The 68095-nt window shown below is 47.5% G+C and overlaps 5 protein-coding genes and 1 pseudogene across 12 annotated transcripts; 2 read left to right on the forward strand and 4 right to left on the reverse strand.

Moving 5' to 3' along the window:
- Positions 1-483: 483 nt before the first annotated feature.
- Sgf29 (SAGA complex associated factor 29) lies at positions 484-24877 on the forward strand. Of its 2 annotated transcripts, XM_017312365.2 has the most exons (11): positions 484-1575; positions 8155-8250; positions 13150-13246; positions 16027-16102; positions 17014-17086; positions 22728-22792; positions 23636-23765; positions 23832-23978; positions 24136-24171; positions 24254-24416; positions 24668-24877. In XM_017312365.2, the coding sequence occupies exons 3-11, from the start codon at positions 13172-13174 to the stop codon at positions 24782-24784; spliced, it is 882 nt and encodes a 293-aa protein (XP_017167854.1). In that variant the 5' UTR covers positions 484-1575; positions 8155-8250; positions 13150-13171; the 3' UTR covers positions 24785-24877. The 2 variants fall into 2 exon arrangements, with proteins under 2 accessions (XP_017167854.1, NP_083615.3); NM_029339.3 differs by lacking the exon at positions 8155-8250 and having other exon boundaries at positions 1407-1575.
- An 85-nt stretch (positions 24878-24962) lies between these two features.
- On the reverse strand, positions 24963-42541 carry Sult1a1 (sulfotransferase family 1A, phenol-preferring, member 1). Of its 3 annotated transcripts, XM_006507538.4 has the most exons (10): positions 39831-42541; positions 39578-39717; positions 28400-28622; positions 27542-27681; positions 27326-27451; positions 27147-27244; positions 26369-26495; positions 26185-26279; positions 25515-25695; positions 24963-25353 (listed from the first exon to the last, which is right to left on the reverse strand). In XM_006507538.4, the coding sequence occupies exons 3-10, from the start codon at positions 28414-28416 to the stop codon at positions 25241-25243; spliced, it is 897 nt and encodes a 298-aa protein (XP_006507601.1). In that variant the 5' UTR covers positions 28417-28622; positions 39578-39717; positions 39831-42541; the 3' UTR covers positions 24963-25240. The 3 variants fall into 3 exon arrangements, with proteins under 3 accessions (XP_006507601.1, NP_598431.2, XP_017177573.1); NM_133670.2 differs by lacking the exons at positions 39578-39717; positions 39831-42541 and having other exon boundaries at positions 28400-28516; XM_017322084.2 differs by lacking the exons at positions 27326-27451; positions 39578-39717; positions 39831-42541 and having other exon boundaries at positions 27505-27681; positions 28400-28583.
- On the reverse strand, positions 40473-40785 carry Gm6939 (predicted gene 6939; annotated as a pseudogene).
- Slx1b (SLX1 structure-specific endonuclease subunit homolog B (S. cerevisiae)) lies at positions 41025-47881 on the reverse strand. 2 transcript variants are annotated; one of them, NM_029420.4, is made up of 6 exons: positions 47523-47881; positions 44851-44902; positions 44419-44757; positions 44026-44153; positions 43837-43921; positions 41025-43753 (listed from the first exon to the last, which is right to left on the reverse strand). In NM_029420.4, exons 1-6 carry the CDS (start codon positions 47699-47701, stop codon positions 43724-43726), a joined length of 813 nt encoding a protein of 270 aa, NP_083696.2. In that variant the 5' UTR covers positions 47702-47881; the 3' UTR covers positions 41025-43723. The 2 variants fall into 2 exon arrangements, 1 of the variants encoding a protein (NP_083696.2); NR_033446.1 differs by lacking the exon at positions 44851-44902.
- Positions 47882-48097: 216 nt separating this feature from the next.
- Positions 48098-48791, forward strand: Bola2 (bolA-like 2 (E. coli)). The gene is made up of 3 exons (NM_175103.3): positions 48098-48197; positions 48281-48378; positions 48653-48791. Exons 1-3 carry the CDS (start codon positions 48135-48137, stop codon positions 48750-48752), a joined length of 261 nt encoding a protein of 86 aa, NP_780312.1. The 5' UTR covers positions 48098-48134; the 3' UTR covers positions 48753-48791.
- Positions 48792-51871: 3080 nt separating this feature from the next.
- Coro1a (coronin, actin binding protein 1A) lies at positions 51872-56914 on the reverse strand. 4 transcript variants are annotated; one of them, NM_009898.3, is made up of 11 exons: positions 56750-56914; positions 55074-55272; positions 54104-54226; positions 53888-54017; positions 53616-53800; positions 53388-53507; positions 53090-53194; positions 52838-52983; positions 52682-52739; positions 52355-52570; positions 51872-52083 (listed from the first exon to the last, which is right to left on the reverse strand). In NM_009898.3, exons 2-11 carry the CDS (start codon positions 55269-55271, stop codon positions 51979-51981), a joined length of 1386 nt encoding a protein of 461 aa, NP_034028.1. In that variant the 5' UTR covers position 55272; positions 56750-56914; the 3' UTR covers positions 51872-51978. The 4 variants fall into 4 exon arrangements, with proteins under 4 accessions (NP_034028.1, XP_006507347.1, XP_006507348.1 ...); XM_006507284.4 differs by having other exon boundaries at positions 55074-55293; positions 56750-56912; XM_006507285.4 differs by having other exon boundaries at positions 56526-56756.
- Positions 56915-68095: the final 11181 nt, after the last annotated feature.

Below are 68095 nucleotides of genomic sequence, written 5' to 3' on the forward strand. Positions count from 1 at the left end.
CTGTCTGGGAAATTCCTCAGTGAAGACTGCATTGTCCAGTGGCTCTAGGCCCTGTCAAGTTGTTAAAATTAACCAGGACAACTGACTAGACATACAGATTCAATGAAAGAAAATTATTTTTTCAAACTGTAAAAAGTATGTGTCTCCGTGTGGGTATGTGCACGTGAGTGCAGGTGCCAGAGGACAGCACATCAGTACCCTTGGGGCTGGAATTGCAGATCGTTATAAGCCACTACTGTAGGCACTGGGAACTGAACACGGGCTCTTTGCAAAAGCAGTACATGTTTTTGATTGCTCGGCATCTCCCCAGACTCATTCATATACATACACACACACACACACACACACACACACACATATATATATATATGTATACACACACACACACACACACACACACATATATATATATATATATATATATATATATATATATATATATATATATATATATACATTAATTTCTTTGCTAGTCTAGGGGCTAAAATAGTTTCAGTGTTAAAATGTAAGGTTTCCTAATAGAAAAATATCTGATAGCTTGTTGTATGCCAGGCACAGTGCTATGTACTGGGAATGTCTAATGATCTTGACCTTATAGCATTTGTAATTCTATCAGAGAATAACAATATGTAATTATAAACTTTAAAAGATTTTCAAAAATATTTTTATTCTATGTCCAGGCGTATGTATATGTGTATGTGCACCTGTGCAGTGCCCTCAGAGGCCAAAAGAGGGCATTAGATCCCTTGGAGCTGGAGTTACAGGCAGTCTGAGCCAGCTGACCCAAGTGCTGGCATTCTAATTCTGGTCTTCACGATTGAGCAGTACTTGCTCTTAACCACCAAACCATATTGATTTTTTTAGGTGTTATGTACGAAATATTAGGATAGTTAGGGTGGGAGCAGTCCCTAGGGACTGAGCCCGGGACCATGCTAAGCAAGTGTCCTACCACTGCACTAACTGGGCAGGCATCCACAGGGTAGGTATCCAAAGATGTAGCTAAATGTTTGCATGTCCAAATCTTTTATTTGCTGGGAAGATTCTGTAAAATACAAGTACTAAACCTAAAACTGCTTATTTGGAATTTAAAAATATTTTCAGATACATTTTAAATTCACGGCAAATTTCAGCTTAAAGTACAGAGTTCTCATCTGCGTCCTGGGGCCCTCCCTCCTCATCCCCAACAATCTGATGTGGTTTTGTTGTTGTTTTCTTCTGGTGCAGAGGATCCGCTCCCATCACCTTTCACATGCGAAGCGAGGCTTCACGCATGCTTTTCTGTTCCTTTGACTCTGATCTATTAAATCATGATTAAGTACATCAAAGCACAGGTGTCGAAGTAAGAACTACGTTTCCCAGAGTGCAATGCAGCACGTCACAGAGAAGTACCCGGCATGCGCAGAGGAGTCCTCCGCGCTCGACCGCGCTCATAAGAGAAACAGCGTGTGTGGTTCTTGACGCGCCGCGAACCTTCGAACGCAAGTGCGAGACTACCCTGTGAGGAAACGTTCCAGGGATTCGCCTGTTCCCGCCATCGCAGTTACCAGCGCGACGTGCTGTTTCTTCCTGTGCTCGGTAGGTGGGACGGGGCCATGGCAAGGTACCTCCAAGCAGCGCGGGAACGAAAGGCCAGCGTTCCTGCCCGGCGCCCGGCTCGCCGAGGCGGCGTCTGAGGAGACGCGCACGCGCCCTGGACGGGAAGGGGGCGGGGCTGTGGGAGCCGGCGCCCTGGGGCTTGCGCGTGCGCCCTACCTCTCTGAAGAGGTGGGAAGCGGCTGGAGCTGGCTAGTCTAGATGCCGGCAGCTGATGTGAGTCCCAGACATCAGCACATTTTACTACTTTCTCAAAAGCTTAGTTTTTGGTAGCCCAACCTGGCCGTGAGATCGCAGTCCTCCTCCCCCAATCCCGAGTGCTGAGATTACAGACTGCACATGCTCTAAAGGTGTCCATTTTCACAACAGTAACTTCATCCACTCTCCAGCTCACTCTTGTGTTGGCTGACACATGTATCCTAGGACGTCTGCGTCTACTCATCAGCACCTTCCCCTACCTGTCAATGTTCAGCTTTCTCTAGGGAGGCTTTGACTCATGCTGTTTCACAGAAACAGCTCTAACAAAGCCACCTTGACTTCTGGATTCCGAAGTTCAGTGATACAGGATTGGTAGCATCCTCTTTCATTGCCTCGGTTCTCCTCTAAAGAACTCCTGCTTCCATTGCTTCATCTTTAACGGTTGTACCATCAAAATACATAAACCCTTCTTCATCTTGCCTTTCTTTCTGTTCCCTCCTTGGACATTGTCTATTTCACACTTTAAATAAAAATAAAATTTATTTTGGTGCTCTCGTTTCTATCTTGTAAAAATATTTGGTGTGTGTGAAGGCAGGCATGTTCATTCCATGGCACTTTTGTGGAGGTCAATTGACAGCTTTCAGGAGTTCTCTCCTTCCATCATGTAGGCTTCTAGGATGGAACTCGGGGTATCAGGCTTGGCACAAGCACTTGAATCTGCTGAGCTATCTCACTGGCCCTCAAATTTACATCTTGTAGATCAGTATAATGTTGTGGTGTTAGAATCCACAGGGAAAGACCAAATCTTAGGCTCAATTCAAATTTAGATGAAATGGATTTCTTTTATTTATTACTGCTAGGCAGTAGGCAGTAATAGGCAGAAGGATGTCAGCCTTAAAGCCAAACAGCATGCCATGTGGTGTGGAGGGATCCAAAGGAAGGAAGGGGGCTGGAGAGATGGCTCAGCAGTTAAGAGCACTGACTGCTCTTCCAGAGGTCCTAAGTTCAATTCCCAGCAACCACATGGTGACTCACAACCATCTGTAATGGGATCTGATGCCCTCTTCTGGTGTGCATGAAGACAGTGACAGCGAAATAAATAAGTCTTTAAAAAAGTTAAAGGAAGGAAGGGTTATAAAGGTAGATAGCAACGGTGACTCTTACAATTAATTATCTATAGAATCCATAGCTGGGCCAGGTCATTGTTTTTCTCCCCATGTTGTTTCTCTTTCCCATTGTATAGTAATAAAACACTTCTTCATCCCAGTCCCACAGATAAGCAAGTTTACAAACGCAGAAAGCAGGAACACAATTATCTTATTCTTATCTTGCCTGCAGGGCAAAGATAAGAAGGCCCTGAAGGGTTGACTGCCTGGTACCATAAATCTCTCTGGCCATCACAGGGGAGTTATGTGTAAATTATTACACAGGTCTGAACGCTCTGGGAAAGTGTCACTAATTGACTGGGGTAGATAGAGCAGGTACACAGTACCATGAGGTTGGGGTTGGCTGTCACAGCCCCACAATTCTACCTTGAACTCAAGCTTGAGTTTTATGTTTATTTAGGTTTGTTTCTATGTTTTTATTATTTAAAAGTATTTTGCAAATATATGGAGAGTTGGGTCTCCTTAGCTCTAGCTGTCCTTAAACTCATTCTACGCTGGCCTGGAACTCACAGAGAGACCTGCTTGCCTCTGCCTCCCTAGTGCTAAGATTAATATCATGGGCCACTATGCCTGGCAACATTTTGTTTTCTAAAAATATATATTTTTTAATTTATATGAGTGTTTGGCTTGATGTAGTTTTTTGGTTTTTTGTTTGTTTGTTTTTTGTTTTTTTACGAGACAGGGTTCTCTGTGTAGCCGAACTTAGAGATCCACCTGCCTCTGCCTCCCAAGTGCTAGGATTAAAGGTGTGTGCCACCACCCCCAGCTTTGATGTAGTTTTTTAAAAAAAAGATTTATTTTATGTATATGAGTACATTGTCTTTGTCTTCAGACACACCAGAAGAGGGTATCAGATCCCATTACAGATGACTATGAGCCACCATGTGGGTGCTGGGAATTTAACTCAAACCCATAGAATAGCAGCCAGTGCTCTTAACCGCTGTGCCATCTCTCTAGCCCTGCTTGATGTATATTTATGCACCACATGCGGAGGCCAGAAGAGGTAGTTACTGGGCCCCCTGGAGCTGGAACAGAGGGTTGTTAGCCACCATGTAGGTATTAGGAATCAAATCTGGGTCCTCAAGAATAGCCAGTGCTCTCTTGACTACTGAGCCTTTACCCCAGCTCGCCACCGCCACCACCACCACCACCATCATCATTTTGAGATAGGATTTCACTGTAATCCAGACTGAATTTGAACTTATGGTGATCCTCCTGACTTGGTCTCATGAATTCTGCAGATTTTTAAATCCAGCTCTGGCATGGCATCTCCTGTTGAGTATCTGATAGACATTTCAAATGTGGCCCAAACTGAGCTCTTTAGTTTTAGCCTCACATTCTCATGCTTTCACGAGTGTTCCCGTTCCTGCAGATACTCAGGTTCAGAACTTGGAGCTATTTGTGGTGTTCCCCAACTCTTCTCTATCAGTGTGTAAGGACCTGTTTGTTCCTAAGGGTTTGGAGTATCATTTCTCAGTGCCTAATTGTGGGTGCTTGGTAGATCCCTTTTTGCTTGAGAATTTTAGTTCTGGTGTTCTTGTTTGTATTCGGTTTATCCATTTATATAATGTACTGGCTTCTTTCCTGCTGCTGTGATACAACACCTTCTGATAAAGTCAACTTGAAAGAGAAAGGGTTTGTTTGGCTTACCACCCTGGATTGTAGTCTGTCACTGGGGGGAGCCAAGGAAAGAACTTGGAGCATCTACTTACAGCTGCAGTCAAGAGCAGGGAGAGATGCATGCATGGTGTCTGTGAGAGGCCAAACCTACTCTATCTTGGGACTGGCCTCCATCTTAAAAAAAAAAAAGGAAAGGAAAAAAGGGCCTGTGAACTTGACCTACAGCAGAACCCAAGCTGCACCCACATACCAGGAAGGACCCCACTGCTTGCCTTTGGCCAGAGTTCTTCCCTAGCTACTTCCTAGCAACAGTTAATCAAAGATTAGTCCGATTGTTTCAGATGTTCTTTCAGACTGTTTGTGATTGTATACAGTCTTGCTTAAGAGCACCCATCTGTCCGCTTATGGTCATTCTATTAGGTGCTTGCCAGACTGGACACCCCTCACTTCCTATTTTCCTATAAAAACTTGTTCTGCTGAGAGTTCAAGCTGCTCTGCCTTCCCTCTGGTCCTGCTGTGTCAGGGTTGGGTTGGAGGGGAGGCCAAACCTGAGCTTGTAATAAAGAGACCCTAATGCTATTACATCTAAAAAGGCTCCTTGGTGGTCTTTTAGGGCTCACAAATGCTTCCTGGCATTCATATTTGTGTTCAACCCCCTCTTCATTACACAGTAGTTCAGGACCTAGCCCAGGGAACAGTGCCACTGAGAACGGGTGGTTTTCCCATCCCAGTTAACATAATGAAGATAATATCTCACAGACCAACCTGATCTAGACATTGAGAATCTTTTCCCAGGTGGGGTTGTTTTGTTTTGTTTTTTGTTTTTTTGTTTTTTGTATGTTTGTTTTGTTTTGTATTTTTTTTTTCTTAACAATCAGACACGAAAATCACATCACTATTCAGCTCTAACTTTTTTTGTTGTTGTTTTTTTCAAGACAGGGTTTCTCTGTGTAGCCCTGGCTGTCCTGGAACTCACTCTGTAGACCAGGCTGGCCTCGAACTCAGAAATCCGCCTGCCTCTGGCTCCCAAGTGCTGGGATTAAAGGCGTGCGCCACCACTGCCCAGCCAGCTCTAACTTTTTTTTTCTTGCTTACAAAGCTCTCATTAATATCAGCATCTCAATATAAACCACAGAGTTTCTCTGTGTAGCCCTGGCTGTCCTGGAACTCACTCTGTAGACCAGGCTGGCCTCGAACTCATAGATCCGCCTGCCTCTGCCTCTTCTCTGCCTCCCAGGTACAACCAGTGCCATCCTTCCCACGTGATCTAGATGTCTGGTTAAAATGCACCACATGCATTTATCTGCGTTAGTGCTTTTTCACCCTAAGAATAAATATATTGAACGTGTGTATCACATGCTGCTGAGAGTGCACTGTAAGCATTGCACTGTGAGGTGTTTTATTCTAAAACAGACAGGACACAGTGCTCTTACACAGCCTAGATTATCAGCCTGCTACACACCAAGTCCACATGAGGTAGCCTGCTACTCCATATGCTGCATGTTACTAGAGCAGATACTACATAGGTGGTTTTCACAAAATGAAAAGTGTTTGTGTATTTACACAGAAACAGTTCAATAAAATACTAGATGAGGGCAAAGGAAGTCGTCACTAAGCCTGACAGCCTGAGTTTGATCCCATGATAAGAAGAAAACCAGTAAACACTGTGGCACATGTGCTCCCATACTCAAGAAACAAATGTTTAGTAAGAAATAATGAGGTGATGAAAGCGTTTTCAATTTATAATCTCATATATCTTTTTGAGCATTTTAATCTCATGGGACCACTATCATGTTCAGTCTGGTTTTTGCTGATGTGGCATTCTTTGGCATGTGACTATACTTATTTAATATCTGTGTCCATTCTGCATTGTTTTTCTTTCACTACTGCATATCTTTTATGTCTTAGATAATTAGTAAATGCTACTGAATGGAATTATGAAGGGGTGTAATTTATTTTTTCTGCATGGGGCGGGGGAGTAAATAGTCTCTCACGGAAGATGTTAGTACCATGGAGACAGAGAAGACCCTGAGTAGCTCAGCTTCAAACCTGTTCCAGTGTTCTAAGATGAAAGACTGCTCTAAGGGGACTCAGCTCCATTCAGCAATCTCATCTGACAGTAGTATGTGCAAAGGCCTATGCAGAACAAAAAGATGACTAGAGTGGCAGCCTGTATGCTCCAGGCTTGTCATCTTGTGGGAGAGCAGTCAGTAAAACAGTTTGTCATATACATGAGTGACAAGTGCAAGAGCAGAAGTTTTCTGTGAAGGCTGAGGCTGGAGAAATAGGAGTTCAGTCCAGCCTGAACTACACAGTGGAACCCTGCCTCTAAAGCAATAAAATAAACTCAGCATGGTGGCAGGCACACACTTTTAATCCCAGCATGGGGAGGCAGAGGCAGATGGATCTCTGTGAGTTCTAGGTCTAAGGTTCCAGGGCAGTCAGAATTGCATAGTAAGACACATACGCATAAATCTTGGGAGAGAAAAATGTCTAGCTGTGTGACATGGTGGCTTGTGCCTTTAACTCCAGCACTCTGGAGAAGGAAGCAGGCAGGGCTCTGTATTTGAGGCCAGTCTGGTGTACAAACCCTGTCCCCTGTGTGTGGGATTATAGGCATGCCATCATGACTGTTTATACTTTTTTTTTTTTTTTTTTTTTTGGCAACAGGGTCCCTCTTGGCCACTTTGTAGCTTTAGACCAGGCTGACCTTGAACTCACTGAGATCTGCCTGGAGTGCTGGGATTCAAGGTGTGCACCCTACACTAGGCTCTTTTTTTTTTTTTTTTTTTTTTTTTGGCACATATTCTTTTTTATGTGAAAATGAATGATTTGGCGGTGTTAAAAATGTTATTTGGCCCAGGACAGCCAGGGCTATACAGAGAAACCCTGTCTCGAAAAACCAAAAAAAAAAAAAAAAAAAAAAGAAAAAAAGAAAAAAAAAAGTTATTTGGCAGCTCAAAACAACATTGAAAACATAACAAAACAAGAATAAAGTTTAAGTGCAGGGCTTAGGCACTTTCCAGAAGTTTTGGTTGGCCATAGCCTTGGGGTAAATGGAGGAGCCCGTGGCTGTTTGGCTATATTCTCCTGACTGACCTGGAACTTGCTTTGTAAACCAGACTGGCCTCAAATACAGAGCCCTGCCTGCTTCCTTCTCCAGAGTGCTGGAGTTAAAGGCACAGGCCACCATGTCTCACACAGCTAGACATTTTTCTCTCCCAAGATTTATGCGTATGTGTCTTACTTTATGTATGAATATTCATAACATGCATGTTTTGTGCCCTTGGAGGCCAGAAGAGGATATCTGATCTCTTGGAACTGAGTTATAGTTGTGAGCAGTCAAGTGGATACTGGAACTGAACCCATTTCCTCTGCAAGAGTGGCTGTGGTGGTTTGAATAGATGTGGCTTGCGTAGACTCATATATTTGAATGCTTGGCCATAGGAAGTGGCAGGCACTGTTAGGAAGTGTGGCCTTGTGGGAGGAAGTGTGTTACTGTGGAGACTGGCATTGAATCATATCTATGCTCAGGCAGTGTTCGGTGAGACACATAGTCCCTTTTTGCTTCCTGTAGATCAAGATGTAGAACTCTCAGCTCCTCTATCACCATGTCTACCTACACGCTGCCATGCTTCTCACCATGATGATAATGAACTGAACCTCTGAAACTGTAAGCCAGCCCCAGTTAAATGTTTTTTCTGTTATAAGAGTTGCTGTGGACATGGTATCTTTTTACAGCAATAAAACCCTATGGCGCATGCCTTTAATCCCAGCACTCGGGAGGCAGAGGCAGGTGGATTTCTGAGTCCGAGGCTGGCCTGGTCTACAGAGTGAGTTCCAGGACAGCCAGGGCTATACAGAGAAACCCTGTCTCAAAAAAACAAACAAACAAACAAAAAACAAAAAAACAACAAAACCCTACCTAAGACAGCAGCAAATGTTCTTAACTGCTGAACCATCTCTCTAGCCCCATAACTAGACGTTTCAGACTTTCTGAAATTTGAATTTGGAGATAGATTCAGACAAGGTCTTGCTATTTGATAGCCCCAGTTAGCCCTGAAGTCAAGCTACCACTGTTCCTGCCCCCTGTGTGTGGGATTATAGGCATGCCATCATGACTGTTTATACTTATTTTTTTTTTTTGGCAACAGGGTCCCACTTTGCCACTTTGTAGCTTTAGACCAGGCTGACCTTGAACTCACTGAGATCTGCCTGGAGTGCTGGGATTCAAGGTGTGCACCCTACACTAGGCTCTTTTTTTTTTTTTTTTTTTTTTTTTTGGCACATATTCTTTTTTATGTGAAAAGGTGGTGTTAAAAATGTTATAGGGGCTGGGGAGGTGGCTCAACAGGGTGTTCTGTTTCCAGCACTCATGTGGCAGCTAACAACTTCTTTAATTCCGGTTCTAGGGAATCTGTCTCCTCTTCTGCTCCCCGAAGGCTCTTTCATGCATGTGGTACACACACACCCAGGCACATATACAATTAAATATTAAAAATAGTGTTGAGCATTGTAGTTCACACTTTAATCCCAGTACTCAGGAGGCAGAGGCAGGTATATCTCTGAACTAGAGGCCAGCCTGGTCTACAGAGTGAGATCCAGGACAGCCAAATGCTCCACCACTGCACTACTTCTCTGGCCCCGGTTGCTTTGATTTGCAAGTCCTTAATAGCTAATGATAATGGAATCTACTCATGTCATTAGTGATCATTTATATTACCACCTTCTGGCAAACTGCCCTTTCTCCATTTCTGAGTTCAGTTATTTCTCTTTTTATTGCTGAACTGTGCTCTTGGAAGCACATGTCTTAAATATTTAGGAAGTACAATCTTTTTTTCCTCCAAACTGAGTCTTGAGGACATGACTTCAACAAGGTAAGCTGTTTTTCATAACACGATTTTTTGTTTGTGCAAAGCCTGTGTCATTATCTGAGTTCTTATACTGCACAAAAACAAAATAAACAAACAAGATACCATATCAGACTAAGATGACAATAGCAAAAAGACAGTGGTGTATGTTGGCATAGATGCAGACATTCTAGAATCTCATTGCTGTTAGTAAAATGGCACACCCACTGTGAAAATAACCAGGCTGTTCTTTTGAAGACTAGACACAAGTGATCCAATAATTCCACTCCTGAGAATAGACTTGGAAAATGAAAATATACATCAATGTAAAAGCTTGTGTCAGCTGCATCATGCGGTGCATGCCATAATACTGGCTTCTCTAGGGCTGAGCTAGGTGAATTACATCAGCCCAGAGGTCTAAGGGGCCCACAAAGATATAAAGATCTTATCTTACAAAACAGCCTGGGTACAGTTTCACACACTTGTAATCCCAGCACTTGGGAGGCTGAGGCAGAAATGTGAGTTTAAGTCCATTCTGCTTTCATAATGTGACAGGTGTTTGGGGGGGTGGGGTGGGGGGGCTCAGGTCTTGTCTTCTTGAAGGAATGACCTCAATGTGGCATCCTTACTTGAGCAAATCAACACATTTCCTGGCACACTGTATGCAGCTATTGATCTAGCAAATGCCTTTTTCTCAGTACGGCCATAATGACCACCAGAAGCAATTTGCCTTCAGTTGGCAAGCCAACAATATACCTTTACAGTTTTACCTCAGGTGTATTAGCTCTCCAGCCCAGTGTTGTTATGGTGGCGAAAATGAGCTAACACCAAGCTGTTGCAAGGTAAAATTCTATTTTTATGACCAGGCCAAACTTATAGTTCTCCTTGGTAGTAGAATGAGTACTCCCAGATCAGAAACAGAAAGGCCTTTTTAGGACAAATGAGCAAGTGATTAAAAATGGGAATTTTACAGTTATTTTTATGGTCTTGGGAAAGTTACCTGTAGGTTTATGGTCTGACAGTTAACATACCATGAAACATTATGATCAGTCAATTCTCAGAACAAAGGAAACAGTTTGCAGTGTGTAATTCACAAGAGTAGAACAACAACAACAAAAGTTGACCTGTAGCTAAGGATGTGAAAGTCTAACATTGTGTTTTGTTTTGTTTTGTTTTGTTTTTGGGTTTTTTAAAAAGATTTATTTATTTATTATAAGTAAGTACACTGTAGCTGTCTTCAGACACACCAGAAGAGGGCATCAGATCTCACTGCAGATGGTTGTGAGCCACCATGTGATTGCTGGGATTTGAACTCAGGACCTCTGGAAGGGCAGTCAGTGCTGAGCCATCTCTCCAGCCCTCTAATATTGTTTTTAACTAAAATAAAAATGGAGTCAGCTGTCTTTTAACAGTATCATAACTTAGAAGGGCTCTTGATTTTCTGTTTCTCCATAAAATATTACATTAGTTTACAAAATTGATGACATTATGCTGCTTGGACCAAGGTAGCAACTACTTTGAACTTGTTGGTAGCCCATATGTGCATCAGAGGATGGGAAGGAAGTGCAGCCAAAATTCAAGGGGCTCCACCTCAGTGAAACTCTGCGGAGCCTTGTGCTGTGCAGGGAGAAATCCCTTCCGAGGTGAAGGATGAGTTGTCGCTCCTGATTTCTGCCAGCAGGTGTAGCAGTCTTTGCTACCTTGTGAGTTCTTCTTTTTCTCATCTTTTATCCTCCTCACCCCCAGGAAAATTCCTGAATCTGATTTCTTTCCTTTTGTTTCTTCTTTGATCACTTTTGACCACAGCTACTAACAAACTGCAAATACCTCTATAAAGGGCCAACAACCACCTGACCTCCCCTGTTGGAGGCCTCAAATTTATGTACGCTCTGAAAAGTTCCCAGAATTCCAAATGTCATACAACTGCAGAAACTATCTGCAGCTGGCAAAACCGTGCTTCTGCCAAAGTACAAGGTAAATGCTAGCCAGCAGGGACAGTCAGTTTGAAGATGCTAGCCAGCAGGGACAGTCAGTTTGAAGCTACCAGCAGGGACAGTCAGTTTGAAGATGCTAGCCAGCAGGGACAGTCAGTTTGAAGATGCTAGCCAGCAGGGACAGTCAGTTTGAAGAAGCACCCATATCCCCACACCTGGGATTAAAATAAAAACACACTAGAAAAACCAAAACAACAACAACCAAACAAACCATTTTTATAGTATTTTTGTGTTTTTTAAAAGAAACCAAAATTTCAGGATTCTCACTACATTTCCCGCCTTCTGTTTTAAGCCACTAATTGTGCTGTGTATAGTGGGAAATTATAAACAGAGATGTTTTTCAATTAAGCACTTTTCAGGTCAGTGTGGACAAGGTTTTCAGGAGACTTCTACTGCTCTCTCATCTTTATCAGTTTTGATGAGATCTACAGCTTTTCATTTCCTGTGGATATATAAGTAAATTTGTGTTCCCAATACAAAAGTTTAACTGGCTTCCATTCTGATATTAACACATCTTTATAGAGTCCATTCTGTAGCCAGGTGTAGAGCCCCCCGTCTGCAGTAGTGTGCATTAAATCTCCAATGCTAAGTGACGGTTTTTCAGTCTGCATGTTACTCCTTAGCTGAAATGGCTGGTGATTTTTGCTTCAGGGCCCTGAGCCAGGCCCCCAAGGCCATTTTCCAACATTATGAAATTATCTTGAATATCTCTTTTGACTCTTTGTTCCTGAACCCAATGACAGCCTTTGCTATGTTGAATACACACCCCAGAAAGCCTTTCTCTTTGAGATTTAGGAACCTTTTGCCCCTAGAAATGGCTTGTTTGCTTTTCCGATGCAAAATGCTGTATTTCTCTCAGGTGATACACCAGGCATTTTGAGATCTGAGGCTTTTGGTTTGGTCACAGTCGCTTAAGTCTCTTTGTAAGTGACCGTATTTCCAGCAATTGAAACAATTTTGATATATTGGAGACCTCTACCTTTAGCTATAGCTTGACCTATTAGCATGATACACGTTAGAACCAGTTTTGGTTATATCCCTTATCCATAGGCACTGCTCAACACCTTTAAAGGTCTGATAAGCTTTTTACATTCAGTATTCAGATTTTCAGACACTTTTTACCCTCAGATTTCAGACTCTTATCAATTGTTTTGCTTCAGGGTCTGATATGACTCAAAAATCTGCCTGCCTCTGCCTCCCAAGTGCTGGGATTAAAGGTGTGTGCCACCACTGCCTAGCTTACTTTTTGTTAAATAAAAACATTTTATTTTCATCATAATACTACTAGAATACATTTACTTTGTTATGAGCAAGTGTGTGTGTGTGTGTGTGTGTGTAATTTATCTTTCCTCTCTAGTAAGAAAATAATGTTCCTGTGATTTGGAAACCATCTTCACATAAAGTCTTATTTAGAGTCTGGTGGTCCTTGGCTATCATTCTGGCTACTCTGACAGCTAAGGCAAAAACTCTCAAGTTCAAAGCCACATCACTCCAATCTCTGCCTCTGTGGTTATATGGCCGTCTTCCCTCTGCATGCGTTTGCTGCTTCTTATAAGGACACAGTCACTCCTAAAGGTTTTATTCTACTCATGGCTTTGATCTGCAAAGGCTCTATTTCCAACTAGGTCATTCACATGCATCACGGATCAGGACTTTACATAGCAGAAATGCAGTTCAACCCATAGCAGGCAATGATAGCTTTCCCTTCTTTCTTCCTTCTCTGAGCAGATGCCCTTCCCAGGCCCGTCCCATGGCCCTTGTGTCTGCTGATTCTCGAATTGCAGAGCTTCTCACAGAGCTCCATCAGCTGATCAAGCAAACCCAGGTAAGAGCAAAGTCTGGGCGGTGAGGCTAAGCTGTATGGAGATGGGGTTGTGTTCAGAGAGACCTCAAGTGCTTGAGCTAAGAGCTAAGAGCTGTGCAGGAGGCGGAAGGAGGGATTCTTGTGTTTGACTGCTCTTCCTGTTGGGTTTTCTGTCAAGTACAAGATTTCAGGGCTCTTTTTGTTTGTTTAAAAGCCAGACCTTTTGAAAGCATACAATTTAGTGACCTTTTGTACAACTGGAACCATGATTAGTTTTAGACCCACAACCATTAGCCATCACCCCTCTCTTTCCCCTATTCCCAAACTCCAAGTAAACACAATGCTCTTACTAGGCAAGACAGTCTGAAGATTTAGTTAACTTCTAGGGTCTAGTCAGTGTGTGCAGTTTAGACAACCTAGACCTGCTAGTTAACCCTGGGCTGCTTAAATTAAATACCTGGTCCAAGGCCACATTTCTGAGTTGCAGCTCAGTTGAAAATAAAGCCAGCCACCTTGCCTTAGTTCAAAACTTGTATCAGACAGATTACTATGGCATTATATACTACAGTCTACCACCTTCTGGGATGGGCAGAGTTTTAGAGTAATTCTTACAGGTATTGACTGTACTTCTGGACATAGCTTAGGCTGCTCTCTTACTGGGTCAGGAGCAGTCACATGCATCATTATATTAAGGTACCCCAGAGACATCCATGGACTAGAGGTCCATGGACTCCCAATGTGCCTATGGGGCGCAGCAGCAAGGATGGAAGGCCTTTGTCTTGTGCCAACTCTGGCCCCTGTCTGTTCAAAATACCTACCTGGCCTTATTGGGTCGAGGTTTAAGCTCTTTCTTTTCCCACAATGGATGGTTTTAGAGTTGCTTAGCATTTTTTGGTGGGTCTGCCTGACTCTAGAGGCTCTCACTATTTCTAGATTGACTTCCATTCTTTGCCTTTTCCTATAAGAGAACTCACTTTGATCATCTTATTCTAATTAATAATTGTTTCCTGTGAATGAAGCTCCTCATTCATTATGAATTTGTTAGTGATAATTTTGGAATTTTGTTTTCTTTAAAAAACAAATATAAGGGCTGGTGAGATGGCTCAGTGGGTAAGAGCCCCCGACTGCTCTTCCAAAGGTCCAGAGTTCAAATCCCAGCAACCACATGGTGGCTCACAACCATCCGTAATGAGATCTGATGCCCTCTTCTGGTGTGTCTGAAGACAGCTACAGTGTACTTACATATACTAAATAATAAATAAATCTAAAAAAAAAAAAACCAAATATAAGAATATGTTTTCATTTTAGTCTCAGGTGTGGGATATGTGGCAAGGACACAATATATATAAATATATAAATGCTAGGGCCCCAAGAGGCAGGGTGGGTTGTGGGTTGTTGGTTAATTATTGGATGTTGTTGGTTGTGGTTTGTTAAGTAGTTGAGCAAAAAGAAGAAATAATAAGATATCCTGACTTTGAAGATTCTACGTGCCTCAAGGAACCCAACACCCCTAATCAGCAGAAGGTAGTCTTAATGTTTCCCCTTCTGATCCCTGACTTTATTAAGGGCTCTCTTTCCTCTCCCCTCTATCTTTTTTCTCTCCTATCTGGTGTTAGGGGATTGGAAGGGTGGAAGACCCACAAAGTAACAAAAGACTGGCTACAATTTGTCTTGTTTCCACAGTGCACAGGACATCTTTTCCCAAAGCAGTTTTCTTCCCACTCATGTTGCATATGTATACCAATGGCCTAGGTATGGTAAGGGTATGTGTGTCATACCCCAGAATGTACTGCGCCTCTCTCCAGTACTAGAAGGTGATAATCACACACACCTGTAGTTTGTCCTGAGTGAGTGCCAGGGAATTGAATCTACCTAGTGCACTAATCTTTTTTTTTTTCAGACTTATTTTTATTTTATGATTATAGGTGAGTGCCTACATGTTCTTTACATGCATACCTGGTGCCTCTAGAGGCCAGAAGAGGTCATCAGTTACAGAACCTTTGTCCTCCGAAATAGCGGCCAGTGCACTTAGCTGCTGAGCCATCTCTCCATCTCCTGTATTTTAAAATAGCTTTTATTTTTCATTCACAATAGAGAGTGGTATATGTTTGTGCCTGTAGCATACTGTGACATGTTAGGCATGTCATTGCTCTGTTTTGTTCATTATTACCAGGAACTTGCCAAGCATTTGCTCATGGAAGTTGTGTGTGTGTTTGTGTGCGGTTTGTTTTGAGACAGTGTCTCTCTATGTAGGCCTGGCTAGACTGGAACTTGCTATGTAGACCAGGCTGGCCTAGAATTTGTAGACCTATCTGCCTCTCCTTCTCAAGTGCTAGACTGAAAGGCATGTGTCATCGTGCCTGACTTATTGACATTTAGTCACACACTGGTTGTTCTGCTGGCTCACGTTGTCCAAGGAGCCAGTGGGGAGTATTTCAGATAATCTTCTTTGTAGTAAGTGTACCCTAAAAAATAAGAGTCATAAAATACTGGCACATATTTGCCAAGTGAAAGATCCCGGTAGGTTACATATGTTTCATTCCAACTGTGTGGCAATTCCAGAAAAGAGGAAACTAGAGAAAGTACAGATACTGCGAGAGCATGGGACGGGTTGTGAGGCTAGCAGGAGCATGGAGGGTGTTTAAGAGGTAGGACTGTGTGTAATGCTGTGACCATAGAGATGCCTGAGGCATCTGTCAGATCCCACAGAGCAGTGTACCACAGAGGGGGCGTTATGTAAACAGTGGGCTTTCCTTAGTGTAGAAGGTCTGCCTCATGGCCTCTTGACCTCATTCTTACAGGAAGAGCGGTCGAGAAGTGAGCACAACTTGGTGAACATCCAGAAAACCCACGAGCGGATGCAGACAGAGAACAAGAGTGAGTAACTCAGGGCAGGAGAGAAAGGAGGTGGGGAGGAGCTGCAGCTAGGAACAGGACCTTACTGTGTCTCAAAAGCGATTTTTGCTGTATCTGCATATTCCAAAGTTGTTATTTAGCATTGTTATTCCTTTTGGCTGAGTGACCTAAAGTGGCAGGGACTGATGACAGACTGCCCTGCACCAAAGGACCCCAGAGACCCACAGCTCAGGACTAGAAAGACAGTCATGTGTGCAGGAGAACTTACCCTTACAGCAGAGCTCCCCTATGGCCTCTGCATATGCCCCAAGACAGGCCACGCCCTGTGCCTGCTGCTTTCTAAGTTAGACTACTTTGGACAATGCGTACTTCTCAGTAACTGTTCCCAGTAACTGTCATGGTGTGTTAGGTAACAGGTTCGGATGCTTTTCAGGAATGATGTTGCTGTATTTACCATATGGAAATGTGATCATGCTGAACAGGGAGACCATTTTAAATGTGTGTTGGGGGTGGTTGTGTATGAGCATATATGTTCATCAGGCACCATTCACTCTTTCCAGTTTTTGTTTGTTTGTTTGTTTGTAGACACAGTACACTATGTAGCCCTGGCTGTCCTAGACCTTATTGTGTATGCCAGACCAGCCTTAAACTCGTAGATATCCACTTGCCTCTGCAAGTACTGAGATTAAAACAAATATAACATCTGGCATGCCCAGCTTTTTTTTTTTTTCCTTGAGTGATAGAGCTTAGTTCCTGGTATTTGCATCCTAAGCCATCTTACTAACCTCCTGGAAGCATGTTTAAACTCTTATAAGCCTAGGATCCAGGCCCTGGCCTCCAAGCCTCTTCAAGCTTGAATTCGGGTATCCTGGAATCAAGGCCACATACTGCCACCTCCTCTTGCTCACACTTCCTTATCCTTGTGTTTATAGTTTCTCCTTATTACCGGACAAAGCTTCGAGGCCTCTACACAACCGCCAAGACTGATGCGGAGGCCGAGTGCAAGTGAGTACCACCTTCAGGGTGCTACTGCTCTCTGGCCCCTGTCCTCCGGGGCTGGACCACATATGCTCGGAGACCATGGCCCCTACTTGCCTTCTTTCTGTGAAGAGGGTCCTGCTCATCCTCTCCCATTGCTTAAACCTTCCCAAGCTCTTGCTTCATTACCCAGTCTTTCCCTTTAGCTTATTGCTTTATAGATGGCAGTAAAGCAAGCCATGTCCTCGCATACAATTTCCTAGTCATATGACCTGGCAGGCAGGCAGCTGAATTTCTGTTGCCTTGTCCTTAAAATCAGAGTAATAACTCTACTGGACTGTGAACATACAGTGGGATTATGTGGTGATAATATCAGATACTACAAACTGTTTGACCCTCCCCTGCTATGGATACAGACAAATGCAGCCTGTAATGGTAACAAGGACCACTGGGTAGCATGGCTGTGCTCCTGGTACCATTCCAAGTGCTTTCTTAACTTTTTTATTTGTTGATACTGAGTCACACCATGTAGCGTTGGCCTGGAACTAACCATATAGACCAGGCTGGCCTCCAACTCACAGAGCTTGGCCTCCTTCTGCCTCCCTAGTACTGAGATTGTAGATGTGCACCACCATGTCTGGCCCAAATACTTCATATATTTATTCACGTCACTTGATTCCCAAGGCACTCCTCGTTGTAGTTTATAGTGTTGTCCCAGTTTATTGTCAAGGAAGCTGAATCATGGAGGGAATACAAAATCTGCCAAAACCCATACAACTTGGAAATGGGAAGCCTGGTTTCTAAGGTGGAAGTCCACAGAATTCTGCTAGGTGCTGAGCAGGTCCTCTACGGCACACTTACTTTTTATTTTATTTTATTTTATTTTATTTTTTTGAGATTTATTTATTATGTATTTTATGCATATGAATACACCACCACTGCTCTCTTCAGACACACCAGAAGAGGGCATCAGACCCCATTACAGATGGTTGTGAGCCACCATGTGGTTGCTGGGAATTGAACTCAGGACCTCTGGAAGAGCAGTTGGTGCTCTTAACTGCTGAACCATCTCTCCAGATCCATACTTATTTTTAAATGAACGCATCTCATCGGATTCTGACAGAAGTTACAGCTAATGTGGCATTATGTGTAGCCAATTCTCTTTACTATTTTTTTTTAAGACAGGGACAGGGTTTCTCTGTGTAGCCCTGGTTGTCTTGGAACTTATTCTGTAGGTCAGGCTGGCCTCAAACTTAGAAACTCACCTCCCTTTGCCTCCTGAGTGCTGGGATTAAAGGCATATGCCACCTCTGCCAGGCTTTCTACTTTTTAAAGCAGGTTGTAGCCAGAAAATTAACTTTAAGCCTTCCTAAGAAGTGTTTGCCTGATGTTTTTTAGTGATGACTGCATTTTGAGGACCCTAAGGATGCCAGCTATGAGATAAGAACTAGAGTAGCCCTACATGGCTCAGTTCATAAGGGCTTCCTATATCTCAGGCCTCACTTCAGAGGCCTCAGGAAACCAATAAAGCCTAAAGCTGCAATAAAAAGAAGGGTTGGGGCGGGGTTCAAGGCCAGTTAAGACCAAACCCAAGGTGGTAATAAGTGAGTGGGACATGGTAGAAGAGTAGCAAGAAAAGGCTGGCTCAGGAGCAGCAGTCTTGGAGGTTCACTAGGGAGCTGGTTTACAGATGGGAAGATCAGGTTGCCGACGTTTCTGGTGTGTATGGAGGGATCTGACAGGCTCTCCATGTGAGGCTGGTGTGTATGGAGGGATCTGACAGGCTCTCCATGTGAGGCTGGGGCACAGAACAGGCAATAGATGGGTTCCACTCCTGCAGAAGACCACTCACCTGGGCTAGTGGAGCTTGCAGAAGGCAGAGTGCTGTGTGTGTTTGTTTTCCCTTTTGTAGTACATACTACACAAGCTCTGTATCATTGAGTCACATCCCCAGGTCTTCATCTGAGAGTAAAAAGCAAGCTGCCCCTTCCTCTCCTGACTGCTGGCAGAGTGAAGACTCACACAGGAGTTTGGTATGAAATGCCTGTCATGACTTACCCAACATTCAGCACTTAGAAGGTGGTTAGGTAAACATGGGCCTACCTTGAAGTCTTTTTGCTAATTCAGGCTTTTAGGCTCTTAAACAATATCTAAACACTCCCAACCTAGCAGCTGGAAGAGAGAAAGCAAAAGAGATGAGGCAGCCAGGTCCAACTACTCTCAAACTAGGTCAGACAAACTCATGCCACTGGGTGATATGTAGTCAACACCATACTGTTTCTTATGTATCATATAAATGTTTAATATTTATTATATATCATATCTATTGAGACATGATTATAAAACTGTAATCATCTCAAAATTAGGACATCAGTTATAAACTGTGACCCAGAAAATTTATGTTTCACCATGAGACAGGTCCTGTTCTAGTGCAGATCTCCATTGCTCAATGTCTTGTCTCCAGTCTTCTTTGATCTGGACCAGTCTCTTTGATCTTGGTTCAGTCTCTCTTATCCCTCTGTGACTTGACCTTCTGTGGGTTATAGGTTAGTTATTCTGTAGTAGTCCCTCCCATGGGTGTGCTCAGTGCTTCCTGACTTCTCTGGTCAGGTTTGAGCCTGAGCTTGCAGGTGTCTGTAGCAAGGTAACGACTTTCTGTTAGAAAGTTACTATTCGTCTCCTTGCTTGATGTGGGATCTCCCAGGTTTCTGTTCTCCATTGTGTAATCACCAAATGTCGTGTGGGGAAATGCTTTGTGACAGTTTTGAACATCCCCTTTCACAGTAACTATTAGTGAAGACCCTTTGTTTTTTTTTCCTGAAGCACTGGGCTGGACTCTTGATGGGTTTTATTGTTTCTTTTGATGTCATGTAGACTGCAGTTTTGGACTTAGGACCGTGTTTTCCAAGCAGGCCCACAGCGACATCAGCCTTTCACAGTATCTTTGGCCTCCTGACTATCATTCTTTGCTTTCTGGGGTGCCAGCACTCACGAGCTAAAGCTTTGCCAAGGGTTTGTGGAAACAGAATAAAAGTGACCCACAGCTGGTCAGTGGTGGCGTACACCTTTAATCCCAGCACTTGGGAGGCAGAGGCAGGCGGATTTCTGAGTTCGAGGCCAGCCTGGTCTACAGAGTGAGTTCTAGGACAGCCAGGACTACACAGAGAAACCCAGTCTAAAAAAAAGAAAAAAGAAAAAAAAAAAAAAGTGACCCACAGTGGAGTTAGTTGTTCCTGCTGATTAACACTGAAGCCTTCTCCGTGAGATTTCACAAGACCTGGGATAAGGCAGTTTCTGGAGAAGCTGTATGCTATCTTCTGCCAGCTTGGAGGCCAGGCAGCCGGATCACACACAGGAGTGGGAATGGCTTCAGTCTTAGAGGAATGAGTCCCTGCAGCCTGGGGCCCACACTGAGCTGGGCTCGTCTCTCTAGGCCCCTCTTTTCCCTCTGCTACTTGGAAGCTCCCGGAGTTTCCCTATGTATTTACTCCTTACTATATTGGAATTCCCAGAAGAAGCAGCTTAATGGGAAGAAGGATTTATTTTGGCTTCATGCTTTGAGAGGGCTGTCTTTATGGAAGGGAAAGCATGGCAACAGGAACAGGAGGCTGCTGGTTACGTTGTACTCAGGAAGCAGAACTCAGGAAGAACCGCATCTTACCAGCCCGCTTCCTTTAGCAAGGCCCCACTTCCTGAAGGATCCTGAACCACTGCCAAAAGTTCCAGCTAAGGACCACCTGCTCAAACACACGAGCCTGTTAGGGAGTGGTATACTCAAATCAGACATCCCTCCTTGTCATTCAGGCCAGAACTGTGGCCAGCTTCCTGCAGAGTTGGGTAGAGTGGTGTCAGTGACCTCTCAGTCCCCGCTTTCTTAGGGTTGTCTCTACTTTCTGCTACATCGCCATTTGTGCTTTTTGGTGGTGGTGTTTGTTTCTGTTTGTTGGTTGGTTTTTTGAGACAAGATTTCTCTGTGTAGCTCTGGTTGTCCTGGAACTTGCTTTGTAGACCAGGTTGGCCTGGAACTCAGACATACACCTGCTTCTACCTACCGAGTGCTGAGACTAAAGATGAGCCACATGCCTGACTGCCATTTATGCGTTTACAGTTGAAAAACAGGGCTGGGGACAGTGCTCAGTGGAAGAGCAATTGCCTAGCTTGCAAGTGGCCCTTGTTTTGATCCCTAGTACTGAAAAAAAAAATGTAGTCATTGGTTAGTTAACATTCTGAGACTTGTCATTGATGAATCCCATGGTGTGACTATCACTGGGCATTGACATAAACTTTGATTTATTGACACTCACTGTGGCCTCTTACACAATAAAAACATTCTGAGAATGTGAGATGTGTGAATATGAGATGTGTGTCACAGTTATTTCTATAATCCAGTGTGATTGTATATGACTGTACATGCCCTGCTTGAATATGACTGTTTGTGTAGAGCATGTAACATGTTACACCATGACATTAAACTGTCTGTTGTAGAAATTTTTAATTCCAGTCTGAGGTTTCTACCCTGCCCTTGACCATTTAGTTCCTGGATAAAACACACACATCCTTTATGTTTACAATAAGCCTTAAACAGCACAAGAGCTGTGCAGCTATCTCTCTACCCTCTATGCTATTAGAATCTACTTTCCTATTGATAACCCTGAGTTATTACTATGTTTCATCTGGGCTGCTCTTAACTCCAATTGGCCAGCCCTTGGGGCCACATTTTCATAACTCACCTAACCCAAGGCAGCTTTTCTCTTCTGCCTTCTTCCCTACTTGTTCTCTTCTAACCCTAAACCCCGCCTATATCTCTTCTACCCAGCTATTGGCTGTCAGCATCTTTATTCACCAATCAGAAATAATTTGAATCACATAGCTCACTTAGGTCTACATGGGGGCAGCACTTAGCATTACAATACACAGTAAAAGACCAAACCTCAATTGCTGTCAGGGGTGTCATGAGCAGTAAAATTTGTTTGCCTATATTATAATCCTGTGGGGCTGCTGTCACAGAATTGTAACACATACAGACCTTCTCTTTAGGGTCTGTATGTTTTTTCTTTTTATTAATATTTTGTATGTGTGGTATATATATGTTTATGTGGTGTGTACATGTATTTTTGTAGGTTCCCAGGCATGTGAGATGAGTGTGCATGTAGAGACCAGAGGCCAGCATTGGGTATCTTCCTTGATTATTATCCACCTTAGTTTTTGAGACAGGGTTTCTAATTGAATGTGGGACTCATTGATTTGGCTAGGCTGTTCGGCTAATGGGCTTCAAGGATCTGATTGTCTCTATGGTAACTCAATGCTGGAATTACAGGAACACACCCTGATGTCTGGCTTTCACATAGGTGTTGGGAATCTAACTCAGATCCTCAGGCTTGCACAACAGGTACTTAACTCATTGCGCCATCTCTGTAGTCTCTCCTTTTGTGTTGGACGCAAGGTCTCACTCTAGCCCAGGCAAACCTGGAACTCATTGCAGCTAAAATAGCATCACATTCACAACATAATTGCTGTAAACTCCTGAGTGTTGAGATTAGGTGTCATCCAGCACACCCACAGGATTTGAAGCTTTCATCATAGACTTGGTCTGAGGAGGCCACACTGCCACGACGCCTGTGCTGAGTGCCTCTCTCACCCAGCATTCTTTTCTCCCTTCCCTGCCTAGCATCCTCCGCAAAGCGCTGGATAAGATAGCTGAGATCAAGTCTCTGTTGGAAGAGAGGCGGATTGGTGAGTGGGAGAAAACACAGGGCATTTCTTTACCAGGCAAGGTGGGGGCTCAGGGGACAATAGTCACGGCTCCTAGCAGGGGGAACATAGGACCTAAATCGATAGGGTCACCCCACAGAGCTGTCTGGCACAGACTCAGAGGCAGAGAGTTTGCCTAGTTCTCTACCCACCCCTCCTACTGCCCTTAGTCACTTGGCCAGAGCTGCTCATCTCTTTCCTTCCTGTACTGTTCTCTATGGTATGCTTTGGTGACAGTCTGTCACCCTCTATATTCCCAGGCCAGCTACACATTGGAAACTTGCTTAGCCCCCAGCCTTCCAGGTTTCCTCAGGTTCTGTTGCCTTGGCTTCATGACCTCCGCCTTACCACAGAGGCAACTCTTTACCCTTACTGTGACCGTGGTAGCAATTTTTGTTTGTTTTCAGTTGAAGAGGGTGATGAGCTGAATGTGAGGAGACCTAGGATCCACACTAGATAATCTGTGCAGCTTTTGCTAAAATTACATGCACTGGTAGAAAGGAGATAAAGATGGGTATACATTTCAGGAATTGTCATTGGCCCAGCACCTCAGTCAGGGGACAGAATGTAACCTGCATCCTGGAAGGCCCGCTGTGCACTGTTTTAGTTCCTCTCCATGAAGGTGCCCACTTTCCTGACATCTCACCCATTTGGTAGTTAGACCTGTCAGTCAGTTCCTTAGACTCAGCCTTAGATCTGTTAAGAAGGGATGTGGATGAGTTTGGGGGAGTCCTGGTACAAAGTGCTCCAGCTCAGAGCAGTTGCTGGGTGTGACTGGGTCAGGTACCGTGCACAGGACCTCAGGGGTACACTTGCTTCCCACAGCGGCCAAGATCGCAGGTCTCTACAATGACTCAGAGCCCCCACGGAAGACCATGCGCAGAGGGGTGCTGATGACACTGCTGCAGCAGTCCGCCATGACCCTGCCCCTCTGGATCGGGAAACCTGGTGACAAGTGAGGGCAGGAACTAGCCAGAGAGGGATGGTGTTGGGGGGCCAGACTAACAGGCTTTCTCTACAGGCCCCCACCCCTCTGTGGAGCCATTCCAGCCTCAGGGGACTATGTGGCCAAACCTGGAGACAAGGTGGCTGCTAGGGTGAAGGCTGTGGAAGGGGATGAACAGTGGATCCTAGCTGAAGTAGTCAGTTACAGCCATGCTACCAACAAGTGAGTGTGTGCCTGACTGCATTCATACCACACCAGAGGGTGCTGGGCGGGGCTCCCTCAAGCTTCTTCAGCCCCTTTCCATCCCATCTCACACCCCACTCCCAGATATAAACTGTGCCTTCTGTTCCAGCACTGTTTCCCTTCTGTTTGCCCACAGGTATGAGGTAGACGACATTGATGAAGAAGGCAAAGAGTGAGTGTCCAGGTGGGGAGCAGGGGAGTCACCAAGTTTCTGAGAGAAGCGTCCCTGGTCACGGTCTATATTGTTCCCCCAGGAGACACACCCTGAGCCGTCGGCGCATCATCCCACTGCCCCAGTGGAAAGCTAACCCTGAGACAGACCCTGAGGCCTTGTTCCAGAAGGAGCAGCTGGTGCTGGCCCTATATCCCCAGACCACCTGCTTCTACCGTGCCCTGATCCACACCCCACCACAGAGGGTAAGGAGCCACCATGGAAGGTCTTTGATGATATCAGGCCCTTGAGGGGTAGTCATCTTCATTCTTTAGGATGCTGCCGTCTTCTCGTTGTCCTTTATCTCCTGCACATAGGCTTCCCTGGTAGTACCAGACCCTTTGACTCCAGAGTAGAGAGGAAAGCTGGAGAGGTGGGGAGACACGGCTAGGGCTCAGGGCAAGGAGAGGCTGCCCTGGTCTAGAAGCCCCTTGACCCTTCCTGTGTGTATTCTCAGCCTCAGGATGACTACTCAGTCCTGTTTGAAGACACCTCTTATGCAGATGGCTACTCCCCTCCCCTCAATGTGGCCCAGAGGTACGTGGTGGCTTGTAAGGAGCCCAAGAAAAAGTGAATCGGGCTGGTAGGCTTGAATCTGCCACTGCCAACCTCATGGGAGAAGGCTACAAAGGAGTTCCTATGATCAAATAAATACTCTTCCCTCTCACCATGTCTCCTGGGCCTCACTACGTCAGACCCTCTTGCCATCCTCCATCAGGCACGTGGGATTGATGGTCGCAAGAGGGAGAAGGTCCAGTCAGCTCCCAGTGGCATTTATTTGTTCAGGTAAAATACAGTTTATCTTACTATTTTTGCATGTTTGTACTTTAGGTTCTTTTTCAGTGTTAGGACTGATGGCTTTCCTGACATGTTGATAAGACCCTCTGCCTCAGCTACATCCCCAGTCCTATTCTCTTAGCTCAGATTTCCTTTAGGCATACAACAAATAAATTGAACACATCACATTTTTCTCTTGAGATCATGATGGGCTGTGTCAGCTTGCCTTGGTTCCCAGTATAGCCATATCCACTCATATTTGACAGCGGAACGTGAAGTCACAACCTGTCATTATCTTGGCATAGTGGGCATCAAAGTGCTCACTCTGGGCTACAGTGAAGGTATTTTTCCAGTCCCCAATGGTACCTGGAGAGAGAGAGAAAGAGAGACAGACAGACAGACAGACAGACACTAAGACTATAGATTCACAGCTAAGGAGAGGACCCTTGTGACTATGAAGATTTTGTTGGCTACATCCAACCACCCTTCCCCAAGTACTTCAAATGCCCATCCAGGCTCCTACCCACCTTTCCTCATGAAGGGAGAAATAGTGTGGTCCATAACTTCAGTTGGGATGGTTGTGTAGTTAGCCATGGGGTTCTCCTTCATTTTCTTGAAGGATGTGTGGTGAACAATTAAATCCACAGTCTCCTCAGGTAGAGAGCGCCCCAGAAACTCTAGAATCTTCTTGATCTCCCTTTTGGGATTCTGGAGCAGGAAGAGGATCTCAGTTTGGGTGTCAGTAGAACAAGATGGGAGGGTCAGTCGCAGGGAGCAGGTCACTTCCACTAAGGAACCCTTAGACTTGGTGCCTTGACTCTGAACCTCTTACCCTGGGGCAAAATAGGTGGCTTCCTACCCCGCCATCTTGGCATGATCACTGTGGGTTCCTTCTGGGAGAGGACAGGGACAGACTTTGATCGCTGGTGCCCAGGCTTGGCACCTCTGAAGCAGGGAGAAGCAAGAGCAGCAAGCCACCTGATCAGTGGTGGCACATATGACTGACACCTACTGCAAGATAGGGGCTGTGCAGCCTTCTCTGCTGAGCTGTGCTGTGGTCCTGAGCAGGAGGTAGGACCAGAAGTGCTGTTCTACTGTGGGGCTAGGATAGGATGGGGCTCAGAGGGCCAGGACAGGGCCAGGAAGGTTCCTGCCCAGCAGATGTGACACAGGAGGAAGTGGAGCAAGCAGACTCACCTCCTTCATGTCTTCATAGAAGAGATAGAGAACAGGGTGAGTGCGTCTCAGCTCCCACCACTCCTTCACGTGCTGGTACCACGACCCATAGGACACTGAGAGAGGAGAGGGTGTGGGCACAGGCTTTGTGAGCCGCAGCTGTGCCCCTCAGGTCCAGCCCCTCCTTGCTGCAGACTCAACCCACCTTTCCCATCCATGAAGTTCTCCAAGAAGCTTTCCCAGGTGCCTGGGTCAGGGTGCAGCTTGGCCATTTTGTAGAAGTTATAATAGGAGACAACCACATCCTTTGCATTTCGGGCAACGTAGATCACCTGCAGGGGAAGCCGATCCCCAGTTCTGCTTTCTTCCCCTGCTTTCCTGTCACCCTTCATAAGACCAAATGAGGTGGTGGGACCTTCTAGCACTTGGGGATTTCCCAGCACTTCTTTTTGGGATGGCAGAAGAGAAAACAGGACTGGCATTTGAGTTGTTGAGATCTCATCGTATGGGCATCATTGTCCTAAGATTGTACCTTCCCTGATACCAAAGTCCTGGCTATTTGTTGAACTGTTTTATCTGACTCCTTTGTTGTCAGCACATCCACGTGGTAAGTCAGAGTCCCAGCAGGCTCTGTGTGTGTCCTGTGAACACCTAGACTCTGCATCTCTAAAGAGTTCCATTTTCCTTGTTATCGGAGCCCTTCCAGAGTGACAGCCAGTAACCCTCCATATGAGATGAAATAGGGCTTGAATAGTTCCACAATTCCCAGAAGAACAAACCAAAGCTATGATGACCCCCAAAAGGCCCCTTGCATCCTCTCACCCCCCCCTTCCATTCCTTCTTTCTTTTTCTCTGTCTTTTTGAGTGAGACATGGTCTTGGACTTGCTGTGTAGCCAGTTGCCCCCAGTCCTTCTGCCTCTACTTCCCACATGCTGAAAAGCACTACCATAACTGGGGTTTTCTGTTAGTTGGTTGGTTTTACCTTGATCTTTTGATCCAGCAGACTCTGAGGGAGTAAGGACAAGGGCAGATGTGTCTTAATGATCCGTGGGGCTGGTGTCTCTTTCAGAGTTTCAAGACCTAAGTTGAACAAGGAACTTTGTTAAACTGGGGCCCGGTCCTACCTTTTTCCACTTGTCTCTAGCACCCCCATGCACATACCTGGGGGGACCCCTGGGCAGCTGAACTCAAGGAAGGGTATCCGGGCATAGACGGGGGCCCGGCCACACTTATCTAGCTTGCCACCCTGATAGATCATATCCATGATCTCACTCATCCAGGTAGTACCTGGAAAGGGAGGAGCAAGAGGTGAGCGAGGCTCAGAGTCTTGACCTGCTTACCAAAGTGTGTGTGTGGTGGGGACCACTGCTCGCTCACCAGACTTTGGGTACGTGCTGATGAGCACATCATCAGGCCAGGCTGTGAAGTTCTGCAGTTGCTCCATTGTCTCCGCAAAGTATTTGATGAGTGGGATTCCCTTCACAGGCACCAGTGGTTTACGCAAGGGCTCCATGTTGCTGCATTGAGAACAGAGTAAAACCCACTTCTCTAGCAAGTCCACAGTACCATGTGTTAAATGATTTAAGACGGGGATCCTGGGGCTTTGGCAGAGCCCCCCAAAGTGGCAGGTAGATCTGGGATCAAAGGCAAATCTATCTCCACCAAAAGTCACCACTGTGCTATGTCTGATCACCTGTGGAACATTGTTCCATGTCCCTAGTGCCCAAGCATACATAGTCCAGGCATTAAAACACTCTGAGGTAGAATCAGTCCAATGTGTGCTGTTTCCTAGGATATTCCAGCTCATACATGAGAAAACGGCAGGCACCAGCCGAGTCTTCACTACTTCCTAGTGCAGCTTCAGGCCATGGCCTCTCTCTATTTTTTTCCCCTTGAACTTCCTGTTATCTTCAGAAATGCCTCAGCCCATCTAGAACTGATATCCTATTTTGCTCTGAGACAAATATAACCAATTTAGCTATTAAGCTTGTTGCAAGGTAGGGAGAAACTTTCTACTAAAATAAAAAGGATTCTAAAACAAGCCAGAGCGGAGGGGAACTCAGACAAACCACAGTTGCTCTTCTGAGGTGGGGTATGCATGGAGAAAGTAGAGAGGCTAGAGGCCCAGGCAGCAGTCAGGCAGACTAATCAAAGTGTAAGGACTAGCTGGCACTTGAAGAGCAGTGGAACCAGTATCTGGGCAGGACAAGGTGGCCACCCCACTCTGCCACTCACCTGGGGTTCTGAGCCATGCCTCCCTCGGTGCTCAGTGGTAGGGATCTTTGTGTAGGCTTTGCAATGTGGGGAATGCAGAATTGGTCTTTGAGCTGGAGATTTTGTGTCCCAAGTGGGAGGAAGTGGAAACAGTGCTAGGACTGGCTGTTCTCCAGAAACAAAAAGGGGAGGAGGTGGAGTAGGGCAGGGTTCTGTTAACCATACTGTGGACTGTGGGTTTAGCCTGTTCAAAACAAAACAAAACACCAATCAGGCCACAGCATGGACAGTGGGTTTCTTTTGCTCTGCTTCTGACTCCTTCCTAACTTACCTAAACTTAAGGTAGAACAATGGGACTTTTCTAATTAACCCACTCTGGCATAGGGAAGAAAGTAGCCAGATGGGGACACCTGCTGGCTCCAAGCCAGTCTTGAGGACACCTTGGGCTTCGATCAGAGCAACCACAGCGATGCCTGGAACCTCTGACGTCAGGGAAAGTCCAGAATGATGGGAAGGAGCAAGGTCAAGGAACTAGAGGTGCAACAGAGTTGGAGGGGTGTTCATGGGAGTGTGAGTCTAAAGGCCCTGGAAGGTGCCCCTGCCTTCATGGCTCTAGTCTACCTCATCCAATACCACACGTGACTGGTGGAGATCAGTCCCTAGAAAGATTTTCACCCTCTGCAAAGACAAGAGGCTGCAGCTGGGAGAGACACACCTCCAGGAGTGAGGAGTGCCCCCTTGACCTCTGTCTGCTGTTGGAGTGAAGATGCAATATCAAGCTGCACTGGGGCTGCAGAGGCTCCTGTACCACAGCTGTGCACCTCCTGACCCTTACAGAGTTGTCATCTCAGAGGAGAGCTGTGCAAAGCTGGGCATCAGGACAAGACTTCCCATTTCTCTAGAGGAAATTGTGTTTGTTTGAGACTATGTAGACTGATGACAGGACCACTCCGAGGTGTGACTGAGGGGAGGATTTTATTGTAGATGCTAGGGAGAGTTCAGCCATAGTGATCTGGAAGAGTCCAGAGAGAAAGAAGTGGACTGAATATGACCAGAAAACTGGACTTGGCCATGAGAAGTGGGTTTGGGCATGGGATAGCAAGAGATGAAGACAAAGACGAGGACTTGGAGAGTGGGGTTGGGGGATGCGTAGCTGAGATAGCTGGGTTATAGGACAGTGAGAAGCTGGTAGAAAGGGAGCCTCTGGGCCAGGGGAGCGAGAGGAGCCAAGATGCCAGCATGCCTTTTAGTGTGCTAATAGGTACCACAGATCTGTTCCTTCTGCCAGAATAAGGGAATGGCTCCTTTAGTAGAGGAGAACTGCTTCGAGAGATCCTAAAGAATGCTGGCTTTGGAACTGACAGAGACAAGGTCTCATACTGGATCCTAGGCTGACTAGGAATTCACCATGTAATCCAGGGTAGACTTGATCTTGTGGCAATTCTGCTCCAGCATGTCAAGGGCTAAGATTGCAGGTATGAATGTATATATTCATATATTATGTCATCTTTTTTCTTGTGGGTGGGCGTTCGGATCCAGTGCCAGGCCTTAGAGCCATGGGATCTACTAGCATGCACCTATGAAGAGAACTGGTACCAGTGGAGAGGGGATCCTCTCAGAACTTGGTACCTATACAGAGGGCCACCAGCAGAGCCGCATCGCTGGAGGGACAGTGTTGAGTTGCAGCTCAGAACTGTATCTTTCCCAACATTTTGCTCGCAGGTTACAGACTGGAAAGCTTTGCTGGTACACCTGCTGCCACTGAAGCAGGGAGAAAGAAGAATAAAGACCAAAGGGTCCAGCTTTGGACCAGCAGGATAGCTCAGATGGTAAAGGCACTTGCTGCCAAGCTTCATGGTCTGAGTTCAATCCACAGGACTCTTACAATGAAAGGAGAGAACTGACTGCTACATGACACATAAATATGTGTACACACTTGCACATAAACAATATATGTGTGTATGACTTTTATTTTTTTTTAATTTAAAGTTCGTGTCTTTATCCCCAGAACAAGCTTAAACCTTAAGTCCACATGTGGCATTTTGTGTGAGAGAACTCCTGAGGAATCCATTTTGGCCCTGTGCATACTTAAAAGGTCTGTCTCTACCCTGGTTCTGTCTTGGAAGAGGCATATTGCTTGGCACTAAGATACTTGGGTGGGGGTGGGGGGGCTAAAAACAAGAAGTAATCACAAATCAGTTTTTGGGGGGAGGTTTGAGACAGGGTTTCTCTGTGTAGCCCTGTCTGTCCTGGAGCTCACTCTGTAGACCAGGCTGGCCTCAAACTCAGAAATCCACCTGCCTCTGCCTCCGAAGTGCCGGGATTAAAGGCGTGCACCACCACTGCCCAGCCACAAATCAGTTTTACTAGCTATAGTTCCTGGGAGGTCAGTGGCTGTGTAAATATTTGTAGATGAGAAGACTAGATAAATCCAATGGGAAGATTGACTGCTGGTGGCCCCACCCTCATTAGCTAAGAGTAAGGTGACTGAAGACTGCCAGCTCTTAAAGTGGGGGACATCACCTACCCTTTGTGTGTGTGTGTGCAGTTTTGTAGGAACGGGAACAGAATCGCAAGAGAGTAAGAGATGGCACAAGCTCATGACTACCTCAGCTGTGCAGATGTATGGGAAACTCCATGCAGCGCCTCCTTCCTGCAGGGAGTTTGATGTTAAGCTAGAGAAGAAGGTACTAAGATGGGTCCTCTAGTACTAGATCTCAGGCACTCAGAAAGCTTATCTGGGCTTAGACATCAGCAGCCCCAAAGTATACAAGCTGAGGAGTCTCTGGAGTGAAACGAGAATCTGCAGTTTTCTAGTACACGAGAAAGAGGGGTTGTAACTGCTGAGGGACTGACCTTTGAACTCTGGGCTCAGCACCAGTTTAAACAGAATAAAGTGGGAAAATCTCCAACTTAACTGCCTCTCCTGACTTCTGGGCTCCACATTTCAAACCCAGAAGCAGCTACTCCAAGACACTTTTTTTGTTTTTATTTCCCACAACCCTAGTGTTTTCCCTCTCTCTATACTCTCACTGTTTTCAATTGTATTTTACTTTGAGAGGTGTTGTGTAGTTCCCAGTGGTCTTAAACTCTGTACATAACTTGAGGGTGGTCGTGATTCTTGATCCTGCTCCTGCCAAGTGCTGGGGTACTAGGCATGTGACACCACTCCCAATTTGATCTTATTTTTTAAAGTTTAGGGGTTTTTTTTCTCCTCTTATGTTTATCTAATTTTGCTCACATACCTCCTCTTTAGTGTACATTTATTTTATTTTTGCTATTTTCTCTCCTGTTTCCTAACATGTTTTTCTTATCTTCTGTTTCTTACAGCTATAGATTCCTGTTATAATAAACACTAATTGGGGTTTTCTAACCCACCTAGATCATTTAGCTCCGGAATAAAAGATACAAGCCGGTATATTTATAATAAGTCTTAGAGCTGGGCAGAGATCAGCCCTCTATGCTATTTTGTCTACGTCCCTGTCAATAACCTCGGGAACTCACTTGCCATTTTCTGTCTGGGCCTCCTTCTCCAGCTGGCGGGTCCTCATGACCGTGCTGCCCTGATGCACCTACCCCTGGTCATCTTCTTCCTTCCTTCTCTCTTTTCTTCTCAGACCTGGGAACTGAAGGCCCTCCTACCCCTCTTCTGCCCAGACATCTTTAGTTACCAGTAGTTTTAACTTAAGGAATAAGATTGCACAACAAAAGCTACTCAAAGTGAAAGTTCACTTCTAACTGGATCTAAGGGGACAGAATTTAGCATTACAATGCCAAACAGCAGACCAACCTCAACAAATTCTAACTTCTTCTCTTTTTTCACTCAAATACTGTTTTACTTTTACCTATTTTTTTGTGTTTTTTGAGACGGGGTCTCTCTGTTATGTAGTCCTGGAATAGATCTGTAGTCCAGCTTGGCCTCAAGCTCATAGATGTGATTCTATGAGCACATATAGTTGTGCTCACCTCTGCCTTCTGGGTTCTGGGAGTAAAGCAGACCTCACTGCCCAGGCACGCTTGTTTGGGGGCAGTTTATTTTCTGTACTTTATGACAGCATCAGAGTTGACTTCACATTTAGAGAGTTTCCTGACCCCACCCCCACCCCCTTCCATTAGACAGGGCTTCTCTGTGTAGCCTTGGCTGTCCCGGAACTCACTCTGTAGACCAGGCTACCCTCAACCTCAACTTTTGCCTCCTGAGTGCTGGGATTAAAGGTATGTGTGTGTCACCACCACTCAGCTAAAGTGCATTTCTATATTTGGTTTGACTTATACTACTGTTGGTTGGTTGAACTGCTTCTACCCCCTGAGGAATACTGGGGATTGAGTCCTCAAATGACAGTCAATCATAGCCACCCCAACAGGTGCACAGATCAGAAGAAGAAAAACAAGGTCTGATGGTCCCTCTAAAAGAGCGTAACACTTCAACTGCCAAATCCAAGATACTGAAATGGGTAGCGTGCTGGAGAAAGAATTCAGAAGTTAGGCAGAGAATTTAGTTGAGCAGTTAAGAACACTTTTCTTCCAGAGGATGAGTTCAATTCCCAGGACCTATATCACAGTCCTTTGTAACTCCGGCTCCAGGGAGTCTGATACATGTGTTCACGGGGGGCACCAACACTCACAGGCAGACATTTTTCAGTTGAAAGACATCTAGGTTGTTTCCAGTTTCTGGCTTGCCATGGACTACCCCAGTCGGGTATGGGGGTCCTTGAAAGCTAGGTGGGAAAGGGTTTGGCGGTGACACAGGAACAAACACAGAGGTGGTTTCAATCTCCGTGTACTTTGCAGCTCTCAAGCAAGGGTTTTTTGGTTTGGTTTTGGTTTTTCAAGACAGGGTTTCTCTGTGTAGCCCTGGCTGTCCTGAAACTCACTCTGTAGACCAGGCTGACCTCGAACTCAGAAATCGCCTGCCTCTGCCTCCCGAGCGCTGGGATTAAAGGCGTGCGCCACTACTGCCCAGCTCAAATATTGCAACTCTTGAAGATGTGTTCAGTGAAGCAATCATAAATACCATCATTAGGCAGAGTAAAGTGCAGAAGTCAAGCAAACATTACAACTATGAAAAGAAATATTCAATGAATTACAAACAGAACAGTCAGGGCAGGTGACATCATTATTAATAGAAATCATCCAAGCGTAACAACTCTAAAAGGGTGTGTTCAGTGGGGCAGTCATCCAAGGTCAGCGGCATATTTCCAAGAGCAGGTTAATCTTTATAGTCAGTTATTGTTTAACATCTAATGCCTGATTTTTTTTTTATAAATCTTCAACGCATAAATTTAAACTTTTAATTCTTTTTATTTAAGGCTTACTTTACCATATACCAAAGACCACCTCCAACGACACACGTGTAGCCATATGAAATTTTATGGTTGGAAAAGTTTTAATCTATCAATACTATTATATAATTTTATAAACGATTTAAAAAGTAAAGTGTTGGTTTCCCCTGAGATAAGGTCATGTTAGTGACCCCATCTCAAGGGATGGTTTTTTACCCATTATTCTTACTTAAGATCTTGGCCTAGGCTCCCAGAGAACATGTTGTAAATAAGAAAAGGAATAAGAGAAAAACAAAACAGATAAACTGCCATGAGAACTACAGCTTAACATTTAATTCTGGGCAAGAGTTCCACAACCGAAGCGGGGCAGTGGTGGTGCACGCCTTTAGTCCCAGCACTTGGGAGGCAGAGGCAGGTGGATTTCTGAGTTCGAGGCCAGCCTGGTCTGCAAAGTGAGTTCCAGGACAGCCAGGGCTATACAGAGAAACCCTGTCTCAAAAAAAAAAAAAAAAAAAAAAAGAGTTCTACAACAGGTTCCAGGCCTCCTCCTTTTGAAGTTGTCACCTCATTCTGTGGCACTAGCTATTACAAACAAAGCTGCTATCAACATAACCGAGCAAGTATCTTTGTGGGAGGGTAGAGAATCTTTTGGGTATATGCCCACAAGTGGTATAGCTGGGTCTGAGGTAGAACTATTCCCAATCTTGTGAGAAACTGCCCAATTGATTTTCAGAGTGGTGGTAAAGTTTGCGCTCCTACCAGCAGTGGAGGAGTGTTCCCCTTGTTCCACATGTTCACCATGCTTTTAATCCCAGCACTCAGAAGGAAGAGGCAGGTTGGGTGACCTAGTACCTGGTAAGACTCTGTCTTTTTTTCCTTCTGTAGGAGCTAATGGGTAAGGCTCACGTTACAAACACCCTAGTCCTGAGTGAGTGTGGGTCTTGTTGTTTAGGATGTCTTTAGAAAAAAAGCTTTTCTCTGTAGCCAGTTTTCACTTTATCAGTCTGTTGAAGGGCATGGGCTGCATAGTGAAACCCTGCTTTAAAGGGGGAGGGAGGCAGTGGGAGAGGAATGGGGGAGTGTAAGGAGCACTGGCACCCACTTGGGGACTCATGCCACCTGTCATTATAGTTTCCAGGGATTTGTAGGCACCGGAGGAAGAGCAGCGCGTACTCTTAAAGCCACGCTATCCGTTGGAGCCCTGTTGTTTTATTTTGTTTTGGTTTTGAGGCAGATCTCATTTAACCAGAGCCCATCTGAAACACTCCAAGAAGCTGAAATGGCCATGAGTTTCTAGTTCTTCTACCTCTACCAGCAGTTCTCTGGTGCAGGTGACCCAAGGACTCCATTCGTTCTAGGCACGTACTCTAGCAACTAACCTATATCTAAGGCCCACTGGCAAGTCTTTTTTTTTTTTTTTTTTGTATTGTTTTAATTACATTTATTTACGTGGTGGTGGTGGTGTTATGCACAAACCTCTGTGTGTGTGTGTGTGTGTACATGTGTGCGTCCATGTGTATAAGTCAGAGGACAACTTGCAGAATTTATGTATCCCCTTCTACACTGAGTCTCAAGGATTGAATGAAAGTTGTCAGTCAGTGTCCAGGCCCATGGAGTGAGAATGAGACGACTACCACAACTTTTGAGACAAGTTTAAAGCAAGCTTTACTATACTGGTCAGGACCATGTATACTTGTCAGGCCCATAGCAGAGACCCATCCTCAGAATATGACACTCAAGTCTATTAGTCAGGGGCTTATAAGGCAAAACCCACAAGGCTACATAGGGCTGGCCTTCATCCAATCAGAGACAAGCATACATCCTTGGTATACTTCCTTTGTTCATGTAGTCCTGCACCATCCTGTGCAGTCCAGGCACCCAGCCTGAGCCCCTAGCACTCCAGGGGATTCTCTGTCCTTGACTAAGTGAGGCTTTTCAGGTTACAGGCATTTTAGTTTAATAAATGTTTTTCTTTTCATTTGTTTGTTTTGTTTTTTTCCAAAACAGGTTTTTTTTTCTGTAGCCTTGACTGTCCTGGAGCATGCTCTGTAGACCAGGCTAGCCTGGAACTCAGATCCACGTGCCTCTGCCTTCTGAGTACTGGGTTTAAAGCTGTGCGCTACCACCACTGGGCTGTTTTAGAGATTGCTTAAGCACAGTAATGTAAACTTAAAGCATGTCAGCCATCACAGGCTTCGGCTGCAGATCCTCCTGCCTACTTGTGGATCGGGACTAGCTGTATTAGTCCTTGTTTGTAGAGGGGCTCTGAGGTAACTAAGGGACTCGGCACTTCCCTGCCTCTCCCCAGTCACTGTTTTAGTAAACTTGAAAGAATTACCCTCCTCATCTAGACTTTTTAGGCCCCCCACTTTAAAAAATGAAATTCTTGTTCTAAGTACTTCCTAAGGCTGCCCTGCAAGCCGCCCTTCTACCTGGTCTATGCTCCCTCCACCACATAGCCCTCAGACCGAAGGGTGAAGGGCGTGCTGCTGTCAACCCTCAAGGGATGAGATACATCTCGGGGTCCCAGACTCCAAGCGGCTGTACCTGCCTCTCCCACTGCTCAGCACCAGAGGCAAGACAGACCTCTGGAGGGTCCCATGGGCCTCACAGGAAGTACTGCTGTTCAGCCTTGCTCCTCCACACCTGCAACTCTGTTTTCTGCCTCCCGGAGGCAGACCTAGTGGGGCTTGGGTCTTCATTTTCTCAGGCTTGATATGACTGCAGTAGCCCCCAGTGTGACCATGGCTGCTCAGTCGTAGGTAATGTGAGCATTTGGGTGGCTTCTCCAGGGGAGATGTCAAATGTCAAGTTTGTTCAGCCCCAAAAGGGGGACCAAGGACAGAGCAAAGAAACAGTACCTCCTTATAGCAGGACCTCCTAGACCCGCCAGTGGTTAAATAAAGGCACAAAAATGTATTGATTTTTATTATAGTTTAGGTCTTTAGCTGGGCAGACTGTCAGCTATCTCAATTTATCTGAACTATTATAGCCCCACGTCCTGCCATATGGCCAGCTCTCTACCCTGCCTCCCTTCCCTACTTCCCCACCCCTGACTTCTCCCATAGACTGACTCTATGCTAGGAAGTTCTACCTTCCACTTCCTGCCTAGCTATTGTCTGTCAGCTCTTTATTAAGCAATCAGTGTGGAAGGTGAATGTTTAGAAAATGGAAAACCAGCCGGGCGTGGTGATGCATGCCTTTAATCCCAGCACTTGGGAGGAAGAGGCAGGCAGATTTCTGAGTTTGAGGCTAGCCTGGTCTACAAAGTGAGTTCCAGGACAGCCTGGAACTATACAGGGCTATACAGAGAAACCCTGTCTCAAAAAAAAAAAAAAAAAGAAAAAGAAAAAGAGAAAAGAAAAAATGGAAAACCAGGTGATGGGCCATAAGATTAACAATAGCAAAATCTTGCAGTACTCGGCTCTCTGCAAGCACAGCAGCAAACAATTGAATGTACAGAGACAAGCTTCACACGGTGCACCCCAACACCTCCTGGATCCAGCAGAGTGAGCTGGAGAGCTCCCTGGGGTCACTTACTGGGGTTTAGGTGCCTTACGGAGGCCTGCTGCCACACAGGGCTTGAGCATCTTGTCCCCGCTACGCTTTGTGAACATTCTGAGCCTCATTTAACCCAGGCTGGCCTCAAAATTGCTCTGTCTGTCGTTCAGGATGGCTTTGGTATCCCAAGTGCTAGGATTATAGCAGCCTGGAAAACCAAGGAACCATGCATGCTTTGTTCATTCATGGATAGATGTTATCATGCATTGTCACAGCGAATGATGTCATTCTTTATTCTCACCTGCTTTTCTCTCACACTCTCCCTTCTGTGACTTCCTACAACCAGTTCCCTTCCCCCATTTAATCCCAACTTCTGATTTCCTTTAGTTTGTTTGTTTGTTTGTTTGTTTGTTTGTAGGGACAGGGTTTCTCTGTGTAGCCCTGGCTGTCCTGGAACTCACTCTGTAGACCAGGTTGCCCTTAAACTCAGAAATCTGCCTGCCTCTGCCACCTGAGTGCTGGGATTAAAGGTGTGCGCCACCACTGTCCCGCTGCTTTTCCTTTATTTAAATATTAATTTTTATTATTTTAAAATTATGTATAGTTGTGTCTGCACGTGAGTGCAGGTGTGTGTAGGCCATGTGCTATGATCCCCTGGAGCTGGACTCAGACAGTGTGAGCCACTATGTGGGTTCTAGGGACTCAGACAGTAAGCCACCATGTGGGTGCCAGGGACTGAACTCAAGTCCTCCTGAAGAACAGCACGTGCTCCTAACCATTGGACCATCTCTCTGGCCTTTCTGTTTTGTTTTAAAGAATTTTATTATTTTAAGTGTGTGTGTGTATTGGAGTGTTTGTCTGTGAGTGCAGTGCAGGTGGCTGTGAAGACCAGGGGCATGTGTTTCCTGCTGCTAGAGTCATAAGCTGTTGTGAGGTTCCCACATGGCAAGTGCTCTTAATTGCTGAGCCATCTGAAGCTTGGAGTTTCTTTGGGTTTAGAGTTTCCTATCTAGTGACTCCTCTTCCTTCACTTTGTTCTATTGTTCTAAGGCAATCTCTCTCAACCTACGGGTTTCGACCCCTTTGGGTATCAACCCTTTCACAGGGGTCACATATCACATATTCTGCATGTCAGATATTTACATTACAGTTCATAACAGTACCAAAATTACAGTTTTGAAGTAGCAATGAAATAATTTTATGGTTGGAGGTCACCACAACATGAGGAACTGAATTAAAGGGTCGCAGCATTAGGAAGGTTGAGAGCCACTGGAAAGCTTCTATGTGCTCCATCTGTAGCAGGGAGGGTCTCTGTCTCTCTAATTGTTGATTGGCTAGAGTAAGAATGAGCACACCTGTGGTATGACACGTGGTACGGCAGACCTGTCCCATAGGAGGACAGATGGGCCAGGTTTCAGAGAATGGAAGCTCTCTTGGGGTGGACTCACAGAGCTGTGGACACTCATTGCCTGTTAATAGGGGGTAGAAAGCTAACAAAAGATATTAGATCCCTCCATCACCCACTGTAGGGACTTACAAGGGCCTCTCACGGAGCTTAGAAGAGGAAAGGCTGGCTGGCAGGCCTATATCAGCCAGGCAGTGCTATATCAGCTAGCCAGTGCTGTCCACTGGGGGGAAAGACAATGAAGGGTTTTTGTGGTCGAGTACAAATTCTGCCCCCCTGCTCCCAGCAAGCTTCCCAATGCTCCCCGACAAGGCAGGCCATGTGATAGGAATAGACCCAGCTGCTCCAGTGTCCTTTCTCTGTTTTTCATTTCTTTTGAATGCTGTTGAAGCAGCCTTGCTGTATGTGAACCTGGCTGGATTTGAACCCCTGTGGATGCCCACAGCCTGGCAGCTTTATTCTTCCTCCTTCTTTTCTTCTTTTTTGATACAGTGTATGATGAGCCAAGGCTGGCTTGGGATTTGTTATGTACTGGAGAATGACCTTGAACATCTATATCTGGTTCTCCTGTCTCTACCTTGAAACTGCTGTGAGTAGAGTATGTGCTGTGCCTGGTCTAATTTATTTATTTTTGGTCAGGCTATCACTGTGGAGCCCTGGCTGGCCTGGAACCCCCACATTTTCTCAAACAGAGACCTACCTGCCTCTTTTTCCATAATGCTGGGATTGAAGACAGTGCCACCACTGTCCAGGATATTTAGGTCATCCTTAGACTCTAAAACCTCTATGCCTGTGGCATTAATACATACAGAAAACAAGCAAACAAAACCAACGTTTTCCTTTCTGTTGTTATCTAATCTGGACCTAACAGGCTAACAGATCACTTTAACATGGAACCTCAGCTCTTTTTAAATTCAAGTTTTGTCTTTGTTCGTTGTGATTCCTTCAGCTAGGGTTTCCCCTGACCTGTCAGAGAAGGGACATTCTCCTTTACTCCCAAGGTCTTTTTACCGTGGTGTCAACAGTTGTCTGCAGTGACTGCTCCTGCGAGAGAAAGATGAGGTCACAGTCTGTCATCGGCTCAGTGTAGTGGGCATCAAAGCACTCACTGGGGCCACAGTGAAGGTGTTTTCTCCAGTCCCCAGCAATGCCTGAGAGGAATGGAGGAGAGATGAGCTGACCATCACAGGGAAAGCCCCAGTGCCTTTGGCAGCTGTTTCCAATCTCCCTAGATTCCCAACCCACCCAAGACCCACCTTTTCACCTGAAAGGGGAAACGGAGCAGCCCATGTGGTGACAGGAGAGTGGTGTAGACATGGGGTTCTTCATTTCCTTCGAGGATGTGTGATAGATGATGAGGTCCCTGGCCTCCTCGGGCAGGAAGCATCTCAGAGACCCCAGAATCTTCCTTATCTCCCTTTTGGAGTTCTGGAGCACAAGAGGATGCTTCAGCAGAGGGCTGGTGCTCACTAGGATAAGGGGAGGCGCCTCTGGGACATGACAGGACCTAACTCCCAGTGTCTTACGTGTGAGCCTCGTACCCTGGGGCAAAATAGGGGGCTTCCTACCCCGCCATCTTGGCATGATCACTGTGGGTTCCTTCTGGGAGAGGACAGGGACAGACTTTGATCGCTGGTGCCCAGGCTTGGCACCTCTGAAGCAGGGAGAAGCAAGAGCAGCAAGCCACCTGATCAGTGGTGGCACATATGACTGACACCTACTGCAAGATAGGGGCTGTGCAGCCTTCTCTGCTGAGCTGTGCTGTGGTCCTGAGCAGGAGGTAGGACCAGAAGTGCTGTTCTACTGTGGGGCTAGGAGAGGATGGGGCTCAGAGGGCCAGGACAGGGCCAGGAAGGTTCCTGCCCAGCAGATGTGACACAGGAGGAAGTGGAGCAAGCAGGCTCACCTCCTTCATGTCTTCATAGAAGAGATAGAGAACAGGGTGAGTGCGTCTCAGCTCCCACCACTCCTTCACGTACTGGTACCACGACCCATAGGACACTGAGAGAGGAGAGGGTGTGGGCACAGGCCTTGTGAGTCGCAGCTGTGCCCCTCAGGTCCAGCCCCTCCTTGCTGCAGACTCAACCCATCTTTCCCATCCATGAAGTTCTCCAAGAAGCTTTCCCAGGTGCCTGGGTCAGGGTGCAGCTTGGCCATTTTGTAGAAGTTATAATAGGAGACAACCACATCCTTTGCATTTCGGGCAACGTAGATCACCTGCAGGGGAAGCCGACCCACCCTGATACCATCATCACACCCCAAGTCCCAAGCCAGTCCTGGCTCCTCCCCATCTTAGAGCCTTTTCTTGACTTGGCAGGAAGGGCTGGGTATTATTGAATTTTTGCAGCTCTGGCTGTCCTGGAATTTATTATGTAGACCAGGCTGGCCTTGAACTTACAGAAGTCCACCTGTCTCTGTCTCCCTAATGCAGGGATTAAAAGCATGCAATATCACATTTGCCGTGTTGTGTTTTATTTTGTTGTTTGGTTTGAGAGTTGGGGAGTAGCTCGGGGTGATCTGAAATTCAATATGTAGACCAGGCTAGCCTCAAAATCATAAAGACCTGTCTGCTTCTCCAATGCTCCAATATTAAAGGCATCTGACCCCATGTCTAAACCATCCTGAGTTCCTGTCACCCATCACAACACACTGAGGGAATTTTCTCCTGTGATGGCAAAGGAGAAACAGGGTCAAAGGCTGGACTGTTGCAACCTTGTGATATGGGTGCTGTTGATCTGGAATTTGGTTGTTCCTGGCTCGGGTATCACTCTTGCTGAAGGCTTCACTCTAGCTGGGCAGCACTGTTGTGCAATGGCTAGTTCATGAGAACTGACCTAACGTGGAGATTGATCCGCTCATGACTCATGTATGGATGGCATTCTGGGGGGTCTCATTCCTTACTGTTCCCCATGAACTTTCACTGTGATGTCCTGCCTCAGTACAACCAAACACACACACACACACATACACACACACATATTGTGGCCTGAAGCCAAGAGTCAGAATGCACCTGGAGTTCTATTTTATTTACAGCAAGGACAAGCCACCTATACAAACAACTAGATCAGGTTGGTCCCCTGAGGGGCCACCATACCTGTACTAGAACAAGGCAGATCTGGGTCTAGCCAGCTCTCTTCCATGTTCTGTGAGCGCCTTTTTCTGTGACTCCCCTTCTCTCAGATCTCCATCCTGAACCCCACAACACTGACAGGCAGATGGCCTCTTACTCCATGAGACAGCAGAGACCTCAGCAGCACAGGACCAAGGGTCTATCCAGGATTGGCTAGCACTGCCCTGGCTCTCACCTTGACCTTCATCCAGCGAACTCTGGGGGACCAGAGACACAGGCCAGTGAGTTTTGAGGAACCTCAGGGCTGGAGTGCTTTCCAGAGCTTCAAGACCCTGGTCATTTTCCTACTATTTCTTCACATACATGAGGGGGTCACCAGGGCTTCTGAGCTCTAGGAAGGGAACCTGAAACCAGATGGAAGCCTAGAGACATTTCTCTAGGTCAGCATCCTGATAGACCATGCCAAGTATCTCACTGACCCGGGTGGTACCTGGAGAGCAGGGAGTGGGAAGTGACTGGGGCTGAGGGCTTGGCTGTGTCTGCCAAGGTGGGAACTACAGACCTGGTTATGGAACTCTCCTGGTCATCAGGAAAGGCTTGCAAGCTGTGCAGTGCAGCAATCCCCTCTGCAGTCTTTGACACTGGGATGCCCCACCCCAGCTCCATGTTGCAGAAACAGCCAGCCACCTCCATTAGAAGCACACCACTACCATTTGAGGTGCTCTTGGCTTCAAGAGAAAGACCAGGAGGCTTTGGGGGAAGAGCACTCTGCTGGAGCTCACAGAGCCAGCTAGTGGTAGCTGCCTGGAAGGCAGGTCTGTCTTCAGGGCAGTGATCACCCGTGTGGCTGTACAGTAGCTCACCTGTAGAACATCCTATGTTCTCAGTATCCCACAGGTATTCAGACCATTAAAGAACTTTTGTTTTTTTTTTTTTTTTTTTTTTTTTTTTTTTTTTTTTTTTTTTTTGGTTTTTTTTTTTGGTTTTTCGAGACAGGGTTTCTCTGTATAGCCCTGGCTGTCCTGGAGCTCACTTTGTAGACCAGGCTGGCCTCGAACTCAGAAATCCGCCTGCCTCTGCCTCCCGAGTGCTGGGATTAAAGGCGTGCGCCACCACGCCCGGCTAGAACTTTTGTTTTTAATTTAACTTTATTATTTTATTTATGTGAGTGTTTTGCCTGCATTGTAAACCACCAGTCTGCCTGGTCCCTCAGAAGCCAGAAGATGCCATTGGATCCCTTGGAATTGGAGTTGTAGGTGGTTGTGAGAGACCATGTGGTGTTGGGAATTGAATTTGAGTCCTCTGCAAGAACAGCCACTTAACCTCTGAGCTGGCTCTCCAGCCCCCATCAATGGACTCTTGGGGGTAGAGTCCAGTCGAAAAGTTTGGTAGCTTTCCAAGGGATGCCTGGTGCTTATGTGTGAACACAAGGACCTTTGTGCTCCCAACTGAGGCTCCAAGTCACAGGTGCTACCCTCTGAGCCTCTAATTATTATCTTGTTTGGTTTCAGTTGTCAACTTCACCCAGCCCTGCATTTTCGGAGGGCTCCTCAACCGGGAAACTGTCTCAGCCAGACTTGCCTGTGGGCACATCTGTGCGGGCATTTTCTTTATTGCTGATTGATGTGAGAAGGCCCAGCCCACTGTGGACAGTGCCACCCCTAGGCAGGGGGTTCTGGGTCATATAAGTGTTGATTGAATGAAGCACCAGCCAGAGAGATGGCGCCAATAGGCAACCCCCTGCATGGTTTCTAGGTTCCTGCTTTGAGTTCCCACCCAACCTTCCCTCGCTGATGGACTGGAAGTGTAACATGGGACAAGCCCCCTCCTCCCCCAAGTTGCTGGTCCCAACATTAATCATCGCCATGGGAAAGCAACTGAAGACAGTAGCTGTTACCTCTGAGAAAGGTAAGGGAGGAAGCAAGGCCACATGGTTAGGCCAAAGCCTCCACTTCACGCCTTCCTTTCCCGCCCAGCTCTGAGAAAACATCAGAAGGTACCCTTATCCCAGCCTTTGTGTGGTGCTCAAGTAAAAGCTGCCAGTTACTGAAGAGAGAAGCAGGAAAGGTACAGGGGGACACTTAGGATCAAGTCTCCAGCAAGTCTGTCCAGTGTTCCTGTAAGGGCAAAGAGTGGGTCAGAGGTAGTCTAGGAAAACCGGGGGGGGGGGGGGGGGGGTTTGGGCAGAGTCACTTCTCACCTCCTCTAACTCCAAATCCTCTTCCTCCTCTGTGTCCGCGTGGCACTGCCCAACCAGGTTTCCCCAAAGTAGTGATTTCTTGCAGCTGCCAAAGGTGCAGTTGGTGGAGATGCCAGAGTGAGGATTCAGGGAGCCAGGGCTGGCACGTGGGCACCTTCTCCCCAGGCTGGGAAGAGGACTAGGACTCACCTAGGACAATGTCCCTCTAGGGGCAGAAGCTGCCCGGGCTCTTCCTGCAGGAACTCCTCTGCCAAGCAGATGATATGGGCCCTTAGGGGACAACCAGGGTGGGGGCAGCACAAGGGGCCCTCTTCATCCTGTCAAACATGGCAGATGAGAAGTAACTTGAGAGCAACACACTGCATGCAGAGGCACAAAAGTGACAGGGAAAAAGCAGGAAGCACACGAAAGAGCTGTGACTTCAGAAGGAGACCAGGGAAGATCTCACAGGATGGCTGGTTGTCCTTTCGGAGGCTCGAACAGCCTCTGGCTGGTACTATAGGTTCGGAAAGAACTGCCCTCCTCATTAGACATGTGTCAGGGTGGGCAAAGTCCCAGGTCTCCGCCCCGATGTGCCCTTACCTGCAGCAGACGCGCACACAGACTGCATCTGGCCTTGGTACCTAGATCCAGCTGTCGCTCGCTGTCAGCCTCGCTTACAGCTGGTCGTTTTGGGACTAAGGGCTGGGGTGGAGGTGGTCCAAAGGCAATGGGCATGTGTGCCGGTGGCGCTGGACAGAGTTCATGGCGGAAGTCAGGTCGCAGCCAACGCAGTGTTAGAGGAAGGCGCACCCACGGAGGAACTCGAAGCATGTGCGCCAGAACGCGCAAGTGGAAGGCAAAGGCAGCCTCGCTGCGCAGGCGCGGCCCCACGTGCGTCAGGCGGCGTGAAGCTTGAGGATGTTGCCAGGCCCATTCAAACTATAGAAGGGGACGACCCAAGACAAGGTCAGGGTGGTCCTGGGTAAGGTCCTCTAGATAAACCAGTCTAGCCCGCCCTTACACCTTTCTTACCCGAAGGGCGGCCACAGCAGACGGGAAACCGTGTATGATCAGCACCATGTCCCTTGGAAGGAGAGGGGCACGGCCAGTGAGTCCCCAACCCACCTCGACCCTGATAGAAACTGAATCCCTCCACCAGGCCCGTGCTCCAGTTCACACTGAGAGCACAACCACACCGCTTCACACCCGGCCATTAGAACTTGAATCTTTCACGGAGGCGTAAGACCCTGTATCTGCCAGTCTCAGGCTCCTCACCCCGTCCCTGATTCCTCTCCTTTGGAAGTTGTACTCTAGCCCCAGTCTTGTTGACCAGGGCCCCTATCTCCTGATCCCTGTCTTTAAAACAAATTTTGCTACTGTATATTAACTGTACAGAATAATAGGTTGCATTGATATTCTCCTACCTGTGTAATATATTTTGACATTACTTATTATAATCACCCCTCCCCCTTCTTTTTGGTCTTTTTCATTCCAAATAGTTCTCTTCCCACTTTCTCTAAATTCCAAATGAGAGAAAAGTTGAGCTATTTGTCTGTTATATCACTTAACATGATGATGTCCAGTTCCATCCACTTTCTCATAACTGGTATAATTTTACTCATCGTTGTGGCTGAATCAAACTGCAATGGCAGGAGAGGCACTTCAGTCATCTGGGCTCAGAACAGTTTGTAACTCCCATTCCAAGGGGTCTGGCGCCCTCTTCTGACCTCTACAAGTACTGCTGAGCTCAGTGCACTTAGGATTTAGTTAAAACACACACACCACATAAAAATAAAAGGTTCCTAAAAATCTGCATCTTGTATATGTCCCATTTTCTTCACCCACTCATCTGTTGATGGCACTGTGCTGGCTAGTTTTATGTCAACTTGACACAAGAGGGAACCTCAATCGAGAAAATTCTTCCATAAGATCAGGCTCTACACACACACACACACACACACACACACACACACACACACACACACACACATGCAAGCCTGTAGAACATTTTCCTGATTAACAACTGATGTGGGAGGGCTCAGCCATTGTGAGTGGTGCAGCCCCTGAGTTGGTGGCCTTGGGTCCCACCGCCTCTGCATCAGCTCTTGTTTGAGTTCCTGTCCTGACTTCCTCCAACGATGAACGTGAAGTGGAAACATAGAGGAATTTTAATCCAGCAACATGGCTGCTCTGGTAAGGAATCACATCCAAAGGCCCAGGTCTATATGATGGGGCTGGAATGCCAACACGGCCTGGACTACAGTATGATTTGCTGGAACGCAGACACGCCCTTTCATCCCTACAGTGAAGGTAAGGTGAGTTTGTAGACGCAGCCATGTTTGAAAATGACATCTAATTAAAGGGCAGATGTCCAACCTACATGAAAACAACACAGGAAAGAGAAGCTACTTAAGAGCAGAGAGAGGGGGCTGGTGAGATGGCTCAGTGGGTAAGAGCACCCGACTGCTCTTCCAGAGGTCCTGAGTTCAAATCCCAGAAACCACATGGTGGCTCACAACCATCTGTAATGGGATCTGATGCCCTCTTCTGGTGTGTCTGAAGATACAACAGTGTACTCATATACATTAAATAAAAAAATAATTCTTAAAAAAAAAAAAAGCAGAGAGAAGGGAGGGCTGTATGTGTATGGAAGTTTGGTCAGGGAAGTTTTACAGAGACAGGTTGTAGAGAGAACAAGCTAGACACCGGTGAAGACAAAAGGAGCCAGAGAATGAGAAGGAGCCAGAAGATTAGAACAGATTGTCAAGGCTAGTATGAGGCCAAGCAGAGCAATTCAGTCAAAAGCTGAGAGAAGCCGGATTGAATCAGCCATCTTGGAAGAATAGATTGTACAGAGGTTAGAAGCTTCCAGGGGTAGGCCTAGGGATAGTTAGAACAGAGAAAGAAACGCTCTGGCTCAGCCCAAGCCATATATTCACACAGCTTGGGTACGGCTCTCCTCTCACCCCTTCATCTGAGGAGATGAAAGCACATTCACATGGAAGTGTAAGCCAAATAAACGCGTTCCTCCCCAGTACGCTTTCGGTCCTGGTGACTCATCACAACAATAGTAACAATAGTAACAATAGTAACCCTAGGGGGCTGCAGAGATGGCTCAGAGGTTGAGAGCACTGACTGCTCTTCCAGAGGTCATGAGTTCAACTCCCAGCCACCACGTGCTGGCCCACAACCATCTGCGATGCATACAATTCCCTCTTCTGGCGTGTCTAAAGGCAGCTACACTGTACTCATATACATAAAATGAATAAATAGATCTTTAAATCTTTATTTTAAAAAATAGTAACCCTAAGATAAGGACCTAGGTTAATTGCATAGCATAGCTTTTGTATCTGATTTTTTTTTTTCTTAAATCCATTTATGTGCATGAATGTTTGGTACGTATGTGCAGAGATTAGAAGAGGGCGTCTGATACCCTGGTAGTGGAGTTACAAAGCAGCCCTAAACTTGTGCACTCGTAATCCAATTAAGCATCACAAATTTTAATCCAGCCATCGCAGAGTGTTGATATACATAAGGTGCCACCTCGCTGCTACGCTTGCTCTGGTGGCAGGCCAGGGACTCAGCACCGCCCCAGATCTAAAAAAAAAAAAAAAAAAAAAACCGGTCCCGCCTCTGTCACTCCTTTGCCCTAGCGGCCCGCCTCCTACGCGGAGCCTTCCGACCAGACACCCGCGCCTTCTTACCAGGGTCCTCGCCCGCTGGTCCGCCATGCTCCACCTTTCTTGCGACCCGCGTTGTGTTGCCGGACCCGACGAGCAGGATTGACAGTGAATCCAACGTAAACGCGGCCCCGATGCCGAGGGTTCTGGCAGTAGAGCAAGTAGACACCGAAGAAGCGCCCGGGTCTTGCTGCATGGTCCATCCGGACTTTCTGGGTTGAAGGGCCAGAGTTGGGGGTGGTTTCTGGGACCTCGGACCTCGGAAAGGGCTGGGTAGCCAGGACTGCAAAACCTTGGTTTAGGAAAAAGCACGGGAGAATGGTCCTGCAAACTCCTGGAAAGCCGGCAGAGCGACTTGCTGCGCCGCCTGCTGGCAGGAGGAGGGTGTGCAAGCGGAACCGCAGGACTGGCTGCCCTCCAGTCCGGCTCGGATTGGCTAACTGTTGGGAGGAAACCTCCCAAGTGCTGGGAATTCAAGGGAGCCAGGAGGCGGAAGTGCTGCCTTCGAAGCCGCCCTAGGAAGGGCGGAAGTGAGCGGCGTGGAGGAAGTGGCTGCAGTGAGGGCGGAAAGCGAGGTGGCGGGACCCGAGGCGAGGTTCTTTGCACGCTGGGCTGTAGCCCCGCCGGGCTGTGGTTATGGAACTCAGCGCCGATTACCTCCGCGAGAAGCTGCGGCAGGACCTGGAGGCAGAGCATGTGGTGAGTGCGATGCTGAGAGGTCGCGGGCGGTGGGGAAGGACTCCTGGGCGCGTGTTCCATCGTCCGGGTCTTCTGCCCGCTAGGAGGTGGAGGACACGACTCTGAACCGTTGCGCGACCAGCTTCCGAGTCCTGGTGGTGTCGGCTAAGTTCGAGGGAAAGCCACTGCTCCAGAGACACCGGTGAGCCCCGGGAGCCAGCCTCTCACCCAGCCAAGCCTCAGGCTCCGGATGGCAGCCCGGGCATCCGCTCGCCATGGGTGGGACCAACTCATTCCCAAAGCCCGGAGATGTGACCCATAGCCCCGAGGGTGCTCCTGCCTTTGTGATTGGATTCCTGTCCTCTCCTTGAATCCCCACTTCTTGGAGACGTCTCCGATCTCCTTGGTCACCCTAGCTTCGGAGCCCATCACTCCAGCTGAGGCCGCTCATTTCCCATTCCCTTCTCTCGCTCCAGGCTGGTGAACGAGTGCTTAGCCGAAGAGCTCCCGCACATCCATGCCTTTGAGCAGAAAACTCTGACCCCAGAGCAGTGGACCCGACAGCGGCGTGAATGAGGGGCCTAGGCCTGAACAGTCATTAAAATTTAAACCTGGCCCAGCTGGTCTCAGTGTGCTGTTTGAAGACCCTGAGGCCAAGTCACGGATGTGGCTTTTCCCTGACTCTCCTCCAGCCATTGTTTCAGCAAATTTGGATGGATTTCTTTCCTGAGCCCTCTAGGTCCCAACTTAAACAATGAAGATTCGGTTCTTAAGTCTGCCAAGGCTTTACTGTCAAACCCTGTGGTCTGTACTGTCACCAAGGTCAGACCTCAAAAAGCAGGGTGTTCCTGCTCTGTCAGCCCTCAGAAACCCTGAGCATTCTCCCAGGTTCCCTCACTCCAGGTTCCTGGAAGTAGCAGAGACAAGATACAGAATTTCTGTCAGTCTCTTCACAGGCGTACACACTCAGGAGGAGGGATGGACACAATGCACGCTGATGTTCAGTTCAGCTCTCCCACAGCTAGTTCCTCTCCACTGTGGATCTTTGCTTTGGTTTTGTCTTTCAGACAGGTCCCCATATGTTTCCCAGGCTGCTTGTAAATTCATGAGCTTAGGGGATCCTTTGGCCTTAGTCTTCCATGCAGCTATGGCTACAGACGTCCAGCACAATGCCCAGTCCTTCCCATATTGTCAAGGCTTGTCTCAGCCACCCAGTTTCCTGTCTCCATCTTCTCTTGATTTCATCACAGAGGTTGGTCAAGCTGGGATCATAGTAGTCAGTGTTCATGTCTTCCCTGTCCCTGGCATCATTTCCTGAACATTTTCAGTTCCTCTGGAGAACTAGTGATTCAGTCTCCTCACAAGGACCCCAAAAGAGCACCCCTTCACTCCCCAGTGATGGCCCTCCTCCAGTTTATAGGCAGAAGGGGCTTGCCCAGGATCACATGCCCTGTCGGGGTGAGACACAAGCTGGCAGGCAGAATTTTCCATTGTCTATACCCAGAAAACTCCATGGTGTGCTGAAGAGAGGAGGGCCGGGGTGGGGTCCTGGGTGTTCTCTGCATTGTATCAATTCAGCCATGGTACACTATAGAACCGCTCTGTCACCTCTGCCCTAGAGTCTCCGACCCTCTAGAACAGTTCTGTGCCATCCCAGCTCTACCCTCTGGAACCGCTCTGTGTGACCCCAGCTCTAGAGTCTCCCACCAATCAGGCACAGCAACTGCTGTCATATTGAGAATATCTTTAAAAGCATGCACTCATATAGGTAGTCGACAGTGCTAGCCTAGCATCCCTGAAGCCCCAGGTTCAGTCCTCATTACCATATAAACCAGGCATTGTGACGCACATGTAGAATAAAAGGTAGAGGCAGAAGTATCAGGTGTTCAGGACCACGGGGATCCGTGTGAAACGGTCACAGTGCACAAAAACAAACACCTTACTCCTATAGATAGGGTTTAAGAGATCTGTTCCTTCCTGTCTTCCTCAGAGGCCAGGTCCTCTGAAACCTACAGGCAATTCTCTGAGGCAGGAGGATGCTGAGAATGAAGTGGGGTTGGGGGGTCTTAGACCATGGTTTCGGAACTGCCAACCACTACCCTGTTCCATGTTAGCTCAGGGTCCGACTGTTTCCTTATTCGTTTGTCTTTATGGGATGTTGTCTGTTTTGTCAAGTTTTTTTTCCCTTAGTTTTTGTTGTTTGTTTGTTTTTTGAGACAGGACTCTCTTTGTAGCCCTGGCTGCCCTAGAACTCAGAGATCTGCCTGCCTCTGCTTCCAGAGTGCTGAGACTAAAGGCTTTGTGGGTGTTGGGATTAGAACTCTGGTCCTCTGGAACGACAGCAAGTTCTCTGAACTGCTGAGCTGCATCTCCAGCCCAAGTTTTGTTTTTACCTGTGTGTATGTGTGAGTGTATTTGCTTGCAGGTATATACATGCCTGTTTATGTGAGTGGAGGCCAGAAGAGGCCGTCAGGTATCTGTCTTCTGTCATTTTTTTTTTTTTTCCTTTTTCTTTTTTGGGTTTCTCGAGACAGGGTTTCTCTGTGTAGCCCTGGCTGTCCTGGAACTCACTCTGTAGGCCAGGCTAGTCTCGAACTCAGAAATCCGCCTGCCTCTGCCTCCCAAGTGCTGAGATTAAAGGCGTGTGCCACCATTGCTCAGCCTTCTGTCATTTTCAACTTATTCCTTTGAAGTAGTCTCTCTCTCTCTCTCTCTCTCTCTCTCTCTCTCTCTCTCTCTCTCTCTCTGAACCCATGTTTGCTTCTTCTTTAGGCTGGAAGCCAACCAGCCCCGAAATCCTGTTTTATCCACATCAGAGCTGGGTTGCAGGTATTTGCAAGGTTTCCCAGCTTGTAATGTGGATGCTGGGATCTGAGTTCTAATCCCTATGACTGCAAGGGAAACACTAAACCACTAAGTCAACCCTCCAACCTCCTGTTTTTGGCTTTATTACAGTTGTTTTTGAAACAGGGTCTCTATTCTAGGCTGGCTTTGAACTTCTGACCCTCCTGCCATCGCCTCCCCAGTGCTGAGATTATAGGTGTGGGCACCACACTTGGTTTATGCAGGGTAAGGAATCAAACCTAGGGCCTGGTGCTGCCAGCCAGGCCACACCCAAGCCCCATCTGGTTTGGTTTGGTTTGAGGCAGTATCTCACTTTATAGCCACTGTCAACTGAGTTTCTGGCTTGAACCCCGCAGCAACCCTCGGTCTCCCAAGTGTTCAGATTACAGACGTGAGTGGCGTCTGCTCTGCAGTCTTGTTATTTTTGTTCTTTGAGTCAGTAGCTCAAGGAGTTATCAGTGTGGTTGTTTGCAGGCTGTGCTGGAGTTGACCAGGAAATGCTAATTTGGGGTCAAGGCTAGAGACATAGCTAGAATGACAGCCTACATAGCATATTAACGGCTTTGGTCCAGCACTATCAAAGAAAACACGAAAAGTTTGGGGGTGACTGTGGACATTTTGGGGGCCCTAAGATAGGGATTTGGATGACTCAGACCTGCTCTGAGGTGGAGCTAGGGAACAGAGAACAGTGTCCAGCTCCATCCATCCCTGCAGGTATCATACCGGGCAAGGCCCTTTCCTCTGCTATAGTGTGAATTTGGAAGTGACCCACAGCCCGAATGGGGGCAGCGCATTCAGAGAACTCTCAAGGGGAAGCCTCGGGGCTCACCAGTTCACCGGAGTCTGAGAGGTACCAGAAAATAAAGCCGTTTTATTATTTTCGTCTTATTCACCATATGGCCTGAGGGTGGGGTGGGAGCAGAGGGGATGGCTGGCCCCAGATGAGGGCTCTGGGGTTCTACTTGGCCTGAACAGTCTCCTCCAGCCTGTCCAGGCGCTCTTGTAGCTTTTGCACTATGGCGTTCAGATTCCTCACGTCCTCCTCCAGCCTTGACACGGTATCCTAGGAGACCCAGCCCTGTATCAGGCCCAGCTTCTCTGTTGCTTCCTCTGACATCTGCTAGCCTTTCCAAGAGCTGCAAGGCTTGGGCCCTTCTTTCCCAGCAGATGCTACCCGGATTACTGCATGCCTATAAGCTTGCAACCTGGTTTCTAAGGCCTCCAGGTCACCCACTCCTTGCCCTTGGCTTGGGCATCTCTAACACTGGACTCTCTCCCCATGAGACATTGAGCACATCCATGCAGGCTTTGCCCCAGCCCCCCGCCCGCCTTACCGAGCTGGGCGTGCCGCTGGGCTCTGGTGTAGCTCTTCTGCGAGCGCTGTCCAGGCCCCTGTTGACCCTCAGCTCCCTGCTCTTTGGGGGCACGTAGCCATCCTTGAGGGAAATGAGGAGGGGGCCAGCATCCCGACCACCCAGCCATTCCTCAGCTGTGAGGGCAGGGTCGGGTCCTGCAGTGGGCGGATACAGGTCCTCCTGGAACAGGTCCGACTGTGGGCAAGGCCAAGGCTGGTCACAAGAGTGTTTATGTTTCTGTCCCACCCTACAAACCCCCGTGGTCATTTCCTGCCCCAGCACCCTGGGAGGAGCATAAGAGCATACCTTTCTAGGCACTGTCATGGCAATGGGCTCACACTTCCGCTCATGAAGCTTATAGAATCTGTGGAAACAGGAAGATGAGCGGCACTCTTCAGCACGGCTGGCTGGGTGCTGAAGATCGGGCTAGGATTAGGGGTCAGTCAATTAGGAGTCAGTCACCTGGCAATCTCACACTTATTCACTTCCAGGCCACGTTTGGGCATGTAGCCCATACCACGCTGAGACTCCTTGGAACTGAACATGGAAAGATAATGCAGGAACGGAGCCTCAGAAGTGATCTCAAAATACCGGATAGAGCTGTCACCCTGTGGGTGTGGGCAAGACAGTACCATCAGAACAGGGCGCCCGGCTGTCTGTTCACCAAGCCACCTACCCACCTCCCTCGTCCCCCAGCCCTCCTGCCTGAGTCACCTTGCCACAGAGGTAGACAATGTTGGTATCAGGATCAAAAAAAGGTAGCAGGACTCCGCTGCTTGTGTCCAGCTCCTGCAGGGACAGTGGCTCCTCCAGGTGCTTCTGTAGAGACAGGAGGTGATAGAGCAACAGACTGGACCATGTCAAGGCTTCACTGGACAATCAGCAGGCAAAGGCCCTCAGACTAAGCATGGAAACTCCCCATCTCACAGGAAAACTGAGGCCACAGTCACGTGGTAGAGTAAGCGTCTAGCCCTGATCCCCAGCCCGCGGGGCCCTGTGTCTCAGCACTCACTGTGTCCCACAGCGCCACCTGCCGCTCACTCATGCGACTGAAACCCGTGGTTAGAATCTTCCCTTCTGACACAAACACAGCGTGCACTGGCCGAGTCCCCTCATGGGGACGGTCCTTTTCCTGAGAGGAAAGAAAGTAGGTCAGCCTCTCACAGTCTCACCAAGGGACTAGACCCCAGGTGGGTGCAGGAGGAGCAACATCCAAGGTTTAGGTTTCACGGCAACTTACAGCCACAACAGTGCCTTTGCGAGGCTCGATGACACGAACTCGCTTGTCACGGCAGGAGGTGCAGATGAGAGCACCGTCCCGGCTCCAGTCCACGCTGTAGATTGTGTCCGGGTGCACATCCGGGCCCAGCGTCAGCACAGCTGCCCCAGTGCCCACGTCCCACACCAGGATCACATTGTCACAACCTGCACAATTGATGGTCCAGCGTTGAACCATGAGCCTTTGCCCCCTGTCAAGTCGCGCCTAGCCCTCCCCTCCGCCCCCTATGGCACCTGCGCTGAGAAGCACATTCTGGGCTGTGGGGTGCCAGGCCACGATGCCAACCCTCTTGGTGTGGCCCTCCAAGGTGATGACAGGCTCCCGCAAGGGCAGCACCAGGCCCCCATCCGGGATCTCCCACACCTGTAGAAAGGGGAGAGTGAGTCTGGGGTTTCAAACACCAGGTCCTTCTTCCAGACTCCTTCAGAACACATCCCTAACAGACTTACCATAACTGTGCAGTCCTCAGAGCCACTGGCAATGACATTGTCATTGTGTGGACACCAGGCGATGTCTAGCACAGGGGCAGTGTGGCCGCAGACCAGGGGCACGTTCTTGTCTACTCGTCCAGTCTGGGGGCACAACGGGGATTCTAATGGAGGCGATTTGACCTCTGAACCCAATCCAACCTCCCCACACACCCCTGCAGAGGGACGCAGAGGAAGGCTGTGGGGTCCCTGGGAGCACTGGGGTGGGGAGGACTTGGCATCGTCTAGTCCCAAGAAAGCTAGCACCAAATGAGACTCTGGCCAAGATCCTGGCCCTCTTTCTCAGTGTCATGTGTGGGTACCATGGACCCAGGGTGAGCATGGGGCTGTGGTCCCCAAGAGGAGAGTGTGAGAAGAGTGCTATAGGATGTGTCCTATAGATTTGGGCCTGGAGGTCTGTCTGATGCCTCTAGACAGCAGCAGAGGTTTGGAAATGGCCTCTTCCGAGAGCCAACTGCTTCCTGTGTAAGGAGCTGAGCAGGGTGCAGGCCCAGCTTCAACCCGACAACCACTTCCTCTTCTCTTCTGCTTCCATCGGCCCTTTTAAGGTAAAACTTGGGGCCTATCTCCCCTTCCTGTTTCACCCCCTGAGGAGTCCAGGAGTGAACTTCAGCTGAAGAACAGCAGGCTCAGAGGGGAGGAAAAAAAAGGGTTTTGCCTCGTCTCCACCAGGGCTTACGCTTGAAGGGTCCCCAAAGTCCTCGCCAGACCTGCAGCCTTATCCTTAGCAGAAAACCCCAAGCCAAGATTTGGGGGACCTGCCCCCCTTGTTTTGTCCCCAGAGAGCTTAAGTAGCAAATGGCCCTGTCCCATTTTACAGATATCAACACAGAACCCCAGGGAAGCTGGGTCACAGTCAGCTACTGAGGACCCCACAGTCTCCATGGACAGCAGAGTCCTCCCCAGGACCATTGAGGTTCCGGAAGCTCACCTTGCCTAGGGGTAGCACCAGGAAGGCCCCTCCCCCACTGGCCTCACAGATCAGAGCCATGAACTTGGGGTTGACAGCGCAGAAGCCACTGTCCCAAGTGGTTTGTGAGACGCGCACATCCTCATAGCACTGGTCAGCCTTGGCTGGCTGTCCAAACACGTGGCGGAATTTGCTGGAGCGAACCACCTGCCGGCTCATCCTGAAGGATACAGATTGTAAACTTTTCTTTGGGTCAATCCCAGCCGCACTTTGTCATCCCCAGAGCAACCCTTGGCCTGGCCTTGAGGGTTCCAGCATGGCGTCTGAGGCACCCTGACCATGACTGACAGCTTGCTTATCTCCCTGCTTACCCTCCCCAGTTTTTCTGTCAAATTCCCAGGCACTTCAAGCCACACCCTCAATCCTGCACCATCAGCCCCTACAACAGCCTGCTATGGTGTGGCTCCAAGGGTCTGGTTCTTGACTAAGACACAGTGCCTCCTTCCTAGTGGTCCAGACAGTCTGGAGATAGGTTCCCTCCTATCGAACTCTTCTAGATCCCACATCCCTCACACAGAGCTTCCTAAAGGCAGGGCAGGGCTTCTCCCTGGCCTTCCAGCTCAGGGATGGCACACAGAGGGATGCAAGCCAGCTTGCCTAGGAAGGGATGCAGTAGCAGGATGGCTTCCCCAGGTTTCTGGCTACAAGAAGCAGCAATGGCTTGGGTCCCAGCATCTCCCCAGACCTCTGCTCCTAACCTCCGCTCAGAAAAAAAGCAGATGTTCTTCTGAGCCATTTCTGCTTCCGTTAAACTACACTCAGGAGAGGCCCACCCTGACTTCCCTGAGGTCCGCTAAGATGGTTACCCACTGTGGCTAGGCAGCCAGCTAGTGAAGCCCAGGGGCTGCCTCTATCCTGTGCCCAATCCCTCCTCCTTCCTGCTCAGTAAAGGAACCTCGGCTGCGCTGTGGAAGGCATCCTGCCCAGAGCCTCTATCCACCTCCCCAGCCTCACCCATCTGCTCTGCCTTAATGGGGGACTCAGCCCCTTCGTGCTGGGACTCCAGTCCTCGCACACCCCGGTATCACCAAGGAGGCTCCCAGGTCTATTAAAAATAAAAGCAGGTGAAGTGCCTGAGTGAAGTCTCCAAGACAGGAAGGGGACACAAGACCCCAGTGAGCAGTCTGGATTTGGGAGAAGGAAAGCCCAATCCAAGGTAGGGGCGGAAGATGTGCCCCACCCGGCCTCCTCCCCCACCCAGGTACCAAGCCCGGAAACCACGGAAAGGGGAACTTAGTCTTGTTTTGCACTCAACCCCTTCCTGTCTCAAAGCTCAGGGCAGCTACTTGGCTCACCCCACCCTGCATCCCCCACCTTCAGAAGCTCCCTCCCCGGGGCATAGGTTCTGAGCCCAGCTACGGCCGCTCCCAGGAGCCCACCTCCATCTTGGTCACGATGGTCCTTAGCCCTCACCTTGGAGCACTCTGGGACCTACTTGCCCCTTCGAACTCCCTCGTCCTCGATCCTCCTGGCGGGGCTCACAAACCGGCTCTCTGTCCCCAGCCTGGTGGCTCTGACAGCTCGCCCGCCCCCACAGTCCCACAGTCCTGCCCCCACACTGGCGCTGGCCCCACAGGTGGCCCATGGCAGCGTTGCCTGGCCCTTGTGACCAGCCCTCCCCCGGCGCCCAGCCTCACCTGCTGCGGAGAGCTGAGCGTGACCCCTCCCAAGTAGAGGAGGAAGGAGAGAAGGATGGAGGAGCTGCAGGCTGGCCACCGAGGATGCTCTGTCAAGACAATGAATGAGCAGCGGCCGTGCGCCGGCCTCCTCCGGGTGGTAGCGCCCCTTTGGGCGGAGCTCATGGAGGCCCGGCCCTTCGCTCCAGGGCTGCAAGACTGGGACCGCTCCCCATGCTGTCAGCTCCAACCCCCGAACAGATGCTGACGCGAATCAACTCTTCTTTTAATGTCAGAACGCAAAAATATCCCGTTCCTTCATCCCTCCCCCAGCCGCCCGCTGCCTCCTCGAGGTCCTTTCCCTGGCACCGGAGAAAGCTTTAGAACGGCTTCAACCAGCTTGAGAGCCTTCTCTGCTACAGGAGGGACCTCTCCTGTCGTTACCCCAAATGGATTTCTGGGAGGCCTTGGGGGGGTCATTTCTCCTTTCTAGGGATTTAGGGCTTCAGCGGGGACACCCTTGTCCTCTGCTTCGTGGCATTGAGGCCCGGAAGAAGTAAAATAACTGGGCATTATGGAGCACCTGTTCTGTGCTGGGGCTATGGAGGCAAATGAGTAGTGCTCCCCCTCTAGAGAGCTCTCGGGCCATGAGAAGAGGGAGTCGGGAGTCCGTCTGACACAGTTTAAAAGCCACTGAGTACACACAGAAGTCTGATATCACACACAGCTGGGCTGTGGTCCATTCCTGTCCCTTGAGGGGAGTGGGTTGTCACGGTAGCAAGGGCAGAGGAAGAAAGGCCTTTGCTGGAACCATTGTTGTGACTCCTGGCTGTCACTCATTTGAGTGACCTTGGGCAGGTTAATTTAATCTCAGCCCCAGTTTCCTGTCTATAACAGTCTTACCTGCCTTCGTATGGAGATGGTCACTCCAAGGATAGCTGGATTTGCATCTACAGAGTGGCAGGTATTAATTAGTGTTGGGGTCTTACAGTCAGATATGGTGGCCCACACCTGTAAATCCATTACTACGGAGGCAGAGGCAGAAGGGTCAGTGAAACCAAGGCCAGCCTGGTCCACATGTAAGCTCCAGACCAAGGCTACATAGTGAGACCCTGTTTCAAAAACCCAAAAGATGTTGGTTCTTTTCATTATTGCCATTTACCAAAGCTTTGGGCTATCCTGGGAGGAAGAGGAAACACCACAAGTGGCTCTGGAGAAGGGTAGGGGGCTGAGGCGCAGTGTCAGCAAAGCTCAAGGACACAGGTGTGCTGACAGTCATCTGTAGTCAGGAAGCTGAGGCAGGAGGCCAGCCTGGGCTACATAGCAAGACCCAGTCAGAAGAAACTCTTCTTTAAGGTAGAAGTAGTTCGAAAGAACAGAAGGGGCTCCAGTTGTACTGATTAGCCGTGTGATCTTGGCCAAGAGGCCCCACCTCCCTGAACCTCAGTTTCTGTAGGAGAGAAACAAGAAGTCCTGCCCACCTCACAGCTAACGGTGCGGTGCGTAAGGTGTAGTCTGAAGTGTTCTGCAGTTACTCAGTACAGGGTTGGATAGTGCCTGAGGCTCTGTGACTGTAGCCAGCGACTCTAGAGTCTCCAGCTAAAGTGATAACAGTAATGGGGCTGAGAATGGAGTTCAGCTGGCAGAACACCTCATAGCATGCATAAAGGCATGGCCTCCAGCATCACATAAGCTAGGTGCCGGGCTAGAGAGACAGCTCAGTGGTGAAGAGCGCTCACTGTTCTTGCAGAGAACCAGGATTTATTTCATTCCTAGCACCCACATGGTGGTTTACAAACCATCTGTAGGCATGCATGTGATGCACATACATACAGGCATGTAAAACAACCACACACATTTCCTTAGTTACTGTTCTATTGCTGTGAAGAGACACCATGACCAAGACAAGTCTTATAAAAGAAAGAATTCAACTAGGAGCTTGCTTACGGTTTTAGAGGGTTAGTTAGTCCATGATCACCTTGGGGGGCGGGGGAGGGGGGAGCCAGAAAGGCATAGTCCTGGAACAGTAGATGAGAGCTCTACATTCTGATCCACAGTCATGGAGAGAGAGAGAGAGAGAGAGAGAGAGAGAGAGAGAGAGACAGAGAGAGACAGAGACAGAGACTGGGCCTGGTGTGGACTTTTGAGACATCAAAACCCACTCTCAGTGGCACATTTCCTCCAATGTCCAATAAGACCCCACATTAATCTCAAGCACTCCACCAACTGTGATCCAAGCATCCAAACGTATGAGCCCCTCTGGGGGCCATCGTTATTCAAACTACCACAGACATAAAATAAAACTTAAAAATCTAAACCGTGGCCGGGCAGTGGTGGTGCACGCCTTTAATCCCAGCACTTGGGAGGCAGAGGCAGGTGGATTTCTGAGTTCGAGGCCAGCCTGGTCTACAGAGTGAGTTCCAGGACAGCCAGGACTACACAGAGAAACCCTGTCTCAGGAAAAAAAAAAAAAAATCTAAATCGTGAGGTGGTGGCACACGCCTTTAATCCCAGCACTTGGGAGGTGGAGGCAGGCGGATCTCTGATTGTGAGGCCAGCCTGGCCTGAAGAGCTATGAGTTCTCTATGAGTTCCAAGAGCTACACACAGAAACTCTGTCTCAGAAAAATAACAGATAAAAAAATCTAAAAAAACAAAACCAGGTAAGATGGTGATTGGCCATAATATTGGATAGCAGAGATGGGAGGCTCAGAAACTCAAGATCATTCTTAGCTACAGTAAGGAGTTCAAGGCTCGTTTGTGTTATATGAGATCCCATCTCAAGCCTTTCCTGCAAACAATAATAGCTAGTGTTTATTATGCAGCTACTATATGCCAGACTGTTCTAAACATTATAGATTTATGTGCTCTCTGGGTGTGCTGGTACAGGCCTCCAATTCCAATACTCTGGAGGCTGAGGCAGGTCACCAGCCTGGGCTACGCAGCAAGACCTTATCTCAAACACAAGCAAACAAAAAGTACTATATTCACTTAATCCTAAACCCACCTTCCACCCTGAGGGTGGCTACTATTTGGTGGTGCTCTCACTCGCTTTGGCAGGAAGTGTATAGACATATACCACCTTCAGCCCCAGGGGGCCTAGTACTCACACTCAAACAGAGAACTCGGTGAAACCCATGCCTTCGGGGGCGGTGAGCCTTACAGGCTAGCAAGAGAAAGCTAGGCAGTCACACGCCTAGGCGCAGTCTGCAGTATGGGAAGGGGAAGATAGCATGAAGACAGGAAGCTGTTATAGAGGACAGACACAGAAACCAGTGGGAGGGTTCTCCAAAGCAGATGTTGACAGAACACAAGAGTGAGTGTTAGCTCAGTGACAGGTGGGCCCAGCTTCTCACTAAAAAAGGCGCGCGCGCGCGCGCGCGTGTGTGTGTGTGTGTGTGTGTGTGTGTGTGTGTATGGGTGTATACGTGTGTTGGAGACCAAACTCAGGGTCTGGAGCATCCCAGGCAAGCATTCTGCCACTCGGCTATCCCCTGAGTCCTCATCTGTGACATCACCTTGGTTTTCTTTTAGGGACGTTGCATTCCAAATCAGACCATCTGGGATTCACCCTGTGGCCATGCTTTTCTGTCTAGTGAACTCCACTTTCCCTGTCTTAGCTGTGGGAAGATCACTAATTTGATCTGTGCTGTGAAAAAGAGTCCCATCTTGGAGCTGTGTGAGGTGGGGAAAGCCCTCTTTGCACGGAATATGAAAACACAACCCTAAGAGAGAGCATCTTGTCACCGTATAGGAAAAAACTACTCAGAATAGCCCACATGAGAACTGGGGAGGTAAGACACAAAGACAGATTCTGTGCATCATTGGAGCGTCCGGATCAAGTCGGGCCAGAATCACTCAACCTTCCTGTATAGTGAAATATAAGTTAGAACGTTCACACACACACACACACACACACACACACACACCTAAACTAGTAAGTCTGAGTTCCAACTGGTCTAGCTTCCCTGGAAGGAGACATAGAGACTCTCAAAGCCAAATATGCACAGTAAAGACAGACAGAAATATAGGAAGTCCAAGTCCTGCAGGAGGTTCTTAAAGCTTTCTCTAGTCTGTCTGCCTCTAAAGAGGTTGTGAGACATGACAGAGATCAACGATATGGAGAATCCTCCCTGCTGTTTCCTGCGGCTCCTCACCAAGTGACGTTGACTTGCCTACAAAGTACATAACTTGCTAGTTTTGTGGAGTAGGAAGACAAATGCAGGGCATGAAACGTCTATGTGGCTCTGGTGTCATCTCTCCTTCATGTGAAACAAACCTGCCTGACAACAGAAGCAACTAAGAGGACAGCAGAGGCACAGAAGAGAAGAAGACACACCTGAGGACTATATTCCAGACCCACCCCGAGGCTGAGCTATCTGTGAAGGGGGCAGGCTATCCTTGAAGTAAAGTCATTCCATGTATGTGAAACATCAAATGACCTGCCTCAGTTACCGTCCTGTTGCTGTGATAAGACACCACAGCCAAGGCAACTTACAAAAGAAAGCGTTTAACTAGGCTTATGGTTTCTGAGGGTCAGAGTCCGTGGTGGCAAAGCACAGGCTCCGTAGCAGAAACAACCCACATCTTTGTATCCAGCTACGAAGCCAAGAAAGAGGGCACTGAGAGGTACAGGAGGGCCTTGACACCTCAAAAGCTGTCCCTAGTGACACATCTCCTAATCCTTCCCAAACAGATCCATCAATGGGGAACCAAGAATTCAAAACTATGAGCCTATGGGGTTCCTTCTCATCCAAACCACCATAGGGAGTTAGGATAGCTAATTAGAAGTGGAGTAAGAAAGCCTGTGTTCTGGGCTGGAGAGACAGCTCAGTGGTTAGGAGCACTGGCTGCTCTTGCAGAGGACCCAGGTTTAATTCTCAGCACCCACATGGTGGCTCACAACTGTCTTTAACTCCAATTCCAAACCAGGCTCAGTGGAGCATTCCTTTACTCCCAGCACTTGAGAGACAGAGGCAGGCAGATCTCTGTGAATTTGAGGCCAGCCTGGTCTGCATAGTGTGTTCCAGGACAGACAGGACTACATAAAGAAATCTAAACAAAACAAAACAAAACAGAGGAGGAAACTCCAGTTCCAGGGGATGCAACTCTGTCTTCTGGCCTCCATGGACACTGCACACACGTAGCTCACAGACATATGTGCAGGCAAAACACCCACGTGCATAAAATAAAAATAAATAAAATTATAAAAAGAGCCTGTGTGTGCTTCAGCCAGGGTTACCAAGGAAATGCGAGAATATCTAGCAAACTGCTACCATTGACACAACCCTTCTTTGTGAATTTATTGTTAAGCAATAAATTCTGACATTGTGGGAAGATATAGACCCCTCTCCCTCTTTTTCTTTTTGTGACAGTACCTCACCATATAACTGGTTGGATTGGAACTCATTATATAGACCAGGCTGGCCTCAAATTTACAGAGATCTGCCTACCCGCCTCTGCCTCCCAAGTAAAAGTATATACCACCATGCCCAACCTCTCTATGTTCCTGTGCTCATTCCAAACAAATTTTTTTAAATATGCCTGTGAGATGGCTCAGTGGGCAAAGACACTCGGCTGCCTAGCCTGACCATCTTAGTGTGGCCCCTGGAACCCACATGGTAGAAAGAACTGGTTACTAAAAAGTCTCCTCTAACCTCTCTACACACAGCGTAGCACAGAGAGAGAGAGAGAGAGAGAGAGAGAGAGAGAGAGAGAGAGAGAGAGAGAGAGAGAGAGAGAGAGAGAGTAGGTGTTCGTGTTCCCCGTTTCAGGAGAAGCTGCAGCCCCAAACCACTTCCCACCCCCTCAACCCACCCGCTCACACTCACACTTTGTGACTGGCTAGTTTCTGCTTAGCCTTCACTTCCTTCTCAGCTCCTTTCTCCCTGCTTGAGGCTTCTGCCTCTGCTGTGCAACATGGACACTGCCTGGACAAGACCAACAGTAGTCCTATGATCTTAATATGAAATGCTTCTTTTTGGTTATCTAATATTAAAACCTATTTTGAATAATTTTTGTTCCCATTTTACTTTAGGTGTTGATAGCAAAGTGTTCTTTTCCACATTTTGTTTTATTTGGAACATCCTATGTTGTCTAAATCTTGATCTAAAGTTGAGAATAAATTATCTGTAAATTAAAAAAACAAAACAAAACAGAAAATAAGAGACATTGTAGCCAGTCTTTGGCTGCTTGATGGGTTCTTTCTTCCACCCTTCTCCATCCTTTTTCTTCAACCTTTTCAAACACAGATAAGAGAGAAAAAAGGTTAGAGAGGGAAGGAAAGAGATCCCAGAATAAAGTCAGGGGTCAGAAAGGGGGGATTTTAGACGACTTCCTGCTGATTAGGGATGTTGTGTTCCATAGGTCAAGGTTGGTCTTTGCTATCAGGATATACAATTATTATTCACTACTTCTCCTTCTCCTCTTCCTCCTCCTCCTCCTCCTCCTTTGTGCACAACTACTTAACAAGCTATGACCAACAACAATCAACAACGAACAACCCACCCTGCCTCTTGGGACCCCTAGCATGTATATACCCTCTGAGAAGTCCCCAGAATTCCAAATGTCACACAGTCGCAGAAACTATCTGCAGCTGGCAAAACCATGCCCCTCCTAGAGCACCAGGCAAATGATACTCAGCTGCTGTGAAGCAGCCCCATATCCCCACACCTGGGACCTGGGGTTAATCAAAAACATATTCTTATATTTCTGGGGTTGTTTGTTTGTTTTTCGAGACAGGGTTTCTCTGTGTAGCCCTGGCTGTCCTGGAACTCACTCTGAAGATCAGGCTGGCCTTGAACTCAGAAATCTGCCTGCCTCTGCCTCCCAAGTGCTGGGATTAAAGGTGTGTGCCACCACTCCTGGCTTATTTCTGTGTTTTTAAAAGAAACTAGTATTCCAAAATTCTCACTAGAAAAACATGTATTTCAGCTATTGGATGGATCACAGGACCCCCAATGGAGGAGCTAGAGAAAGTACCCAAGGAGCTAAAGGGATCTGCAACCCTATAGATGGAACAACATTATGAACTAACCAGTACTGCGGAGCTCTTGACTCTAGCTGCATATGTATCAAAAGATGGCCTAGTTGGCCATCACTGGAAAGAGAGGCCCATTGGACTTGCAAACTTTATATGCCCCAGTACAGGGGAATGCCAGGGCCAAAAAGTGGGAGTGGGTGGGTAGGGGAGTGGAGGACTTTTGGGATAGCATTGGAAATGTAAATGAGGAAAATACCTAATAAAAATATTTTTAAAAAAAGAAAAACATGTATTTTTCTCTGGGTGTTGGGACAAAACTCAGGGCTTGTGCATGCTGGACAGGTGTTCCACTGAGCCACGCCTCCAGCCTCTCCTCCCCCCACCCCCCAGTGTCTTCCTTCACTTGATACCATATGCCAAGCCTTCTAGCCCTTCTTGTGGTACACCAGCACCCCACACTATTTCACACTTAACTGTAGCCTCAATTACCACCTGCAGTGCCAATCTGCAGCCTGTGTCTATGACTCAAACCCCCTGCCCCTGAACCTGTGGCTCTGACTTGTATGTCCTAGTAGCACCTCTGGGTGCTGCCACCTTGGGGAGAAGGAATTCTTGAGCCTGACTCCTTTCCTTTTTCTCCATCTCCACAGACGCTGCCTGATTGAGTTCCTGTTCCACTGCGCTAGGCCCCTGACCATCTTACCTGCTGAGGCCCCTGACCATCTTATCTGCTGAGGGCCCTGACCATCTTACCTACTGAGACCCCTGACCGTCTTACCTTCTGAGCCCGTTATGCATTTCCTTCTTCTGTAGCACATTTATATAACATTGCTAGAGCCACCTCCTAAGAGGCAAATCTAATCATAACAGCCATGTTTGGTTGGGTTTTTTTTCCTTTCTTGTTTTCAGATCGGTCTCTATACTTAGAGCCTAGACAAGCTTCAAATTCATGATCCTCCTGCCTCCACCTCCCAAGTTCTAGAATAGCAGGTACGTGCTACCATGCCCGATTTCTCACTTATGCCTACATTGGAAAACTCCGCCATGGTAATAAGTTGTGTTGTGCTCCTGTGTTGAACATAATATTTTCACAATGTATTAATTTTTCATATTTGAAGTACTCTTCAAAGACATCCCAGGCCTGATTTTCCCCCCACAGCCCTTAACCGCTATATGAACTGCAATCAGCCACTGTACAGGGTTTCCCCTTTGTGTCAGTTCCACAGAGCCCTGCCAATTCTCCTGAGTTCTACTTGTTTTCAGTCTTCATTTAGGTTAGCTTGGCATCCACCACAAAGGGCCCCCACCAACTTGACGTTATTGGCTTATCACCATTGGATGCAAGCACTCATGCTGGGCTTGGCCTGAAAGGTCTCAGCAGCTTTGTGAATTCCATCTCTGTTGAGGGCCTTTTTAAACTCTTGCAAAGCTGTACAGATGTCCATTACACCTCCAGCAGCAGAGCCTGCCTCAGTCACGGTGCTGGGATGAGCTGGGATGGGTGAAGCCACATCCTTGTTGCCACCAAGTTCTGCTTCCCTCCACTCTGCCATGGCAGGGGAAAAGTGAAAACAAAAGAAATCTTGGAGGAAAAAAAAAATCTTTGAGGTTCTAGTGAAGTCTGTCTTACCTATTTTTGCCTTCTGCTGGGTGACATGTAGGAGAAGCCACAGTCAATCCCAAGACTCGGCCCGCCAGGCAGTGGTGGCGCACGTCTTTAATCCCAGCACTCGGGAGGCAGAGGCGGGAGGATTTCTGAGTTTCTGAGGCCAGCCTGGTCTACAAAGTGAGTTCCAGGACAGCCAGGGTGATACAGAGAAACCCTGTCTCGAAAAACAAAAACAAAAGACTCAGCCCTAGGATTTCTTCAGAGTTTTACTGCATTCGCTTTTACATGGGGAATTTTATATCTGCATAGTTGTGTTTTTGTATATAGCATAAAGTCACAACTCCAAATTTACTGTTTAATGTGTGTGTGTGTGTGTGTGTGTGTGTTGTCCATGAATATTCTAACACTTATCTATTCAAGGGCTGTTCTGTTCTCTATTGATTTGTCTTGGCATCCTTGTCCAAAATCTATTGACTGATTAGGACTGAGGGTTTCTTTCTGAACACTCTATTCTAGCCCACCAATCTGTGGAGCTATTCTTTTTTTTTTTTTGTTTTGTTCTGTTTTGTTCTTGAGACAAGTTCTTAATAGTCCTGGGTGGCATGGAACTTACCATGTCAGCCAAGCCCTGAACTCACAGATACCCACTTACCCTCTGTTCCTGAGGGTTGGCATCCAAGGTGTGTATGACCAAGCCTAGCTTATGGATCCATTCTTAAGCCAGTGCCACCAGGTATTGGTCTCTGTGGCTTGGAGCACATTTTAAAGATGAAGAGAGTGAGTCTGTCAACTTTATTCTTTTTCAAGATTTCTTTGATGGTCTGGAATGTGGCATCTTACTATAAGGACATTGTCATTCAAATGACCACCCTGGGACAGACATTTTATTTTAGCCCCTAGAAGGGATGGGAAGGTTTTGTTGTTGTTGTTGTTGTTGTTGTTGTTGTTGTTGTTGTTGTTTTAATGGGTTCAAGGCTAGCCTCACCATCTTAGAGAGTTTCAGGACACCCAGGGCTACATAGTGAGATGTCTCAAATCAAATCAAGAAAGAAAGGAAGGAAGGAAGGAAGGAAGGAAGGAAGAAAGGAAGGAAGAGAGGGAGGGAGGGAGGAAAGAAGGAAGGAAGGAAGGAAGGAAGGAAGGAAGGAAGGAAGGAAGGAAGGAAGGAAGGAAGGAAGGAAGGAAGAGAGAGAGAAAGAAAGGTTTAAAATATGTGTGTAAGCCAGGCAGTATTGGAACATGCCTTAAATCCTGGCACTCAGGAGGCAGAGGTAGCAAATATCTACCTCAATTGAGGCCAACCTGGTCTACAGAGTGAATTCCAAGACAGCCAGGGCTGCACAGAGAAATCCTGTCTCAACAAATTAAAATACCCTCTGAAGGGAGGGAGGGAGGGAGGGAGGGAGACAGACAGACAGACACTAGGGCTTAACTGCAAACACAGTATTGTAGGCAAATCTCCAGAATGTTTTATCTTGCTTAATTGAAATGTATATCCTCCGCTGAACAGCAGCTGCTCAAACCCCCAGAAAGTAACATTCTGGTTTCTGTTTCTGAGTGTAACAATTTTGATGCCCCACAATAGACCCCACAGTGTTTGTACCCTGTATCCGACTTACTTCACTAAACACAATGTTTTCTTTTCTTTTTAAAAAAAAATTTATTGTTTGTGAATTTTACATCATGTACCCCAATCCCACTCATTTCCCCTTCCCCCCAACAGAGAAAAAAAATAACACTGTGAAAGCTGTATTATGTTACAGTGTTTCCTACAGCATACCCTTTTGTCCACACTTCTTTGCTTACAAATTTTCATTGCAATAACCCATTGGTCTGATATGAGGCCTCTGGCTTTTGTTATTCTATCAATACTGCATCCTCACTGGGACTCCTCTTGGATATCCTGTCATTGCCCTGTGTCATAGAGATCCTGTAGTTTTGGTTCTGTAGGGGTTTTTTTGTTTGTTTGCTTGTTTGTTTTTTCAAGACAGGGTTTCTCTGTATAGCCCTGGCTAACCTGGAACTCACTCTGTAGACTAGGTTGGCCTTGAACTCAGAAATCTGCCTGCCTCTGCCTTCCAAGTGCTGGGATTAAAGACATGTGCCACCACTGCCCGGCTGATAAAATTCTTTTTATAGATGAATAATAGTAGTTCACTTGAATGTAAGTATCACAATTCCTTTTTGCTATTTTCTCTCTCTCTCAGAGAGAGAGAGAGAGTTTGAGAGTTTGTGTAAGTGCACACGTTTATGTGTGCATGTGTGCAGTACATCTGTGGTAGGAGCTACATGGGTGCCAGTCCTGACCTTCCAGCTTGTTTGTGGCAGGGTCTCTCTTGTTCACCACCGTGTATACCATGCTAGCTGGCTCAACATGAGTCTAGCAACTCCTCTGTTGACACCTCCCCATCTTCCTGCAAGGGGTACTAGGATTATAGGCTCACCCCACTGTGCCCAGTTTTACATGGATTCAGGGATCTGAACCCGGGTTGTCAGTCTCAACTGGGCAGGCAGGTAACCAACTGGCTAGGCCATCTCTCTAACCCCACACTTTCTTCATTCGTCCGTCAATAGGTATTTAGGCTGTTTCCATCTTTGGGCAATTATAAATAGTACTGTTTGAGAGTCTGATCTCAGTTCTTCTGGATTCTTTGAAGCAGACACAGTTCTATATTTACCTTTTGGAGCAACCACTACACTGCTCCCCAGAGCAGCTACACCTCTTTAATTTTTTTTTTTTTTTTTTTTTTTTTTAGCGAGTCTTCAAAACAGCTCAA

The sequence above is a fragment of the Mus musculus genome, chromosome 7 (genome assembly GCF_000001635.26).
Source record: "Mus musculus strain C57BL/6J chromosome 7, GRCm38.p6 C57BL/6J".
Classification (NCBI taxonomy): domain Eukaryota; kingdom Metazoa; phylum Chordata; class Mammalia; order Rodentia; family Muridae; genus Mus; species Mus musculus.

Excerpts from the sequence above, each read along its gene's own strand:
- Sgf29 (XM_017312365.2), top strand. The coding sequence starts at position 13,172 with ATGGCCCTTGTGTCTGCTGATTCTCGAATTGCAGAGCTTCTCACAGAG. Across the intron at positions 13,247-16,026 it reads AGCTGATCAAGCAAACCCAG|GAAGAGCGGTCGAGAAGTGA; the intron begins GTAAGAGCAAAG and ends TCATTCTTACAG. Across the intron at positions 24,172-24,253 it reads ATTGATGAAGAAGGCAAAGA|GAGACACACCCTGAGCCGTC; the intron begins GTGAGTGTCCAG and ends TTGTTCCCCCAG.
- Sult1a1 (XM_006507538.4), bottom strand. Across the intron at positions 26,496-27,146 it reads TGCTGGATCAAAAGATCAAG|GTGATCTACGTTGCCCGAAA; the intron begins GTAAAACCAACC and ends CTTCCCCTGCAG. Across the intron at positions 25,696-26,184 it reads TCTATGAAGACATGAAGGAG|AATCCCAAAAGGGAGATCAA; the intron begins GTGAGTCTGCTT and ends TTCCTGCTCCAG.
- Slx1b (NM_029420.4), bottom strand. The coding sequence starts at position 47,701 with ATGGACCATGCAGCAAGACCCGGGCGCTTCTTCGGTGTCTACTTGCTC. Across the intron at positions 44,758-44,850 it reads CTGCTGTGGCCGCCCTTCGG|TTTGAATGGGCCTGGCAACA; the intron begins GTAAGAAAGGTG and ends CCCCTTCTATAG. Across the intron at positions 44,154-44,418 it reads TGTGTGCGCGTCTGCTGCAG|GATGAAGAGGGCCCCTTGTG; the intron begins GTAAGGGCACAT and ends CATGTTTGACAG.
- Bola2 (NM_175103.3), top strand. The coding sequence starts at position 48,135 with ATGGAACTCAGCGCCGATTACCTCCGCGAGAAGCTGCGGCAGGACCTG. Across the intron at positions 48,198-48,280 it reads ACCTGGAGGCAGAGCATGTG|GAGGTGGAGGACACGACTCT; the intron begins GTGAGTGCGATG and ends TCTGCCCGCTAG. Across the intron at positions 48,379-48,652 it reads CCACTGCTCCAGAGACACCG|GCTGGTGAACGAGTGCTTAG; the intron begins GTGAGCCCCGGG and ends CTCTCGCTCCAG.
- Coro1a (NM_009898.3), bottom strand. The coding sequence starts at position 55,271 with ATGAGCCGGCAGGTGGTTCGCTCCAGCAAATTCCGCCACGTGTTTGGA. Across the intron at positions 53,801-53,887 it reads GAATGTGCTTCTCAGCGCAG|GTTGTGACAATGTGATCCTG; the intron begins GTGCCATAGGGG and ends TCAATTGTGCAG. Across the intron at positions 53,508-53,615 it reads GCAAAGGCACTGTTGTGGCT|GAAAAGGACCGTCCCCATGA; the intron begins GTAAGTTGCCGT and ends CTTTCCTCTCAG.